The sequence below is a fragment of the Anastrepha ludens genome, chromosome X, assembly GCF_028408465.1.
Source record: "Anastrepha ludens isolate Willacy chromosome X, idAnaLude1.1, whole genome shotgun sequence".
Taxonomy (NCBI): Eukaryota; Metazoa; Arthropoda; class Insecta; order Diptera; family Tephritidae; genus Anastrepha; species Anastrepha ludens.
This window is the reverse complement of record NC_071503.1, coordinates 34,467,893-34,539,981: the sequence shown is the minus strand read 5'-3', so window position 1 is coordinate 34,539,981 and position 72,089 is coordinate 34,467,893. Positions and strand designations below refer to the sequence as shown.

At 38.1% G+C, this 72,089-nt stretch overlaps 1 protein-coding gene across 1 annotated transcript; it reads left to right on the top strand.

Annotated features, from left to right (window-relative positions):
- The first annotated feature begins 27,631 nt into the window (after positions 1-27,631).
- LOC128869921 (uncharacterized) lies at positions 27,632-28,189 on the top strand. The gene has a single exon (XM_054112520.1). The coding sequence runs from the start codon at positions 27,632-27,634 to the stop codon at positions 28,187-28,189; it is 558 nt and encodes a 185-aa protein (XP_053968495.1).
- Positions 28,190-72,089: the final 43,900 nt, after the last annotated feature.

Genomic DNA, 72,089 nt, shown 5'->3' with positions numbered 1-72,089 from the left:
TTTCGTTTTTAAATTTTTTTTTTAATGTAATCGTAAAAACATTTGTAATAAATTTTATGTATCATTTCAAAAGTAACAAAATGGTAAAAGAATAAGCAGTCGAAGAAATAAACGCACCGCCTATTTTTCCTCGCCACATGTTAGACTCGATTTCAATTCCCGGCGCAAACTCTTTTTTATAAATTTTTTTTTTTTAATTCGTTTTTTTTAATGTAATTGAAAAAAAAAATTATGTAATAAATTTTACGTATTCGCTTATTATTTCAAAAATACGAAAATAGTAAAAACTTAATTGGTTTAATGTCGAGGTGAGAAATGTGTTGTGTGTTGAGGTGAAAGATGTGTGGTGTTTCTAATTTTTGTGTGGGCAATTTTCGGTGTGCTAAATTCCCTTACTTCAAATCTCAATTGTACTAAAAAAAGCTCACAGTAACATTTGCACATCCTCATTGCATTAACATTCTCTGTTCATACTAATTGCATTAAAATTCTCTGGTATTAGCAGAGAATGTTAATGCAATGAGAAGGTGCAAATGTGAGCTTTTTTTAGTACAATTGAGATTTCAAAGATTTGTAGTAAGGGAATTTAACACACCGAGTTTATAGACACCTCACTGACTTTTCCCCACACAAAAATTAGAAACACCACTCATCTTTCAGCTCAACACACAACACATTTCTCACCTCCACATTAAACCAATTAAATTTTTACTATTTTCGTATTTTTGAAATAATAAGCGAATACGTCAAATTTATTACATAATTTTTTTTTCAATTACATTAAAAAAAAAAACGAATTTAAAAAAAAATATTAATAAAAACAAGTTTGCACCGGGAATTGATATCGAGTCTAACATGTGGCGAGGAAAAATAGGCGGTGCGTTTATTTCTTCGACTGCTTATTTTTTTACCATTTGATTACTTTTGAGATGATAAGCGGATACATAAAATTTATTACAAATTTTTTTACAATTACATTAAAAAAAAAAATTGTAAAACGAAAAAAAAAAAATTTGCGCCGAGAATTGATGGTGAGTCACGTGGGCAGGATAAATACGCAGAGCGTTTATTTCTGCGCCTGCGTTGTGAACAAAAGGTTTGCGATGTCTACGTAGATATGTATGCGCGCGACGCGAATAAGTTTTTCATTACATACATTCATAAATGAACGTATACATAAATGATGGTATATGACAATATACATACATAAAATGTATGTACAAGTCAATAGGAGGTATTTGAATTCAGAAAAAAAGAACGGTTTAAGATAAATCAACACTTATTTTATATTGTTTATGTATTCGACTGCATTTACATACATATGTATGTATGTACATTTGTATATGAGAAACAATAATGCACAAGCGCAAGAACATCATCTTCCTTTCATACATATGTACATATGCATGTATGCCCAATAACGTTGACTTATGTATGTACACATGTCACAGCACATCACATTCTTACAAGAAATCAAATACACTTACGCACTAGTGAACGAGTTTCTTTCTAACAAGTGCAAAAACAATTCTGCTCTATGTATGTATATACATATACCCACTTTATGTCCTAGCATATATACATACATATGCATATACCTACTTGCCTTCTAAATTTCCTACAAAATAATTGTATTCATATGTTACTATATACATACATCCATGCACGTTCATACATTCATGCATATATGCGCGAGCACAGCGCTCCCTTCTTGCTTCCGTGTACTTTTGTCTTTCACCAGTCGATATTCCTAATATTGTACTTACAAAAACACAATACTTTGATAGACGTAAAAGCAACAGCAAGGGAAACACGATGGCCGCTTTGCCACCACACATTCTAAAATGTTCTAGAACACAACAAAAACACATACCTCACATGCGCATGTCGCCCAAATCTAAAATCTAAGCCTAGCGACTACAAAAACAATTTACATTCGTAGACGCAGTCGCAGCGGTCATGATGCTATCAGCGACGGCGCTGAACAATTTAGAACAAAAACAAAAAGTTCATTCATAAGTTCGAGCTCATATTTCAACTTCATTCATAAAACGAGCCGCCCATATGCCAATTTTCGCGACCATTCGAAAATAGTCAATATTGGAATATTTCGCGTGGAATTATTTGCCAATATTTGATAAATCTTGAATTTTTGTCATGTCGAGTGGCCGCGGCTCCGTATGTATGTATGCACCCTTATATGTATGTAAATATGTCTTCTAACTGTTCGACAGTCGCGAGTTAATGCGTCTTAGATTCCTTGAACAATTCCAGCGAATCACACATTTCTCTCCGCAAAGCCGCATATATGTACCCTATGATCAAAAAGTACCGGGAATGTTTAAATAAAACATAACAGAGTTAAATTTCAGGCAAATTTATATTATCTCCTTCAAAATATGACCCGTCTGAAGCAACACACATGTGTCAACGTTTAACCCAGTCCTCCAAACAACCCCGGTAGGCCTACATGGCCTTCAGCTCCTTCGTCGTATTCTCTTTGATCTCTTTGATCGGTGCGATGGCGCGTTATCATCACGCAAAATCCAAGAATTGTTTGCTCACATTTCCGGCCGTTTGCAACATACAGCATCTCTCAAAGGCTTCAAAACGGATAAATAATATTATTTATTGACTGTCTAGCCCGATGGAAGGTACTCATGGTGGACTATGCCTTGGCAATCGAAGAAAACAGTCAACATCACCTTCCCGGTTCTTTTTGCTCATAGGGTATACATATCCCATCTTTTCACTGACGGACAAGAAGACGGTCGTAGTTGTTGTTTTTTATATGCATATATTTTGAGTTCGTTGAAGGTTTGTATATATTTATATACATATGCCTGTAAGCGCGTTTGGCTTTCTGGATGCATCCATGGATATTAGAATATTTTCTCATCAATATGTGTATGTAAGTAGTTCAGATTTGACTGAAGATATTAAATATAGGAATGCACATTCATATGATTGCCTTTATGGCTGTTTTACATATAAATCAATTCAAACGAAGTATGAATAATGTTTGATGAAAAAGTAATCGGTTTAAAGTTACAACACGAATAGATCGTTCCCTATAATGCAACTCTGCTTCAAGATTTTCTTCTCTTTCCTTTTCATCTTTTTGTATAACATATTTAGTCTTTGAATAAACGCCATTGTACTTAAACGTGTTTTTCTTGATTACGATTCTCGGCTCTGCCCAACATAGGTTATGGGCCCAGGGCACGGTTCGGGAGAAGGTTGCTAAAAGTTTTACGTGCAAAGACTCCGTGAAAACGTATTTCGGAAATTAATAAGAAAATTGAAAGCGTGTGTGTCGCGTTTGAAAGACAGATAACAATATGAATTCGCTATATCAAATTGACAAACTTGATGAAAAGAATTTCGATTCGTGGCGGGTGCAGATGAAAAGTGTCCTCATACATGCTGGACTATGGAGTATAGTGAGTGAAAAATGCTTAAAGCCTGAAGAAAATGTGACCGAATGGGAAGCGCTCGATGAAAAAGCCTTGGCCACAATTACACTAAGTGTAAAAGCGTCGCAGCTCAGCCACATTAAGCAATGCAGAACGTCCACAGAAGCATGGAAGGCTCTAGAAACTTTGCATCAGCCAAGTGGGCCAGTGCACAAGGTGTCGCTGTATAAGAAGCTTTTAAATATGAAGCTTAGTGACAGCGAAAGCATGGCAAAATATTTGAATGATTTCACATCCATTGCCGAAAAGTTATCCGAAGTCGGCATTGAAATCAAAGACGAATTAGTGACAATTATTTTACTTTCAAGTCTGCCAAAGCAGTACGAGCATTTTGTTATTGCTATGGAGACTAGAGACAGGCTGCCGACATTAACTAATTTGAAGGTAAAACTTCTAGAAGAGTCTGAACGAAAGAAACAGACAAAACGCGGTTCTGCTGAATCTGAAGGGGAATTGCAGGCTTTTGCTGTGTGGTCAAAGAATGCAGAAAGAGGGGAAAATTCAACGCACAGGAAGAGTAAAAATACGCAAAATGTCAAATGCTTTAAGTGCGGGCAGCGCGGTCATTACGCTGCAAACTGCAACACGAAGTCCAATAAGAACGATTATAAGGCAGCGAAAAGAAATGAGCATTCGTTTACGATGTTAGCAGCAGCGGACGCTGAGGTGTTCGACGACTCAACCTGGCTTCTTGACAGCGGAGCGACAGCGCATATGTGCAGTAACCGAAATATGTTTATATCACTCAAAGATCATAAAGAAAAAATTTGCTTAGCTGGAAACAATTATCTTTTCTCAGAAGGTGTGGGAGAAGTGCGTGTGAGGTCTCAAGAGAGTGACATTATTATTTACAATGTTTTGTTTGTGCCAAATATGTGCGGTAACTTTATGTCTGTCGCTAGAGCTGTAGAAAATGGACTTAAAGTGAAGTTCGATGAAAATTGCGCTAAAATAATGAAAGAAAAAGATATAATTTTAAAAGCCCTAAAGGTAAACAAACTTTTTGTGATCCGATGCGATAGCAGCAAGTGTTTTTATGCTGCGAATGAAAAGGCAGTATCATGGCATGAACGATATGGACACTTGAATTACGGTAGCCTGCAAAAATTAATGAATAAAGACATGGTTCGCGGAATGGACAAAATGACATTTACTGAAGACATTGCTTGTGAGATATGTGCAAATTGCAAAATGAGTGTGAGGCCTTTTCCGAAGAGCACAGAAAATCGAGCAAAAGACATTTTAGAATTAGTGCACACAGATGTGTGTGGTCCGTTTCGTACAAAGTCCCTGGGGGGCGCGCGTTATTTCTTAGTTTTCATAGACGATAAATCGAGACGAATGTTTGTGTATTTTCTAAAATCTAAAGAAGAAGTTTTAGAGAAATTTAAAATATTTTAAAGTTTAGTAGAACGACAAACTGAAAAAAGAATTAAGACAATCCGAAGCGATAACGGGCGTGAATTCGTCAACAAAGACTTTGATAAATTTTTGAATGAGTGTGGCATAAAACGGCAGTTGACGGTGCCGTACACGCCGCAACAAAACGGGGTTGCCGAGAGGGCGAACCGTACAATAGTGGAAATGGCACGTAGTATGTTGCTTCAGAGTGGACTTGGTGAATTTTTATGGGCAGAGGCAGTTGCTACTGCGGTGTTTTTGCGAAACAGATCGCCTACAAAGGCATTGAACAGTATGACACCTTACGAAGCTTGGTCTGGGCGAAAACCAGTTGTGAATTTTTTGAGAGTGTTCGGCTCAGAAGCTATTGCGTTAAATAAGATCAGCAAAAGTAAATTCAAGCTGAAAGGTAAAAAGTATGTTATGGTAGGTTATTCACTAACGTCGAAAGCGTACCGCTTATACGATCCTGAGCAGCGCATGGTAGTGGAGAAACGTGATGTTACGTTTTTGCCATTCAAAAAGAGTGAAATAGTAGATTTTTACGACCTGCTGTCTGCTAAAAACAATAAAGATACCACCAAGGAGAAACCTTCCGAGTCATTGAGTGAATCGGAAGCTGACTACAGCGATGATGAGTTTGAAGAGGCGAAGGCTTCGAGCGATTCTGGGAGTGATTACCAAGAAAGTTTTTGCGAATCTCCGATTCAGGAAGAGTCACCTGCGCATATTGGACGAGGAAGACCGAAGTTTGTACGTAGTGGAAAACCAGGACGCCCACGCAAAGTGTACAATACTGTCAATACGATGCAAAATGCTTGTGAAATTAAAATCCCGCAAACTGTCGCAGAGGCTGAAATCAGCCAATATTCGAATGAGTGGGCAAAGGCGATGACAGATGAGTACGACGCTCTTGTGCGAAACAAAACGTGGCAGTTAGTGGACTTACCAACTAACGAGAAGGCAATCGGGTCCAAATGGGTTTTTGCGGTCAAGCATGACCAGAATGGCGACGTGGAGCGTTTTAAGGCTCGTTTAGTCGCAAAGGGCTGCAGCCAGAAATTTGGTGTGAATTACACCGAGACATTTTCTCCAGTGGTTCGTTACGCCACTATTCGCATGGTGTTGGCGCTAGCGGCAGAGCTCAAAATGTACACTCATCAGATGGATGTTTGCAGCGCGTATCTCAACAGCGAGCTCACCGACGTGGTGTATATGAAGCAACCTGAAAAGTTTATCGCCAAGCGGTTTCCTGAGCGAGTTTTGAAGCTCAATAAGGCGATATATGGGCTGAAACAATCCGGGAGAAAGTGGAACCATAAATTGGACGAAGTTTTGAAGAAAATCGGTTTCGAGGCGTGTACTTATGAGCGGTGCCTGTACAAAATGAGTCATCAAGGTAATTTATGTCTCATAACTGTATACGTAGATGACTTGATCGTTAGTTGCCAAAACAAAAATGATCTTCTTGCGATCAAAGCACGAATTTCAAGCAGCTTCGAATGTATCGATAATGGTCCCATCTCGTATTTTTTGGGGATGGAGATCACCAGAGACGGCGAGACAGGAAGCATCTCAGTCGGGCAAGCGTTGTATATAAGAGAGATTTTAGAAAAGTATAACATGACCAGTTGTCGAGCAGCAAAGACACCTTTAGACGTGGGGTTTCAAATTGGGTGCACTAGTGAGACGTGTATTAAAGCCGATGTTACAAAGTACCAATCAGCAGTCGGTGCATTAATGTATCTCGCTAGTTGCACAAGGCCAGATATATTGCACTCAATCTCGAAACTGGCACAGCGAAATCAAAATCCACACAAAGAGCACGAATCAGGTACCAAACATATTTTACGATACCTGGCAATGACTAAAGACTACAAGTTGGTATACCGTCGTACGGGCAAGCCTATCGAAGGGTTTGTGGATGCCGATTGGGGCAGTAATAGTATCGATCGCAAGTCATACACAGAGTATGTATTCTTCTTGGGCGGTAGTTCAATATCGTGGGAGAGCAAACGCCAGAGCAGCGTAGCCCTCAGCAGCACAGAGGCAGAATACGTCGCGTTAGCAACGGCTGCGAAAGAAGCAGTATATCTACGACGTTTATTGGCAGATATTGGCGTAAGTAGCTCCGGTGACCCAGTTAGAGTTTACAGCGACAATTTGAGCGCGCAGCAATTGGCGAAAAACCCGGTTTACCACTCACGAAGTAAACATATAGATATTAAGTACCATTTTGTTAGAGATGCATTGAATAATAATTTAATTGGAATTGAATACATTTGTACAAGTGAGATGATTGCTGATGTACTTACAAAGAATTTGAACAAAATCAAACATGAAAAATTTGTTAAACTTTTAGGTTTTAATGCAAGTTCTATGTAAACGACCTACTCGTGTTGAGGAAGAGTGATGAAAAAGTAATCGGTTTAAAGTTACAACACGAATAGATCGTACCCTATAATGCAACTCTGCTTCAAGATTTTCTTCTCTTTCCTTTTCATCTTTTTGTATAACATATTTAGTCTTTGAATAAACGCCATTGTACTTAAACGTGTTTTTCTTGATTACGATTCTCGGCTCTGCCCAACAATGTTATATAGAAAATAAATTTCTAAATAACAGGTATTAGAAAAACCTGAATACACCATTTTAATGCAATTCTAATTTAACCAAATACAAAAAATTAAATAAAAATATCGAACAGAGAAAATTGTGTACAGGACTTGAACCTGAGTCAAATATGGGATGATGTACTGCATACACAATACGTCTTTCACGATTGCGCTAATCTATAATTATATAATAGGTCTATTTATAAGTTCGTGCGGTTTTACAACAGATGGCGTAACTTGATTATTATTCCATCGATCCACATTTCCAAACATTCATTGGAGAGCTACTGTCGTAAGGTACAAACGTCAGTATAAGTTTTTTATTTGAAGCGTAAACAACAATATTTTTACCACACTTGAAAATGTCGAATTTCGTGCCAAATAATGTGTTTTTGCGGGGAATTCTTCTTCATTATTTTAATATGAAGAAAAAAGCAGCCGAAAGTCATCGTATCTTGGTGGAAGTTTATGGTGAGCATGCTCTATCTGAGCGAACGTGCCAGAAGTGGTTTGCACGCTTTAAAAGTGGTGATTTTGGCTTGGAAGACGAAGAACTCGAGGGTGCGCCGCCAAAGTTCATGGATACCGAATTGGAGGAATTGCTCGATCAAGATCCGGCTCAAACGCAAGAAGAGGTTGCAAAAACTTTGGGAGTTGATCAATCAACCATTTCCAAACGTTTAAAAGCCATGGGAATGATCCGAAAGGTAGGCCATTGGGTGCCGTATGAATTGAAGCCAAGAGACGTTGAACGCCGTTTTATGGCATGCGAACAACTGCTTCAACGGCACAAAAGAAAGGGTTTTTTGCATCGAATTGTGACTGGCGATGAAAAGTGGGTCCATTACGACAATCCAAAACGTCGGGCAACGTATGGATACCCTGGCCATGCTTCAACATCGACGTCGGCGCAGAATATTCATGGCCTGAAGGTTATGCTGTGTATCTGGTGGGACCAGCTGGGTGTTGTGTATTATGAGCTACTGAAACCGAATGAAACGATTACGGGGGATGTCTACCGACGACAATTGATGCGTTTGAGCCGAGCACTGCGAGAAAAACGGCCGCAATACGCCGATAGACACGACAAAGTTATTTTGCAACATGACAATGCTCGGCCACATGTTGCACAAGTGGTCAAAACATACTTAGAAACGCTCAAATGGGATGTCCTACCCCACCCGCCGTATAGTCCAGACCTTGCGCCATCCGATTACTATCTCTTCCGATCGATGCAACATGGCCTGGCTGACCAGCACTTCCGTAATTACGATGAAGTCAAAAAATGGATCGATTCGTGGATTGCGGCAAAACCGACCGAATTTTTCACAAAGGGAATCCGTGAATTGCCAGAAAGATGGGAAAAAGTAGTAGTAAGCGATGGACAATATTTTGAATATTAAATTTGTAGCCATTTTACGTCAATAAAGTTTCAAATTTCGAAAAAAAAACCGCACGAACTTATTCATAGTCCTATTATATATACGCAGTTATGAAGCAAATAAAAGACGGGTTGTCAAGGATTTATCCTGAAGAAACTTCAGAATATTTTAATTTGAAAATTTTTGGCGGTTATAAAAGCATCCTTCAAGAACGTAACAAAATTTTTTATTTATGAAAATGTTGATTATAGAGCGCGCTGCAGGCGATTTCTGGAACCTCCTTTAAAAAAGGACGATTTACGGTCTACATCGTAACTCAGGATTGGATTATCTGAAATCAAAAAACCAAACAAATTTTGTTAATATATTAGATTATCTAGTAATTAATCGTTCGGCTAATCAAAATAGTGAATTTTCACAAAATGGCAGCTTTTAAAACAAATGATTTCGATTTTTACGTTAAAATTTGGCCGTAAATTGATTATAAAATGGAAAATAAGTATCAGATTTACAAAAGGAACGATTAATTACTAGAAAATGTATCTTTAAAGATTGAGTTAAAACGGTTGACCGATCAAACAAGCCGTTTTCGAGATATCGTGTACACCGACTTGAAAAATGCCGTTTTGAAAAAAACACGTTTAAAGTTTCAATACCTACCTTAAAACGTGCCGAGGCATCTCTATATATTTAGGTATAACTCCGAAAGTATTGCTTAGATCTACTTCCAATTTCGTGCGTATACTTTTGAATATATGTACATTACAAAAATGCAATAAAAAAATCGATTTTTTTGAAAGTCATAACTGCGTATAACCCCTTAATTAGAATTGATTTCAAATAGTGTATTCAGGTTTTTCTAATACCTGTTATTTATAAATTTATTTTCTATATAAAATTACTCTTACTTCTTTTTAATTGATTTAAATGTAAAACAGCCATAAAGGCAATGCATATGAATGTGCATTCATATATAATATGTATGTATGCAATTATTCTCTTCAGTCAAATCTGAACTACTTATGTACATACACATATTGATGAGAAAATGTTCTAATATGCATGGAAGCATCCAGAAAGCCAAACGCGCTTACAGGCATATGTATGTATATAAATATATAGAAATACATATATAAGTTAGTGGAACGTGTTAACTTCCCCAACTTATTAATTCATTCAGAGAATAGTAAGAGTGATAACAACAAGAGTTGAAGGAGAACGAAGCTACCTACAACTATAACCACGCTTATGATCTTAATTCATTTGCACACGGCACGCTAAGCGACAGATAAGTAGTAAGAGCGAATGAGAACGAAGCTGCAACTATAACTATATGAATGATCTTCATTGATTGCAAAGGACAAATTGCGGGAATGGAAAAGGTTTTGCACACGGCACGCTAAAGCGGTAGATAAATTCCTGGAAAATGTTATTTGATGGAATTAGCAAAAACATATTTTCGATTAACGGTTAGCAAAATTGGATAGGCTTATAGCTTATAGTAAAATATTGTAAAAGAAGTACAGTATAAGATCGGCTTTGAAAGTGATCGGTTTGTAAAAATAAAATTATCAAATAAATTGAATTGTTTAATTGGCGCCCAACGTGGGGCCTGTCGCAAAAAATTTTCAACCGTAAGAGGACTACATAAAAGTACAGTTCCAAATCGAGAAACAGCCGCCAGGATAAGGACCTCACTTGCTGAAGGATATAAAAATTAAACGGACCAGAACTTTGCAAGAGATCAACTCCAAGAATTATCAAAAAGAATTTTTGTAAGTAAATATTCAAGATTATTTCTTGTTGTGATTTTTTTGTGATGTGATTTGGATTTCAATTTGAAAATAAATTTTTGATATTAAATATAAATTTGAACTACAAAGTGATTTTACCAATAAATTTTGGAAGAAATAAATAACTAGATACGCTTTTTGAATACTAATACTTTTGTAATTTTCGAAAAACTTTTGTTTAAGTTGTAATTTGAATACTTAAAAAATACCTAAGTAACATTTTTGGATATATTATTTTCCATTTTCGTTTATGTGCTCAGAATCTTGTAAAATCGCGTAACTTTTCTAAAAATTTTTTTTCATTGACCCACATATATCGTTTAAGGCGATAAGGTTTTGGTGCTTTAAAAAGAATTAATAGTAAGTATAAAGGAAGTAAGCTAAAATGAGTGTTACACGTGAACAAGTGTTAGAATTAGTAAGGAATTGTTATGAGGAGGCTAGGAACGGATTTTCAGAGGAAATTAATCGCCTCTCCGAAGCTCTCAATCGTTTAGCTCCACCCAGCGTAGAAACTTATTTGCCGGTCGCCATTGATCCTAGTGTTAGTTCAGATAATACGAGCTTAGATTTAATAAAGTCTCTTCCGGAATTCAAGGGCGATACTTCTGCATACCCTGCTTGGCGATCTGCGGCTCATTTCGCTAAGAATTACTATAAGCCCAATTCTGAAAAATATTATGTAGCTATGGGAATATTCAGAAACAAAATAACAGAATCTGCTAACACATCTCTTTCATCTTTCAACACAGTGCTTAATTTTAAAGCTACAATCGCAAGATTAGATCAAACCTATGCCGACAAAAGACCGTTTTACGTGTTAGAAAATGAAATGAGTATTTTGAGACAGGGTAATTTACAAATAACGGAGTATTTCGATAAAGTTGACAAGCAATAGGGCAAGAGAAAATGCACTTCGTGTATTTATTTCGGGTCTTCGTAGGCCACTATGTGACATACTTTTTTCCACTAGGCCAAAGGATCTCCCCACTGCCCTTGCAGTTGCCCAAGAGCTTGAAACCAGCCATAAGAGGTACGACTTTGCCAGCACATTTGCTGCGGGAACGTCGGTAAAGCCGAATATCTCAGTTACTCCTCAATATCGGCAGCCATTTCATTCTAATCAGCAAAATTTTCGCGCTTATTCTAATAGTGTTTGTGGAAAAGGTAATTGAAAAAGATTTAGGATCTACTGTTTTGATAGATGGCACTAGAATTCACAAAAGCAATTTACGCTAAAAAATTATACAGAAATGTATTGTTGCCTCGATGAAAGGGGACTATCTGAGAAAGGCTAAGCAAGTGATTGATTTCGAAGCAAAACCAACAAGCATTTAAACTTGAATATTTACCATTATGGTTTAATACCTATGTATGAAAAAATGTATAAAAAATTTAAATGTTGTTTAAGCTAATTTAATATTTTTAAATCAAATTCTGTAAGTGTTAAAAGCTAATCTTAAATGCCTACGTGTGACCGCTCACGCAAACTTGTTGATAAAAGGAAGTATGCATTGTGACAACCAAAACTTACGTGTACCTGCATTACATACATGCCAATAACCGCTTTTACCTAAAGATTTCACTACGCACACAATCTCGCTATCGAACCGCGGACGTTCCGATATTGCAAGGGGGGATAGTTAGTGGAATGTGTTAACTTCCCCAACTTATTAATTCATTCAGAGAATAGTAAGAGTGATAACAACAAGAGTTGAAGGAGAACGAAGCTACCTACAACTATAACCACGCTTATGATCTTCATTCATTTGCACACGGCACGCTAAGCGACAGATAAGTAGTAAGAGCGAATGAGAACGAAGCTGCAACTACAACTATATGAATGATCTTCATTGATTGCAAAGGACAATTTGCGGGAATGGAAAAGGTTTTGCACACGGCACGCTAAAGCGGTAGATAAATTCCTGGAAAGTGTTATTTGATGGAATTAGCAAAAACATATTTTCGATTAACGGTTAGCAAAATTGGATAGGCTTAGCTTAAGTAAAATATTGTAAAAGAAGTACAGTATAAGATCGGCTTTGAAAGTGATCGGTTCGTAAAAATAAATTTATCAAATAAATTGAATTGTTTAATTTATACAAGCCTTCAACGAACGCAAAATGTATGCATATAAAAAACAACAACTGCGACCGCCTTCTTGTCCGTCAGTGAAAAGATGGGATATGTATACCCTATGAGCAAAAAGAACCGGGAAGGTGATGTTGGCTGTTTTCTTCGATTGCCAAGGCATAGTCCACCATGAGTACCTTCCATCGGGCCAGACAGTCAATAAAGAATATTATTTATCCGTTTTGAAAACTTTGAGAGATGCTGTATGTTGCAAACGGCCGAAAATGTGAGCAAAAAATTCTTGGATTTTGCGTGATGATAACGCGCCATCGCACCGATCAAAAAGAGATCAAAGAGAATACGACGAAGGAGCTGAAGGACATGTAGGCCTACCGGGGTTGTTTGGAGGACTGGGTTAAACGTTGGCACATGTGTGTTGCTTCAGACGGGTCATATTTTGAAGGAGATAATATGAATTTGCCTGAAATTGAACTCTGTTATGTTTTATTTAAACATTCCCGGTACTTTTTGATCATAGGGTACATATATGCGGCTTTGCGGACAGAAATGTGTGATTCGCTGGAATTGTTCAAGGAATCTAAGTCACATTAACTCGCGACTGTCGAACAGTTAGAAGACATATTTACATACATATAAGGGTGCATACATACATACGGAGCCGCGGCCACTCGACATGACAAAAATTCAAGATTTATCAAATATTGGCAAATAATTCCACGCGAAATATTCCAATATTGACTATTTTCGAATGGTCGCGAAAATTGGCATATGGGCGGCTCGTTTTATGAATGAAATTGAAATATGAGCTCGAACTTATGAATGAACTTTTTGTTTCTGTTCTAAATTTTTCAGCGCCGTCGCTGATAGAATCATGGCCGCTGCGACTGCGTCTACGAATGTATTTTGCTTTTGTCGTCGCTAGGCTTAGATTTTAGATTTGGGCGACATGCGCATGTGAGGTATGTGTTTTTGTTGTGTTCTAGAACATTTTAGAATGTGTGGTGGCAAAGCGGCCATCGCGTTGCGCTTGCTGTTGCTTTTGCGTCTATCAAAGTATTGTGTTTTTGTAAGTACAATATTAGGAATATCGACTGGTGAAAGACAAAAGTACACGGAAGCAAAAAGGGAGCGCTGTGCTCGCGCATATATGCATGAATGTATGAACGTGCATGGATGTATGTATATAGTAACATATGAATACAATTATTTTGTAGGAAATTTAGAAGGCAAGTAGGTATATGCATATGTATGTATATATGCTAGGACTTAAAGTGGGTATGTGTATATACAGGTATCCCTTGTATAACGCGGTCTTATACAACGCGGTTTCGATATAACGCGATTTGGAAAAATTAGGTTTCAGTACAACGCGAAATTTAGGCTTATATAACGCGAAGGGGAAAATACATATTTATAAAATCTGATAACACTAATTTGCGTACCACATATATATAATATGTAATATATTTTTAATGTAAACCGGGAATTACCCTTTTTTGCCTTCACAACATGTGAGTATACCAGAAAAGGAGCTTAGAAAAACCACCCACCAAAAACTGATAACAGATTTTGTAATTATAAAACCAGTAGAAGAACCACAAGGTCCCACAACTAGTTTCTTATCCAATAGCGAAAACTATGTTGAAGAAATATCTTCTGATGAAGCTATTGCTCCCCCAAAACGCCCACGTGCAAAGATCTTTGAAGACAGTGAAACAGATTAATTACCATAAGAAGTTTGAAGAATAACAATAAAGTTTTTAATAAACCTTTAATTTGTTTTAGTTTGTTTTTAAATTTTTTAATGTGCACATAATTATTTAAATTTTGTTTTTTGAATTTTGAAATTTGTATTATTATTCTTATCTTGTGTTTTTAATTGTATAAGAAAGTCTGAACTTTAGTATTGAGTTGAAATATATGTGCATCTGTTATTTTGTATGTATTGTATTTAAAAAAAAACCTATTGGAACATAACCCCCAAATTTATATGAAAACTATGTTTTAGATAACGCGGAATTACATAACGCGCATTTCTTCTGGAACGTAACTATCGCGTTATACGAGGGATACCTGTACATACATAGAGCAGAATTGTTTTTGCACTTGTTAGGAAGAAACTCGTTCACTAGTGCGTATGTGTATTTAATTTCTTGTAAGAATGTTATGTGCTGTGACATGTGTACATACATAAGTCAAGGTTATTGGGCATACATGCATATGTACATATGTATGAAAGGAAGATGATGTTCTTGCGCTTGTGCATTATTGTTTCTCATATACAAATGTACATACATACATATGTATGTAAATGCTGTCGAATACATAAACTATAAATTGATATACATTATAAAATAAGTGTTGATTTATCTTAAACCGTTCTTTTTTTCTGAATTCAAATACCTCCTATTGACTTGTACATACATATTATGTATGTATATTGTCATATACCATCATTTATATAATATACATATAGAGTATACGTTCATTTATGAATGTATGTAATGAAAAACTTCATGAATTACTTTCAGAATTTATTAAAACTTATTCGCGTCGCGCGCATACATATCTACGTAGACATCACAAACCTTTTGTTCACAACGCAGGCGCAGAAATAACGCTCTGCGTATTTATCCTCCCCACGTGACTCGCCATCAATTCTCGGCGCAAATTTTTTTTTTCGTTTTTAAATTTTTTCTTAATGTACTCGTAAAAAGTAACAAAATGGTAACAAAATAAGCAGTCGAAGAAATAAACGCACCGCCTATTTGTCCTCGCCACATGTTAGACTCGATTTCAATTCCCGGCGCAAACTTGTTTTTATAAATTTTTTTTTTTAAATTGGTTTTTTTTTTAATGTAATTAAAAAAAACAATTATGTAATAAATTTTACGTATTCGCTTATTATTTCAAAAATACGAAAATAGTAAAAACTTAATTGGTTTAATGCCGAGGTGAGAAATGTGTTGTGTGTTGAGGTGAAAGATGTGTGGTGTTTCTAATTTTTGTGTGGGGAAAAGTCAGTGAGGTGTCTATAAACTCGGTGTGCTAAATTTCCTTACTACAAATCTTTCAAATCTCAATTGTACTAAAAAAAGCTCACAGTAACATTTGCACCTTCTAATTGCATTAACATTCTCTAGCTATACCCCAATGATGATAGAATATAAGGTTGTGCCTTCCGAATTTGCTGTGTTCTCAGGTTCCATGAGTAAACAAACAAAAGGGAGGGGAATTACTTGTTTGTGAAGAGGAAGTATTTATATACATACACACACTTTCTTGCCGCGGCGTCTTCCATATAAAAACGCAAAAAACTGCATTTGGCGGCCTTATATTCATATGTACTTTCAAAATTGAACAAAATTCTATTCGTTTTCATTAGTTTGTAAAGTTTAAATCCCAAAATTCATAATATTGCTAAGACATTCACTGAATTTTTACAAACATGTAATTTCTCCTCTTTTTATTTGTTTTGTATTGGACCTGTCGTCAGACTTGTCAAAATAGCGAAAAATTTAGTAACTGTTTTGGGACACGCTACCTTCAGTATTCAATTTCATTAGAAGAGAACAACCAACAAGTTAAAAAATTTTGAGAAGGTTGTTAGGGAATGTAGATCCCACACTAGTTACCACATTAATATTATTATCGAGCATGGTACATAGCCTTGAAGTTGACGCATAGGAACAAATGCCTCCGTTTGAAGTTTGCATGAGCAAGAGGCAAACACAAGAAAGTTTCGATAAACATAATAATAGAGAACGCCGTACGCCAGATTTGATTGAGATCGTACATACAGACGCTTGCGGATCGATGAGAACTTGTTCTCACTCTGGGGCTAAATACTTTGTAACCATTACAGATGACTACTACAAATAGAGGGATGTTTATTTTATCAAGCATAAATCTGAAGTGGTTGAGATGTTCAAGAAATTTAAAAACTCAGCTGAGACACTCACTGGTAGAAGAGTGAAGACGTTGCAATCCTACGACGACAGGGAGTATATAAATTGTGATTTTCAGAATTATTTAGATGATTGGTGTTTCTGACCGCAAAAACCGCACACTATTAGAAATGACTAAGTGTATGTTAAAGCAAGCTAATTTACCGCTGGTGTTCTGGGCAGCAGCGGTTAATACAGCCAATTACTTAAGGAATAGGTGTCCAACAAAATCTCCCAGCGATGAAGTACCACTTAAGGTTGGGACTGGCAAAACACCTACCGTTATGCATATGAAACCTTTTAGTGTCAAGGCGTTTGTTTTGATAAAGGGAAAGCAAATAGGAAATTCGACTCTCGCTCAAAAGTATTTATTTTTTTTGGGTATTCTAACCAAACCAGGCCCAGATACGGCAAAAGCCTATACTAAGCCGATATGCAGACTTAGACAATCTTTATAGGTATGGTCTGCGCTTGTCTGGTTACCAATGGAATCAAAAGATTACGGCTAAATTGCTAAATTGTTTAACACAGTTGAACCGTGATCCAGGTTTATTTTTTACGAGAAAAAATTAAAAGATAATGCTAATTACGATTACGTCGATGATTTGTTGATGACGTCAAATGATGAGCGAGTGAAGCGGTCCCTAGCTGAGAGTTTCGAAAGGAAGGACATTGACCGGTTAAAGCATGTTTAGGAATATATTATATTATAATTCCACCAGGATATAAAAAATAGCGTATTTGTAAGGCAATGTAAATATGCCGAGGAGATTTTAACGCGATTGCGTATGGATCAGTGCAATACAACATACAACATTTGTATGAACATCAATTACATATTGGAGAAAACAGCCCAGTGAAATGAGTGTCTAACTTAATAGGCGCTCTGATGTTTATCTACATTTGCGGTGAGTTTTTGAGTCAATTCAATTTCAATTACAGCCAACAAAATCATTTTGGACTTTCTACGTACATCAGGGTCTCAAGCAAAGCAATGGGACGAGCAGTTAAGGAATTTGCAATGGAGCGTAAACTCCCAACGTAACTCTAGTACGGGATACAGCCCAAACGAGCTCATTTATGATTTTAAGCTGCGTGATGTCATCCGTAATAATTTCCTAGCAGCTGCAGCTGAAGAATGTGAGGTGAACAATATAACATAAAAGCGCGAAAAAGCTGTTGAATGTATTCAAAAACAACGAGAAAAGTGGAAACAACGTTTCGATGCTAAACATCGCCAGCCTGTCGTATATAAGGTTGACGATCTAGCAGTAATCGAGAACGACTTACAAGCAACAGGTGAATCACGTAAACTCGATATACGTTATAGAGGTCCTTACGTGGTAACCAAGGTACTGGGCAATGATCGGTACCTGATTGAAGATATCGATAGTATGCAACATAAGCAAAAACGTTTCTGTTCCGTATATGCAACAGACAAAATAAAACCGTGGTGCAGCCTACCACCTGAGGTAGATGAAACTAATTCCGACGACGATGAGCGAAGTGACATCGAGACTATGTAACTGTCAGAATTGGCCGAGCTGTCACATACATAAAAATGCAACCCTAACAATCTGGTGGCTAATTGACATAGAGAGATATGAAGAGCAGATGAGAGAGAGTTAACGAAAACATCAGGCAGTCGAGTTGAACTATTGAAGCGTGCCGTATAACACAAAAAATGCAATTACTGAATTAAATATATATTGTCCTGTAATTTTATGTGAACATTTATCTGATTAATATTAATTAAAACTTTAAATATAATTCTTAACTGTTTCGATTGATAATCCAAGGCATCTCACTCGGTAAGTTCCTGTCAATATAAAATTATTCATACTTCTTTTGAATTGATTTATATGTAAAACAGCCATAAAGGCAATGCATATGATTGTGCATTCATATATGTATGTATCTATGTATTTAATCTCTTCAGTCAAATCTGAACTACTTACATACACATATTGATGAGAAAATGTTCTAATATCCATGGATGCATCCAGAAAGCCAAACGCGCATACACGCATACATATGTATATAAATATATACAAGCCTTCAACGAACGCAAAATGTATGCATATAAAAAACAACAACTACGACCGCCTTCTTGACCGTCAGTGAAAAGATGGGATATGTATACCCTATGAGCAAAAAGAACCGGGAAGGTGATGTTGACTGTTTTCTTCAATTGCCAAGGCATAGTCCACCATGAGTACCTTCCATCGGGCCAGACAGTCAATAAAGAATATTATTTATCCGTTTTGAAAACTTTGAGAGATGCTGTATGTTGCAAACGGCCGAAAATGTGAGCAAACAATTCTTGGATTTTGCGTGATGATAACGCGCCATCGCACCGATCAAAAAGAGATCAAAGAGAATACGACGAAGGAGCTGAAGGCTATGTAGGCCTACCGGGGTTGTTTGGAGGACTGGGTTAAACGTTGGCACATGTGTGTTGCTTCAGACGGGTCATATTTTGAAGGAGATAATATAAATTTGCCTGAAATTTAACTCTGTTATGTTTTATTTAAACATTCCCGGTACTTTTTGATCATAGGGTACATATATGCGGCTTTCCGGACAGAAATGTGTGATTCACTGGAATTGTTCAAGGAATCTATGTCACATTAACTCGCGACTGTCGAACAGTTAGAAGACATATTTACATACATATAAGGGTGCATACATACATACGGAGCCGCGGCCACTCGACATGACAAAAATTCAAGATTTATCAAATATTGGCAAATAATTCCACGCGAAATATTCCAATATTGACTATTTTCGAATGGTCGCGAAAATTGGCATATGGGCGGCTCGTTTTATGAATGAAATTGAAATATGAGCTCGAACTTATGAATGAACTTTTTGTTTTTGTTCTAAATTGTTCAGCGCCGTCGCTGATAGAATCATGGCCGCTGCGACTGCGTCTACGAATGTATTTGTTTTTGTAGTCGCTAGGCTTAGATTTTAGATTTGGGCGACATGCGCATGTGAGGTATGTGTTTTTGTTGTGTTCTAGAACATTTTAGAATGTGTGGTGGCAAAGCGGCCATCGCGTTGCGCTTGCTGTTGCTTTTGCGTCTATCAAAGTAGTGTGTTTTTGTAAGTACAATATTAGGAATATCGACTGGTAAAAGACAAAAGTACACGGAAGCAAAAAGGGAGCGCTGTGCTCGCGCATATACAGTGGAAAGCAAAACTGTCCGGATGTTTTGCATTAAGAAAGAAAGGTAATGAAAACAATACAAATATAGGTATATTATTAAATATATGTATTTTTTTCATTTAATTGAATATTATTTTAAATTATAAAGCACAAAAATTCATATATTTGCTTCAAGAAAAATAGAAAAAATTAAAAAAACAACAATTCCATTACTCGGACACTTTTGCACTGATTGCGGGATTTGCTTAAAATCAATTAATGTTGCCAATTCAATATTTCGTCCAAAGGCCTTTATTTTTAATTACGCTTTCAATACGTTTTGGCATACTCTCTACCAACTTTTGGATGATATCATGGTCAAGAGCTCGCTATTCATGCTGTATTCTCCCCCAAAGCTCGTCAACATTTTTCGGAGGGTTTTCATATGCTCCCAGCTTTCTCTTAACAATAGCCCATAAGTTTTCTATGGGATTCAGGTCTGGACTTTGTGCAGGCCATTTCATTGTCCTAAAAGTTTGGTTTTGTAGCCAGGTGGAAACTATTTTAGCCGTGTGCTTCGGATCCCCGTCTTGTTGAAAAAAATTTCTTCGGCCAGATAAGCACTCTCATCAACAAAATCCGGTAAATTTGTGTGGAGAATATTCAAATAATCCTCCTGCTTCATTATACCTTGGATTCTCACCAAAGGTCCAATGTTCCACCAGGTAAAACATCCCCACACCATAATACTGCCACCACCATGTTTCATCGTTTCCTTCACATGGTGCTTTTGGATGCGGTCATGCGGCCTATGCCAATAATATTCTTTTCCATCAGACTGGTATCTGTTCATTTTCGTTTCGTTTCGTCTCTCCAAATAACCCGTTTCCAGCCATCTACCGTCCAATTTTTGTGGGCCTTGCAGAAATGAAGGCATCTTTTCACATTTCTATCGGAAAGTGCTGGCTTCTTCTTTTTCACACTGGCTACTAAACCAATTCTCTTTAATGCGCGTCTGGCCGTCCAGGAACTGACATCCTTGCCAATACTTTTTGCAGCATTTTTTGGTGTCTTGATGGCCTTATCTTGTAACAAACGCTCAATCTGCCGGGCATCACCATCAGAAAGCAGTCTTAGTCGATCACCTTGGTTATTATTGCAAGCTACATTACATCATTTTTTTATGTCATTTACCGTAGATTCACTTAAATTTAACTTTTCAGCAATTTTACGGCATGAATTATTATTTTTCAACAAATTTATCACATTTAAAAGATTTTTTAAAGATTCTTTGTTTTAAAGAATTTAAAATCAAGTTAATCACTTCACAGGTCAAACAACAATGCAAAAATACAGAAGTAAAAGATTGACAACGAGCTAGCAACAAGCAAAAAAAAATAACGGAACAAATACCGTTACATTTTAACTAAGTAATATCGTGATAATGTATATAACACAAATCAGTGCAAAAGTGTCCGAGTAATGGAATTGTTGTTTTTTTAATTTTTTCTATTTTTCTTGAAGCAAATATATGAATTTTTGTGCTTTATAATTTAAAATAATATTCAATTAAATGAAAAAAATACATATATTTAATAATATACCTATATTTGTATTGTTTTCATTACCTTTCTTTCTTAATGCAAAACATCCGGACAGTTTTGCTCTCCAATGTATGCATGAATGTATGAACGTGCATGGAGGTAGTAACATATGAATACAATTATTTTGTAGGAAATTTAGAAGGCAAGTAGGTATATGCACATGTATGTACATATATATGCTAGGACATAAAGTGGGTATATGTATATACATACATAGAGCAGAATTGTTTTTGCACTTGTTAGGAAGAAACTCGTTCACTAGTGCGTATGTGTATTTAATTTCTTGTAAGAATGTTATGTGCTGTGACATGTGTACATACATAAGTCAAGGTTATTGGGCATACATGCATATGTACATATGTATGAAAGGAAGATGATGTTCTTGCGCTTGTGCATTATTGTTTCTCATATACAAATGTACATACATACATATGTATGTAAATGCTGTCGAATACATAAACTATAAATTGATATACATTATAAAATAAGTGTTGATTTATCTTAAACCGTTCTTTTTTTCTGAATTCAAATACCTCCTATTGACTTGTACATACATATTATGTATGTATATTGTCATATACCATCATTTATATACATATAGAGTATACGTTTATTTATGAATGTATGTAATGAAAAACTTCATGAATTACTTTCAGAATTTATTAAAACTTATTCGCGTCGCGCGCATACATATCTACGTAGACATCACAAACCTTTTGTTCACAACGCAGGCGCAGAAATAACGCTCTGCGTATTTATCCTCCCCACGTGACTCGCCATCAATTCTCGGCGCAAATTTTTTTTTTTTTCGTTTTTAAATTTTTTTTTAATATAATCGTAAAAAGTAACAAAATGGTAACAAAATAAGCAGTCGAAGAAATAAACTCACCGCCTATTTTTCCTCGCCACATGTTAGTCTCGATTTCAATTCCCGGCGCAAACTCTTTTTTATTAATTTTTTTTTTAAATTCGTTTTTTTTTAATGTAATTGAAAAAAAAAAATTATGCAATAAATTTTACGTATTCGCTTATTATTTCAAAAATACGAAAATAGTAAAAACTTAATTGGTTTAATGTCGAGGTGAGAAATGTGTTGTGTGTTGAGGTGAAAGATGTGTGGTGTTTCTAATTTTTGTGTGGGGAAAAGTCAGTGAGGTGTCTATAAGCTCGGTGTGCTAAATTTCCTTACTACAAATCTTTCAAATCTCAATTGTACTAAAAAAAGCTCACAGTAACATTTGCACCTTCTAATTGCATTAACATTCTCTAGTTATACCCCAATGATGATAGAATATAAGGTTGTGCCTTCCGAATTTGCTGTGTTCTCAGGTTCCATGAGTAAACAAACAAAAGGGAGGGGAATTACTTGTTTGTGAAGAGGAAGTATTTATATACATACACACACTTTCTTGCCGCGGCGTCTTCCATATAAAAACGCAAAAAACTGCATTTGGCGGCTTTATATTCATATGTACTTTCAAAATTGAACAAAATTCTATTCGTTTTCATTAGTTTGTAAAGTTTAAATCCCAAAATTCATAATATTGCTAAGACATTCACTGAATTTTTACAAACATGTAATTTCTCCTCTTTTTATTTGTTTTGTATTGGACCTGTCGTCAGACTTGTCAAAATAGCGAAAAATTTAGTAACTGTTTTGGGACACGCTACCTTCAGTATTCAATTTCATTAGAAGAGAACAACCAACAAGTTAAAAAATTTTGAGAAGGTTGTTAGGGAATGTAGATCCCACACTAGTTACCACATTAATATTATTATCGAGCATGGTACATAGCCTTGAAGTTGACGCATAGGAACAAATGCCTCCGTTTGAAGTTTGCATGAGCAAGAGGCAAACACAAGAAAGTTTCGATAAACATAATAATAGAGAACGCCGTACGCCAGATTTGATTGAGATCGTACATACAGACGCTTGCGGATCGATGAGAACTTGTTCTCACTCTGGAGCTAAATACTTTGTAACCATTACAGATGACTACTACAAATAGAGGGATGTTTATTTTATCAAGCATAAATCTGAAGTGGTTGAGATGTTCAAGAAATTTAAAAACTCAGCTGAGACACTCACTGGTAGAAGAGTGAAGACGTTGCAATCCTACGACGACAGGGAGTATATAAATTGTGATTTTCAGAATTATTTAGATGATTGGCGTTTCTGACCGCAAAAACCGCACACTATTAGAAATGACTAAGTGTATGTTAAAGCAAGCTAATTTACCGCTGGTGTTCTGGGCAGCAGCGGTTAATACAGCCAATTACTTAAGGAATAGGTGTCCAACAAAATCTCCCAGCGATGAAGTACCACTTAAGGTTGGGACTGGCAAAACACCTACCGTTATGCATATGAAACCTTTTAGTGTCAAGGCGTTTGTTTTGATAAAGGGAAAGCAAATAGGAAATTCGACTCTCGCTCAAAAGTATTTATTTTTTTTGGGTATTCTAACCAAACCAGGCCCAGATACGGCAAAAGCCTATACTAAGCCGATATGCAGACTTAGACAATCTTTATAGGTATGGTCTGCGCTTGTCTGGTTACCAATGGAATCAAAAGATTACGGCTAAATTGCTAAATTGTTTAACACAGTTGAACCGTGATCCAGGTTTATTTTTTACGAGAAAAAATTAAAAGATAATGCTAATTACGATTACGTCGATGATTTGTTGATGACGTCAAATGATGAGCGAGTGAAGCGGTCCCTAGCTGAGAGTTTCGAAAGGAAGGACATTGACCGGTTAAAGCGTGTTTAGGAATATATTATATTATAATTCCACCAGGATATAAAAAATAGCGTATTTGTAAGGCAATGTAAATATGCCGAGGAGATTTTACCGCAATTGCGTATGGATCAGTGCATTACAACATACAACATTTGTATGAACATCAATTACATATTGGAGAAAACAGCCCAGTGAAATGAGGGTCTAACTTAATAGGCGTTCCGATGTTTATCTACATTTGCGGTGAGTTTTTGAGTCAATTCAATTTCAATTACAGCCTAGAACATTTGAAAGCCGCTAAGCGATTGCTAAGGTATGTGAAAGGCGCCATCAACTACGGCCTGCAAGGCGCTGCTGGTATTGAGCAACGTCATCTTGCATAGCTATATTAGTGTTGCAGGGATATAAAAAAAAGACATCGTGGTATATAGGTAACTACTTTTCGTACTGTCAAACTCTGCTTTGAAGTCGGTGAAAATATGATGTGCGTCGATTCTCCTCTCATGGGTTTTTTCCAAGACTTGGCGTATTGTGAGTATCTGGTCGATAGTGGACTTTCCAGGTCTAAAGCCACACTGATAAGGTCCAATCAGTTGGTTGACAGTGGACTTCAGCCTTTCGCCCAATGCGCTCGCTGGAACCTTAGAGGCGATATTTAAAAGACTAATCCTGCGGTAATTGACACAGATTGCAGGATCACCCTTCTTATGTATTGGGCAGAGCAAACTTAAACTCCAATCGGCAGTCATGCTTTCATCCAACCATATTTTGCATAGAAGCTGATGCATGTACCTTACCACCTCCTCGCCACTATGTTTGAATAGCTCAGCCGGCAGCCCGTCGGCGCCCGCGGCTTTGTTGTTCTTAAGCCGCGTTACCGCTATTCTCACCTCGTCATGGTCGGGTAGCGGAACGACAATTCCATCGTCAACGATTGGGGTATCGGGTTCTTCACAATCTCTGACATTCGCAGCTATCACTATTTAACAGGTTCGAGAAGTATGGTGTGGCGTGGCTCTATAGGCAGCATCTTTTCTTTCTGCGGCAGCATGGCATTCCGCGTCGTACTAAGTGTTTTTACGGGCTCGCTGGTTTGTTGGGCAGTACTCTCTGAGAGCAGAAATGAGAGTCGAGGGGCGAATCTTCTGGTTGTCTGCTTTGATTTCAGATTTTCGATGTCGAACATACTATGCGTAGGTAGATGTACGTTTTTTGCTACACAGAGGCGTGTGCGTAGCTTGGCTGCAACAAGGTAATGATCCGCGTCGATGTTCGGTCCTCGGATCGTAAGTACATCTAAAGCACTAGAAGCGCATCTTCCCCAGCCAAGTAGCTTATTGTTTCTTTTTATGATGCAATCTGGTGCTGTAGACTACCATGTTTCGGGTCCCGGCGAAGTCGATCAGCCTCTTTCTGTTACCGGATGATTCATTGTGCTGGATGAATTTTCCGACTGTGGGACCGAAAATTTACTCTTTGCCCACCCTGGCGTTGAAGTCGATTTGCACGATTTTTATGTCGTAATGGGGGCCACGCATAGGAAGCTTCCAGGCGCTCATAGAAGGAATCGTTGGTCGCATCGTCCTTCTTTACCATTGGGGCATGTCCGCAACTGAGCGAAATGTTAAAGACTCGGGCTTTGATACGGGTTATTGCGATATGCTCGCCCACGGCGGGTTCCAAACCCAGCGCACAACCAGCTGTTCTGGAATACTTCACCTTCACACATTAGCTCGCTCTTGAAAGGGTGTTCGGAAGCTACCCAGAGGATACTTGGGCTAAGTTGTGAGCTATTTGGCCAATATGTAGAAGAAACGTCCTGCCACTTCCAAGTGAATCTCGATCAGTGACTTTCGCCACTTGCGTGGACTTGTACATATAGAGATAATCCTTATGACCATTCTTAACAAAATTGTTAAGAACGAACCAATAAAATCTTCTAATTTAATTCCTCAGTCCAAAAAAGGTCAGTATTTTGCTCACATAAAAAATGTGTATAGAAAACAAGGTTGGGCATAACATAGTGTCTTAAGTAATAAATGCAATAAGCGGATTTAGTGATTTGAAGATTTAGTTATAATGAAAACCCTATTATATTTACCACAAAAAATTAGTGGTAATGCAAAATGCCGAATCCTGATGGAAAACATCCACGATGTGTGAAATGCGCTGAAAACATTCGACTACTGATTGCCAAAAGCGCTAATCGATGAACCAAAATTCTGCAATTTTGGCGAACGACACCCAGCTAGCCGCTAATTTGGTTGTACCATTGCAAAAAATTACAATAGATTACATCTAGAAAATTATCTCTAGCTGCTAAATCAAAGACGAGCGGAAAACTCACCTTGCTGAGGATAAAGCTATTAAATTTTTATCAACTTCTACTAAAGCCGTAACTTACACACAAATAATGAAATCAGCTGCTCGAAATGCTACCGCCAAAAAATTAGATGCGTTAGTGTTATAAACCTAAACAATCAGCAAGAGGTCTTCAAAGCTTTGGACATGCGCTTGGAGCACAACATGCATGTTTCAGATTATGACTCAATATCAGAAAGTTATTTTATGGAATGCAAGCACAAAATTGAGATAGAAGTGATTCTTCACAACGAAAACGTCGACATTGCTTTAAAAGCAGAAACTCATTTCATGAAACAAACGTAGTTAAATTTCAAAAACTACTCCATACCCTATTTGAATACATCTTCCTCTTCTTCTTATTTGGCGCGATAACCGCTTTTTCGATTTTGGCCGAGTTTAACAAAACGCATCAGTCGTTTCTTTGTCGTGCTAACCGGCGCCAGTTGGACACACCAAGTGAAGCCAAGTCCTTCTCCGCCTGATCTTTCCAACGCAGAGGAGGCGTTCGTCTTCCTCTGCTGCACCAGCTGGTATGGCAACGAATACTTTCAGAGCCGGAGCGTTTGTATCCATTCGGATAACATGACCCAGCCAGCGTAGCCGCTGGATCTTTATTCGCTGCGCCATGTCTATGTCGACGTAAAGCTCATACAGCTCATCGTTCCATCGCCTGCGATATTCGTCGCTGCCAACGTGTAAAGGTCCAAAAATCTTACGCAGAATCTTTCTCTCAAACACTCCAAGCGAGCGCTTCATCGGATGTTATCATCGTCCACGCTTCTGCGCCATACGTTAGGACAAGCATGGTGAGAGCCTTGTAGCGTCCTAGTTTTGTTCATCGAGAGCTTTACCGCTCAGTTGCCTACTTAGTCCAAAGTAGCACTTGTTGGCAAGAGAGATTCTACTTTGGATTTCCAGCTTTCGTAGCCGGGGGATAAAATTAGGCTGTTTCTTAACAGAGCCCTCCTGACATCAGGTCGCCTCAGGTTGTAACGGTGGCATTATCATATATAGGGCGCTGCCATGGCGGAAGTTGTGAACTTCCTCAGAGGACGAACGCTTGAGATGGTTGATGCCAAAGCTGTGGGCCACAGCAAGCCATCAACCTTAAATCAACCATCTACATCCGCTGATGCCAAGGGGCAAAAGCGTCAAAACGTTAAAAAAGGCACGTCCAGGCATAAGTTTTACCAGAGGTCCCTGGCTATTCTCGGTAAAATAAGCAAAACTGAGACCGAAGGGAAAACTCTTCCAAAGGACGCGGCCGATAAGGCAAGGTGCCGAAAGGTGGTCGATGAATACCTGGCGTTCCAGGCCACGCAGAAGGCAGTAACCGTGAAACGCAATCGTTCGCAGGACGAAAGCCACAAACCTACGAAGAAACACAAAGTGTCGGTTCCCACCGCTTCATTACCAAAGCCAGCCAAACGCACATTTAATGAGGTGGCAAGGGACCACCTGCAAATAGCGTTGGTTGATGATATAACTCACCGCGGTAAACCTGCATCAGAGAAGTGGTCTGAAATTGAGGCACGGCTGTCTCGCATTGTCGTTGATCCCGTCATGGCAAACCCGGAGGGTCAAGTGCCGGGATTTGATTCAATGGAGGAGGGTCGCGGATAGAGGGTGATCAAGTGCGATGCTCAACTCTCTGTTAACTTCCTGCAAACAGTTGTGGGCAAGATCCAGAACGACTGGGAAGGTTTGGGGCCCAAACTAAGCCCGGCCAGCGAAATCCCTCGACGGCCGAGGGCTCGCATCTGGATACCGAACATGGAGTTTGAAGCTAAGCAACTAATTCCATACTTGCAAGCACACAACCGCACTGTTCCGATTAATGCCTGAAGCATCATCAAAGCGGAGGCTCCGCAAAATAACAGTGTGTCCTTCCTTCTCCAAATATCGGGGGAGAGCGTCGAGCCACTCTCAAAAGTGGACAACAAACTTCGGTTCGGCGTCAGGAAAACGCAACTGAAGATATTCCACTCTGCAAATCCGGAGCATGAACAGGGCGAGGTTGACCGCGCCAACGAGTTGCTCACAGGCATGCAACTTGACGACGCCGCATCTACCAAAAACGATGACGCTAAAGAGCAGCACCCGGGAGTGCAGCTCGGTGACGCCGTCAAATTGTAAAACGACAAGCAGCATGGGTCTCAAGGTTGCCTGCCAGGTTTATTTGCCTGCAGCACTCGCGGCCGCCGTAGCCGGATGGGTTGGTGCGTAACTACTACTCAGAATTCCCAGAGAGAACGTTAGTTCGAATCTCGGTGAAACACCAAAATTAAGAAACAAATTTTCTAATAGCGGCGGCCCTCGGCAGGCAATGGCAAACCTCCGAGTGTATTTCTGCCATGAAAAATCTCCTCATAAAATATCTGCTGTTCGGGGTCGGCTGGAAACTGTAGGTTTCTCCATTTGTGGAACAATATAAAGACGTACACCACAAATAGGAGGAGAAGCTCGGCCAAATACCCAAAAAAGAGTGTACGCGCCAATTATATATATATATATATACAGGGAGGGCCATATACGGTTGCCTTTTGAACCACCTATTTTTTTGAGAATGGTAACACAAATGACATGTCAAATGTGTTCATAATTTACTTAAAGGTTTGACATTTACGAAATGGGACGCTATACGCTTGAACAAAATTGCAAATATTGAAAACCTATTTCCAAAGTGAGAAATTTGAAAAAAAATCATCTTTTCTGATAAAGCTCATTTTCACATGCGTGGCTACGTCAATAAGCAAAATTGTCGGATTTGGGGCTCAGAAAATCCAGACGTTACTGTAGAGAAGAAGCAAATGCATCCACAACAAGTCACTGTTTGGTGCGGTTTTTGGTCTAGCGGCATCATCGGGCCATTTTGTTTCGAAAATGAGCGAGGAGCCGCGGTTACAGGAAATGGCGAGCGTTACCGTGACATGCTCATTGAGTTGTTTCCAAAAATTGAAGACGATGACATGGATGACATTTGGTTTCAACAGGACGGTGCTACTTGTCACACTGCCAAAGTTACACTCGAACTTTTGGCTACCGTTTTTGAAAACCGAATAATCAGCCGAAATTCCGATATCAATTGGCCGCCTCGGAGCTGTGATTTAAGCCCGTTCTACTATTTTTTGTAGGGAGCCGTTAAAAACAAATACTATGCGGCCGCCGTAGCCGAATGGGTTGGTTCGTGATTACCATTCGGAATTCACAAAGAGGTCGTTGGTTCGAATCTCGGTGAAAGCAAAATTAATAAAAACATTTTTCTAATAGCGGTCGCCTCTCGGCAGGCAATGGCAAACCTCCGAGTGTATTTCTGCCATGAAAAAGCTCCTCATAAAAATATCTGCCGTTCGGAGTCGGCTTGAAACTGTAGGTCCCTCCATTTGTGGAACAACATCAAGACGCACACCACAAATAGGAGGAGGAGCTCGGCCAAACACCTAACAGAAGTGTACGCGCCAATTATTTATTTATTTATTATGCGAACCATTCAGAGACGATTGATGCTTTAAAACACGAAATCGAAGTTGCCATTCATGAAACTGGAGCCCAAATAATCGAAAATGTGCTTAAAAATTGGGTTGATCGAATGGCCTACTGTAAAGCCAGTCGTGGCAATCATTTGAACGATAGTATTTTTCATTCATAAATGACAATGTTCAATCTTCAAAATAAAAAAAGGTTTGAAAAAATATTGATTAGTTTTTTTTTTATAGCCGTTTCAAAAAGCAAATTTTACATGGCCCACCCTATATATACTCGCGGACTGCAACTGACAACCTTACCGTTCTCCTGGTGGAGGAGAGCGTCGACAGCGTGCTAATCCAGGAACCCTGGGTGCGGAGCACCGAGGTGAAGGGGTTTACTTGAAACAACCTTAACCTTTTCTACAAACGGACTGAAGGTAACCCCAGATCTTGTATTGTAGCTAAGAAACATTTGGACATATTTTTAATCCCATTATATTGTTCACAGGATGTGACGGCTGTGGAGGTAGAAGCTTCTGACGGTGTCGGCATCATACTGGCTTCCATTTGCATGGCACGTGATTGGCTCGCCCACAAAGAACTAATTGGAAAAAGGTCAAAAATGTAGTGAACAACAGGTCGAAAGGAATTCCGATCAGCCAAATCATTCTCACGGAAAACCTTGAGAGTAGGGTCCCAACATTGGAGAAGACATTCAGTAGGGCCTACAAGACGTCGTGTCCAATAAAATATAGCAAAATCACATATCTTCCTTGGTGGAGCAATGAGCTCTTGAAATTAAGGGTAGAAGCCAGAAATAATTTTAATCTCAGCTACTCAACAGGTAATTGGCAACTATACAGAGATAGTCGGAGACAGTACGAAAAGGTTACTAGGGCCGCTAAGAAGGAAAGCTGGAGCAATTTTTGTTCTTCTAATCTACCAGAGATTCTGCCAAGAAACATTCAATGGCTTATTGGGTCAAAAAGCGAGATGGCACTTGGACTTCTACAGCAGAAGAGTCTCTAGAACTTCTCTCAAATACTCATTTTCTGGGATATAGCGGTCACGATAGCGGTGTTGGGGGAATTCGGCGGAGCCGCTGTGACCCACAGCATGTTGTCGATGTAATAGTCACAAAAACGAAGGTAGCGTGGGCAATCCAATCGTTTTCACCTTTCAAATCTCTAGGCCCTGACGGAATTTTTCCCAAGATGTTACAGGAAACTCTTGATAATGTTCTTCCATGGCTAATGGAAGTTTTCAAATCGCGTTTAAACCAAGGTTATATTCCAAATAGCTGGAAACCTGTTAGAGTCATCTTTATACCAAAGTTAGGCCAATGAGTCTGTCGTCCTTCCTTTTAAAAACATTTGAACGGCTTTTAGACATACACATTAGAAGCTCACTGGAGAGCTCTAGTATAACAATTGCGCAACATGCTTACCTCAAGGGCAAATCGACGGAGACAGCGCTTCACGAGGTAATCCGAACAATACAGGGGTATCCAGCAAACAAACAGTACACCATGGAAGCTTTTGTTGACATAGAAGGCGCATTTAATAACGTTAGTACTGATGCTATGCAACGGGCGCTAATAGACTTAGGGGTCGAAAATTGTATCAGCAATTGGATCATCTCTATGCTAGAAAAGGATAGTTAGAGCTAATATGAGGAATATCAACATAACAAAAAGAGTCTACAGGGGCACACCACAGGAGTATTATTTCCACTTCTCTGGTTATGTGATATAAGTAAAATCTTAACAAAACTTAATAGAGGTGGGGTAAAAGTGGTTGCGTATGCTGATGATGTGGTGTTAATGGCATCAGGATTGTGTCCCAATACGATCAGTGGGATCATTCAAAGGGCGCTAGGCGAGCTTAACTCTTCGGCTACAGGCTGTGGCCTAACTTTAAACGCGCGTAAAACAGAACTCATGCTATTTACGACCAGATATAAGGTACTTAGGGGTAATTCTGGACTCCAAACTTAGCAGGAAATTCAACATTGAAGAGCGGGTAAGGAAAGCAGAAATCGCTTTATATGCCTGTGAACGTATGCTAGAAAGAAGATGAGGTCTTCAACCCAAGTATACATTATGGTTGTATAAGGCGGTTATACGACCAATTTTAACGTATGGCTCGGTAGTTTGGTGGAAAGCTCTAGAGAGAGAATACAACATCAAATTGTTTAGCTGAATACAAAGATCAGCCTGTGCAATAACAGTCGGTGCAATCAGACCATGTCTTAGGGAGGCCCTGAACGCACTGACACACGTTATTCCGGTAGACCTACATATCAAGAAGACGGACACTAAGTGCATTTAGGTTAAATGAAGCGGGTCGCTGGAAGGAAAAAGCTCATGGCCACGCCATTACTATTACTGCGACAAGCCCAGTATACCTCGAAGAGGACTGACTGCATCGTCCCGACGGAACATTCAATAGAAACTTTGTCCATCTCTTTCCATCTCTGAAAGAATGGAATAAGGGATTCTCAATAAACAAGTTCGACACTACAGTCTATACAGATGGCAGTAAAATGGATTGTGGTGTTTGAGCTGGTATATATTCTCACAGACTTAAAATTGAAAGATCTGTGCGCCTCCCTAATGTTTGCAGTGTCTTTCAGGCGGAAGTACTGGCAATTGGGAAGCAAGAGCAATATCGCTATTCTTTCGGATAGCCAAGTTGCAATCCAGGCACTGGCTTCAGCTACAACAATCTCTAAGGTGGTGGAGCAAAGCAGGACTAGCCTTACGACCTTGAGCGAAAACCATAAAATTGCCTTAATCTGGGTCCCGGGACATCGGGGCATCGAAGGTAACGAAAAAGCGGATCAACTGGCAAGAAGGGGATCTGCCATGAAAAACGCTCTTGCAGAATCGGTATTCACACCACAAGGTGCAGTCAATTGCAATTTCCCTAAAATACCTCCGAACCGCAGATTATAGATGAGTAGACCAGACGAAATGTATAATTAGCAGAACGTTATGGCACACCGACAACCTTAAGCAATCGTCAACATTGATAAACATGAAACGACAGGACGCCTGTAGACTAACGGCAGTCGTAACTGGATATTAGTCTGTGGGAGAACAAGCAGCCAAAATGGGCATCCCTCACAACACATATTGTCACAGTTGTAAACAAAGGAAACAATCTTCCATTTCTTCTGCAAATGCCCTGCCCTATGGAAGGATAAAATGTTAACCCTGGGTAAACCGCGGTTCGAGAGTCTGGAACAGCTTTCTGGCTTAGATGGTAAGAACCTGATAAGAATCCTGAACCGCTCAGACTGGATATAGTCATGCTGTAAATAAGTGTTGCTTTTTATTATTAATTTACTCGTCGCCAAAGGTATTTCAATGGTACTTTTATCACGGAACAATTGAAGAGCAGTACCTTTTCTGGCTAGCTCATCAGCTCTACAGTTTCCCTCAATATCTCTGTGTCCCGGAACCGAAATAAGGCTGACCTTAAATACGACGCCAATATCATTTAGGGCTGCTCGGCATTCCTGTGCAACCTTTGATCTTAGTATAGCCGCATTCATTGATTTGAAAGCCGCTTGGCTATCCGAGAATATATTCATAGTCGTTTTTGTAACGGCATGCATATTTAGGTGTGTAGGCACTTCTTTTATGGTTAGAACCTCTGCCTGACAGACGCTGCAGTAATCTGGTAGTCGAACGGGTAGTTCCAGTCCTAATTCTTTCTAAAATACTCCATAGAGCGGTTCTTTGGACCTTACTCATGATTTTATCGTAACTCGCCTTTAGAGCAGATGCCTACCATACAAGTATTCCATATTTTAAGATTGGCCTAACTACGGAAGTATAGAACCAATGTGTAACACGCCCTTTTAATACTGACCGCTTTTATGCAGGCATATAATGCAGCGTTGGCCTTTTTTTACTCTTTCCTCAATATTAGGTTTCCATGTGAGTTTCCTATCTAATATGAGTCCTAAGTATTTGACATTCTCTCTCAAAGGAATCTCCACACCATTAAAAACCAGCGGAGAGATTGTAGTTAGGCTATGTCTCCTTGTGAAGAGGATTATTTCCTTCTGACGAGTATTGCTTCTATCAGGGCAACAACGTGTGGTTCAACTCCAAAGTCTTCTAAATCATCTATGATACTATAGCGCTCGCCTTTATATTGTTAAAGGTGCCTTCTATATCTACGAAGGTAACCATGATAAACTCTTTGTCTGATAAACATTTTTCCACTAACCCGACAAGCGAGTGTAAGGCGGTTTCTGCAGATTTCCCCTTAGTGTAGGCATGCTGCGCCGAGGAGAACTTATTTATTGGTATAACGCCCCGCATGTACTCGTCCACTACCCTCTTTGAAATTTTGAGAAGGAAAGACGTAAGGCTAATTGGTCTCAAGCCTTTGGGGTTAGTGTGTGAGGACCTGCCTGCTTTGGGTATGAAAGAGACTTTTGTCTCTCTCCGTACTAGCGGAATGTAGCCCATGTTAAGACAATTTTGAATGATAATTTTAATAACCCGTGAGGCAATATCCCGTGATTTCTGCAATTCCACAGGATAGATACCGTCTAGTCCATGTAATTTATAGGAACAAAAAGTGTTGATAGTCAATTTAATCTTTGCGTTTGTCAGTAATAGACTCATCGTGGCCTTGGCGAGATTAAATAACATTCAATGGTATTTTTGTAGCGAGGTTAGTTGCTTGGTCCACCAAGGTGGTTTAGACTTTCCTCTGGGCCTGAGAACCGGCAACTAGCTGCTAAAGAGATATTCATTGCTTTAGTTACCTGATTAACCAATTTATCCAGCTCCTCACATGTAGTGTGGCCCTTGGAGGCTATCTTTGTAAACCCCCCAGTCGGTTTTTCGTATATTTCTAAGCTTACCGACTTGAGGGGATCTAATTTCGATTTCAAATTCGATGTATCAACGGCTGAGAACGAATTTTCGTTTGAAACGCGCCATCTCTTAACGTCGTTGGAAAACATGTCGGTAGCCAAGGTGATATCCAGAACTTACATTTTTCCTATTCATTCTGACAAAGGTCGGCTCTGAGCCTAAATTCAACACACAAATTTTGCTTTCTAAAATAAAGTCAAGTCAGGACTCACCTATAGTGTTAGTGTCGCTACTCCCACACAGGGTGTTATGTGCACTTGCGTCGCAAGAACAACCAGGTGTTTCTCATCAGGGCTGCCTCTTTCGCGAGCACCCGAACCTCTTCCGCCAAGGCGTCTTTTCATGGGACATATATGCGTAGGCTAGCCAAAAGCGGTTTTCCCAAGCTCGATGCTTGCCGCCACCAAGTCGCCCCTACTAAGCTGTGGAAGCAAAAATATATTTATATTATTTCTAGCTAGAATGCAGCTGCGGATCTTACCTGTGTTTGTACTGCAAGATCCTCTTCGTTGAAGAGCGGCCCCACACCGGTCAGCCTCTCAGAATCGGTTGAGCTCTGCCTTCAGACCAACCCTTGTTCCGTATCGTTACGCAACCCGGCTTTGTCACCCTCCCCATTTGAGTCCAAAGCTGGTTCGTCGCTGCGATAGATGGAAATGGTTGCGTCAACAAACCCGAATCTTACAACATTATTTTTTTGTGCCAGTGGGGCAAGCGATTCTCCATTCAGAATGAGCATCACCTGTCTTCTTCCCTCTATTGGCTCTTCTACTTTCCCTACCTTCCAGTTGTGAGTTGGCAGGTCGCTATTCCATGTTTTGAACATTTGCTCGATTTTGTTCGGCTCTGCCGGCCAAACCTCTCCTAGCCAGGCTCCGGCCAACCTGTAGAGTGTGACTGACATAACGTCTTCGCAGGCGATGAGCTTTGCTCTACCGTGCTACCAGCCTGCGTCATGGCAAAGGCTCTAGGATCTGGAGGTAAACTTCGGAGATAGCCTCCTCAGTCCACCTCCACTTTTCTTAAGGAATGTTCCATTCCTCCTCCCCCTTGTCAATGACGGCCAGTATCCCACCGCCGTCTTTTACGACCTCACTGAATGTTGGGTATTTATGGCCACCTATTTTTTGCTTTTTGGAGACCTTTTCTTCTCCTTTCTCTGCAGAACGTTGCCTTTTAGGAGTAGCACCCGCCGGTTTCCCCACTCGGATATAAATCCCTTTACCCATTCCAGTGACTTAGCCTTTTCTTCTGTTAGCTGTTCTGCTGCTACCTCTCGTAGTTTACATAAGACCCTACTGGCCGCCTTTTCTTGTAGTAGCTTTGCTAAGCGAAGTTGATCCCGTAACTCCTGTTGTTGGTCACTTGGATACCGGTTTTCCCAAGCCTCCTCGCCCCCCGCTGCCTCCTGCAGTACTCGAGCTGGGACCAGCCCTATCGCTCAAGCCCCCTCTGCCTCCTATTAGAAGCGGTCTGAACACTACCGTGTTGAAGGAGGACCGTTCGTCTTGTTGAAATATATTGATTAAAATTCTTCTCCATTTTGGTCCCACCGGTGTCGGACATGGAAGGCCCGCCTGCACAGAGGTCCGTGTGCACAGGTAAGGCTAGATAGAACCGTAGGTCACCAGGTATCCGGAGCACTCCGTTCAGGACTGGGCTATTTTTGATCTGGGTCCCCAGCCAGGCTGAACCTCGGTAAGGGTCGTATTACACCTTATTCCAACCCAGAGAAATTTTGACATTACGTGGATACCAAATTCAGACGGCATATAGGTAACTCCTTTCCGTACTGCAGCACTGAAGTCGACGAAAAGATGGTGTGTGTCGATTCTCCTTTCATGGGTCTTTTCCAAGATTTGACGTATTGTGAATATTTGGTCGATGGTAGACTTTCCACGTCTAAAGCCACACTGATAAGGTCCAATCAGTTGGTTGACCGTGGGCTTCAGCCTTTCACACAATACGTTCGCTGGAATCTTATAGGTGATATTTAGAAGACTAATCCCGCGGAAATTGGCACGGATTGCAGGATCACCCTTCGTTTGGGCAAAGCACACTTAAATTCCAATCGGCAGTCATGCTTTCATCCGACCATATTTTGCATAGAAACTAATGCATACATCTTACCAGCTCCTCGCCGCCATGTTTGAATAGCTCAGTCCGTCGGCGCCCGCGGCTTTGTTGTACTTTAGCCGCGTTACCGGTTTTAGGACCTTCTGTAAGCCGCCGAACCTTCTGGTAGAATTTTCGGGCGTTTTACCTATTGGTCAGCATGTCAGGCCCCTCGCAATCACGTATTTCGGCCTCTCGTTTTTTCTTTCTGAGTTCCCAGTAGCGATCCCACATGGCTCGCGTTGGGCCCGATCGCATGATATTCCTCGTCGTACCAACTGTTTTTTCGGGCTCGCCGGAATCCGATTTCTTTTTCGGCGGCGGTACGTAGAGAACGAGAAATTCTGTTCCATGCCGGTTTGTTGGGCAGTACTCTCTGAAAGCAGGAGTGACAGTCGAGTTATTATATACAGACAGTCGAGTCTGTTGTGATTGCAACTTTTCGATGTTGAACATTCTTTGCGTAGGTAGATGTAAGTTTTTTGCTGCACAGAGACGTGGGCGCAGTTTGGCTGCAACAAGGTAATGATACGAGTCGATGTTGGGTCCTCGGATCGTACCTACATCTTATACACTAGAAGCGTGTCTTTCATCTATCACAACATGATCGATCTGGTTTCGCATTTTTCGATCAGGAGACAGCCACGTTGCGCGGAGTATTTTCTTAGGCTGGAATCTGATGCTGCAGACTACCATGTTTCGGGCCCTGGCGAAGTCGATCACTCTCTGTCCGTTCCCGGATGTTTCGTTGTGCAGGATGAGTTTTCCGATTGTGGGAACAAAAATTCCCTCCTTGCCCACGCTGGCGTTGAAGTCGCCTTGCACAATTTTTGTGTCGTGGCCATAGGCACGTTCAATAGCGCCCATAGGAACGTGCCAGGCATTCATAGAAGGAATCTTTGGTTGCATCGTGCTTCTCTTCCGTCGGGGCGTGCGCACAAGTGAGCGAAATGTTAAAAATTCATGCGGATTATTGTGAGGTACTTGGTGACGAAGTCTCCCTCCCACAACAAATCCGGCAGCTAAGTTTTTCTTGCCTTGTCCAGTCCATCTCATCTCTTGAGCGGCAGTGATATCAGCCTTTACTCTCACGAGGACATCAACCAGCCGAGGCACCTTCCCCATTAAGGGACCGGACATTCCAGGTGCATGCCCTCAAATCGTAGTCCTTAGTTCGTTTGCAGGAGTCGTCATCAGTTTAAGAAGTTCTCACCCGTACGGATGTTCGGAAGCTACCCAGAGGATACTTGGGCGAATTTCGGAAATTGTGAGCTGCTTGAACCATATGCAGAAGAATCGTCCTGGCCACTCTGAAACGAACTTTCCCCACTTGCATGGACTTCTACATATGGAACCATCCTCCTGAATACATACATCCCGAAAATTGTGCAAGTGGTGGAAACGCTGTTTTAATAAAAAATGCAATAAAACTGAATTAATATATATAAATTATATATATATATTACAATAATTGGCGCGCACACCCTCCTATTTGTGGTGTGCGTCTTGATGTTGTTCCACGAATGGAGGGACCTACAGTTTCAAGCCGACTCCGAACGGCAAATGGTTTTTATGAGGAGCTTTTTCATGGCAGAAATACACTCGGAGGTTTGCCATTGCCTGCCATTGTGTGTTTGAGCGAGCTCCTCCTATTTGTGGCGTGCGGCTTGATGTTGTTCCACAAACCTATAGTTTTAAGCCGACTCCGAACAGCAGATATTTTTATGAAGAACTTTTTTAAGGCAGAAACATAATTTAGATTAAGAAATTTGGAAAAGGAATTCCAAGCTGCATCTGTTACCATTGAAACTTTAAAACAACCACCGACGTTAATTGTTATTTATAGTCCATCCCGACACCACCTGAAATCTGCACCACTTTAGATAATTTTTAAGGTTGTTTATAATTGGTGGCTTCTTCAACGCGAATCAAACAGCATGGGGCTCATTTCAACAAAAGGATGAGAATTATTTATTTATTCATTAATGTAAAGCGTTTTTCAATAGGTGCGCTTCAACTTTTTTCCGATAGGGAGGGCGAACGACGCAATATTTTTTATTTTTCGCTTGTCATTTGTAAATTTCATTAGTATACATTTCATCATGGAGCGCTACACACTTGAATAACGATTGCAAATCGTGCAAATTTTTTATGAAAATAATCGTTCTATTGCTCTTCTTCAGTGTGTTCATCTTCAGTGATGAAGCTCACTTTTGGCTCAATGGCTTTGTCAACAAGCAAAATATGCGTTACTGGGCAGAAAGCAATCCACACGTGATTCATGAGGCACCGTTGCATCCCAAAAAAATCACTGTTTGGTGCGGTTTACATGCCGGCGGCGTAATTGGCCCATATTTTTTCGTTGACGAGAACGATCGCCACGTTACTGTGAATAGAAATCGATACCGCGACATGATAAACGATTATTTTTGGCCGCAATTGAATGGTATGGACTTAGACGACATGTGGTTTCAACAGGACGGGGCCACAAGCCACACAGCACACGCTACAATTGATTTGTTGAAGAGTAAGTTCGATGAGCGCATTATTTCCAGAAATGGACCGGTCGAATGACCGCCGCGCTCGTGTGATTTGACGCCTCTAGACTATTTTCTTTGGGGTTATGTGAAGTCATTGGTGTAGAGTAACAAGCCGGCGACGATTTGTGAGCTCAGAGCCAATATTGAACGCGAAATTGCTGGAATTTCGGCCGATTTATGCAAAAGAGTGGTCGAAAATTGGGTTCAACGATTGGACTTCGTAAAACGTGCACACGGTGGTCATGCAAAAGAAATCGAATTTCATACTTAAATGTATATGTTCAAACTCGATAATAAAAAAAAAAATTGGTTAAAAAAGTCAAACCGTTTGTGTTTTATTAAAAAAAAAGTTGAAGCGCTCTTACTGAAAAACGCTTTATAACAAATTCAGAACAGATATTTAAGATATTAATAAGCTACTATATAAATTATACAATATTAAATTATCAACTCAAAAAACCATTATCAACTCATATAAACCATGGTAAAAGTATATACAAATTACAATTGAATTTGAACGAAATTCATAAATATGAAACTAAAATAACGAATATTTACAAAGTAATATTGTGATCCCTTACATAGAAAGTAAGTAAGTAAGAAAGTCTATGTTTCATCATATATCGACATACATATTAACTGTTCTCATGAGAAACTATTTGCGGATTATATATATATTTGAAAACACTTTTTTATATTGTAGTTTATAGTATAGTTTAGTGAGTGTAGCCTTAAAACCTTTTTGTGGTAAATAAACTAATTTCAGTAATAAAAATAATTTCATTTGATTACACAATATAAAAATTACAAATGGGTGATCCACACGATATTTTTGTAATACGAAGCTCTGATGGATTCAATTATATAAGGATGAAAAATTGATTATAATTTCTCCAGACACCAAATACCCCATAATGACGGGAATTAATAATGAAAAAAATTTAAATAGCATTTCTCCATGCCTAATAAAAAAACCATTGATTCTGTTTGTGGTGAAATAGAAAAATGCAAGCTTCAAAACGGTACCCGTCTACTTATAACATAAAACATTTAAGCCAGGCGCAGAAACTTTTTACTCTCACCGATCTCAAGTTGAAGTAAGTGAGCACAAAACATTAAATGTAACCAAAGGAATAGTTTACACAAATGAACTGATATGAATTCAAGAAGAAGAAATTCTAAATGAATTATGTGAACAAAGCATAATATATTATATATATATATTTCGCGCGTATACCCTCTTTGGGTGTTTGGCCGAGCTCCTCCTTCTATTTGTGGTGTGCGTCTTGATGTTGTTCCACGAATGGAGAAACCTACAGATTCAAGCCAAATCCGAACGGCAGATATTCTTTTATGAGGAGCTTTTTCAACGCAGAATTATACTCGGAGGCTTGCCATTGCTTGCCGATGGGCGACCGCTATTAGAAAGAACTTTTCTTCATTTTGGTATTTCACCGAGATTCGTATTGGTATTTCACCGAGAACCTACATTTTCTCTGCCTTCCGAATGGTTGTAATAGCATAATAGAGTTTCGAAAAAATCTTAAAAAGGAAATTGAAAATCTAGATTAATTGTTCTACCGTTCCAGTCGATTACTCTCCCAAAAAGAATAGCTTCTGAAAAAACGATCGTACGACCTTACATTTCGCTTCTAATGGCATGTGTAAAACGCTGGAAATATAATCACACTGCAAAATGGTGCAGAGGTATGAAGACATGTCAAAACTTTATCTGACGATGTAAAATGTCTCAAAACATAGTCATGCATAATATGTACCAACAGCAAATTTGGATAATGTATGTACAATGCCCTTGACGAAAACTTTTTATTATTTTTACAACAAAACAAGCTATTGAAAAAGTAGACCACTAGACAGCTACTTAAAGTTATAGAGAGCATCACAACAACAAAGATGTAACCTCCGCTTAAATTTTACAATCTACAATAAATAACAATTGTTAAAAATAATAAAGCAGATACAACTAATCTCTCCAATAAGTTGCCAGACCAGCAACCAAAGAGCACAATTTAATCAGATAATATCGCCAATAGCCACGATAACGGTAACTCTGATGCAGCCGAACCACTTCCACCGACCTTTACAATGACACCTACTATTATATTAAACTTCCCCACAAAAATACTCCAAGGCATCTTGTAAGAAAACTAGAAAACAATAGAAAATTAAAAAAAAAAAACTAGAAAACAACAATAGCAACAAAAAAATCACTGCACTCTCCCCAACCATCATGCAGAGAACGTTAATGTATAGAGAGGTCTCAATTTATATTTTCAAACAAACTTAAATGATTGATGAAAGTTTGAATGCGCCCACATTTAAATTAAAGTAAATTTAATGTTCGTTGCTTTAATTTAAAAACAAGAATTTAAACAAAACACATTATAAAATTTCCTATGGTAAGCGATGATGAGTTTTTATCTCTAGATTGTAGGATTGGTGGCTGATCCTGATTTCTACGGTTTTGGTATGTTTTGTATCCAATGTACGCAAGTATCATTATCAACGATAAGATAAGTATAGCGTTAATAAAAAAATTTATTTTATTTCCCATATTCAAAGTGTCAATGTAATTACTGTCGTTCACACGTAGCTGTTTTAACATTTCCAAAGAAAGCACTTCTTCAATTACTTCCGAGCTTGCCATAGGTTGGAGAATCGCTGGCATTGGATGCTGATTCGCTATTTCATCTGTTGCAATTAGTTTGTTGTTTATTTGGATAGTGACATTGTGATTCCGTATTATAAAGGTGCCCTTTAGTGGTATCAGGTCGCCGTTCAGACGAATGCTTCCCTCATACTGATTAAAGAACAATATTCCGGGTGATATTTCTTCGACTGTAGGAATGTGTTGATTATTCACTACACTGCAGTTAGCGGCGCGGCTGTTCAACAAGTTTGGTATGCATGATGTGTTGCTTATTTTTTATAATTTTAGCGTTAGAACATATTGTTAGATTATTATAGGATTTAAAATTATTTGAAATTCCAAATAATTTATTTTCGCTACATTTCAAAATGGATTTAAACAATATTTTGTTAATTTTTTCTCTTATTTTTACCGCTCGTATAATTAAATTTCTACAATTATCCTTTTGAGTGGTTGGCAAATCTATATATTTACAATATAAACGATGTTACTTCCGTTAGAAGCAATACGAACTTCTGCAAATTCTAAAGCCTCATCAATATTTATGTAAGGGAAAACTTCTTTTTGCAATACAGTTTCTGTGACATTGATTTCCGAGTTTGACAGGATGTAAGAGTTCACAATATGGGCCTTTGCCCAATGAATGGCATACTCTATATTTACTACTTCTTCCTTTAGAACTTGCATTTTAAATTTTAATTCTAGTATTAATTCAGTGACAATGTTTGATTCATTTTTAATACTCTGAAGGATCTCATTAGTAACATTGGACAATTCGTTGATTTTTTTAACAGCTAATTTATTTATAATCAATTGATTGTTATTGTTCTCGAGTACATTATTGAGTTTGTTTGTCACTATTTCGAAATCATGATGGTCTGGATTACCAGCTAACCATTTCCATGCGGTGCCAATCGCATCTATTGATCGTTTATTTCTTTTATTCGTTCTTAATCTATTTAAATGACTTTTTATATTTTCTGTTTCGAAGGATAAGAAGGAATACAAAGGATGGGTAGGACTCAAAGCTGATTGTATGGTTTTCTCGATTTTTCCTATGAGTTTTTTATATTCATTTAAATCTATCCAGTGAATAATTTTGAATGATCCTTTTTGTAGTTTTGCGATTCCCGCATCTATTGTAACTAGCTGTGAATTGGAGTAGTCCAGAAGTTGTGTTTCTGCACGGCACAGTAGGATGATTAACCTATTGGGGTAGATAGAATTAACTCTTTATTAGGCTTTTGTGAACTACTCTTCCTGTTTCTGTCTCGATTGTGCTATTTTTGTTTTCTTTCACTATTTCTTTTCGGTATCTAGGTTATAGCTTATTGCCTAATCTTTTGTTTATTTTAACATAGATTATTTCTCCTATTGAGTATGATTTGAATGGGGATTTCCCTTTATTATGATAAGAAATGTCTGCTTCCTGTTTCTGTTTTAATTTTTTTATAATGTCCTTCCTCTCAATTTCCTGTTTTGCAGAGTCATTTTCTGAATTTTTCTCGAAAAACGCTTGTACTGGTTTCTTCCCTATTGTGGAATGTATAGAATGGTTATATTTATAGAGCGAAATGTCCAATAATTCTGAGAAAGATTTGTAAGTATTTTCTGCTTTCAAGCATCTCATGACTTCTGTTAGTTTAGAATGAAATCGTTCGATTTGACCATTTGCAGAGCTGGTATAAGGTGGTGTTTTATGGATTTTAATATTAAATTGATTTTCCAACATAAACGTAATAGAGCTCGAGTTCAGGGATTTCTCATTATCTACTACTACTATCTCGGGAACACCAAAAGCTAAAAGTATCTGCCTCAATGGTTCTTTAATATCCTCTGAAGCCCTTGAATTAAGAATCCGGGCCTGGGCATATTTGGAGAACTTATCGATCGCGGTGAGCACAACCTTTTTGTCGGTGATAAAAATATCCAAGTGAATAATTTGTCCAGCGAATTTTGGTATAGGAGTTTCTTGAATAACGATCTTATTTGGATGGCGGTCATATTTACTTTCTTTGCAGATTTTACACTGTGAGGTGATTCTTTTAATTTTGGCTGCCATCTGTGGGAAATAGAATTTTTCCAACAATTGCAGTTTATTTTCTTTATCATTTCTGTGAGCTCTGAAATGTTCTTTTATTATCTCATTTTCTTGGTCACTTTCGTTAGTAAGATCTGTTATATTACTATTCTCCTGGTATAACGGACTCTGTATCGACTGAACTGAATGGAAAATATTTCTTGAAGTTTGCCTAAAATTTCGTCATCGGTTTTAATGCAATTAGTAACAGAAGGATTTAGGTAACGTTTGAAAATATCCAAGATTTTATCTTCATTGAACTCCTTTTCTCTAATTATGTGTCTATGGTAGGTCGGGTGAATTATTTGAAATTTATAATAAGACTTTTCTTCATATGAGAGGAATATCTGGGTTTTAAAAGCATTTACGGGAGCTTCGGTACATTGGATTGTATTTTATGATGAACTCTCATCGCTCTGTTGAGTAGCAGACATTGAATTAATTTGGAAGTTATCCGGTGGCCTTGACAAAGCATCGGCAACTTTATTTGTTGTACCTGGTTTGAATTTCAGTTCATAATTATACTCTTCCATCATTGCCTTCCACCTCTTCAATTTGCAATTTGTGTTTTTGTTGCTTAAGGCATATTTTGACTTTTGCGGAACCATATAAAAAATTTCTTAATGATTTAAGAGCACATACGATAGCGAGCATCTCTTTTTCATTTGTTGCGTAGTGCTCTTCGCTCTTACTAAAGGTACGAGAAATGAACATAATCGGTTTTCCGTCTTGTGCAAGGACAGCACCTATCGCATAATCTGACGCATCTGCTGTCAGTTGAAATTCTTTAGAGAAATCTGGATAGGATAACATGACATCTTGTGATGTCAAAGAACATTTCAGTTTGTTAAAAGCATCGATGTCTTTAGCGTCAAGTTGTACTATTTTTTTCTTGGACATATTTTTGGACAGTCGTCCCTCTTCCCCTCTGAGAGTCGCTGTTAAGGGTTTCGTAATCTTCGCATAGTCCTTTATGAAGCGTCTATAAAACCCAGACATGCCAAGGAAAGATCGCAAATCTTTTAGAGTGTTTGGAGCAGGAAATTTATTTATTGCATCCACTTTGTTCTTATTCCATGGGAAGATATTAAAAAACCCAACAATTCAACTTCTTGCCTCAAAAATTTTATCGAGCTCAACTTTCATGTTTGCTGCTTCTAATGTCTGAAAAATGCTCTCTGAAATATCGAGGGAGCATTTTTTAAACCGAATGGGAGTCGTGTAAACTCATATTTTCCGTTATTCACGGAGAAAACGGATTCCTTTAGAAGTATTTGATGGAATCCACTTTTCAAATCTATTACAGTAAAATATGTGTTTCTCCCCAATTGCGGTAATACGTCATTTATTTGCGGAATGGGGTACCGATCGGGAATGGGAACAGAATTTAATTTTCGGTAGTCGACTACCATTCTATACTTTTTTTCTTTGAAGCGTCCAATTTTTTTGGAACGATCCAAACGGGCGAATTAAATGCAGACCGTGAAGGTCGTATTATGCCATGATCCAATAACTCTTTGATTTGTTTTTCAATTTCATCTTTTAGTGTTACTGGAAATGCATAGAATCTGGAATAAACTGGGTCATTTGTGGTCGTTCTTATCTCTCCTTTGACAGCAGTGGTGAAAGTTAACTTTTCGTCAGGTTCGACGAAAAGTTGGGGATATTTTTTTACTAAACTATTAATTTTCTGTTTTTGATCGCTTGTCATATGCGACGTTCTAATGTTTATGTTATTTACTGCTTGAGAGGCTTGCTGTTTAATATGGACTTTAACGCTATTGTTGATTATCATGTAGTTGTCTTTGATGTGAATTATGGCAGATAATTCTTTCAAGGAATCAAAATTCCAAAATTCCATGAAATGATGTCAATGTTGGTAATAAAAATACTTTAACTTTGACTGATTTAATATTGAACAGATTTATGTAAGAATGATGAGTAATTTTCGTTTTCCCACCTACAGAAATAGCGTGAAAGATATTGTCGTTAGGTATTGGGTTTTTGATAAGAGCCGGTTGAATATAAATTTTATTTGACCCGGTGACAATTAAAAATTTAAGAATTTTATTGTCGCTCGTCTTACATTCAAAATACGGCAAGGACGAGCATGTTATTCTAAAAAATGAATTTCTATAGGATCAGTATCGTTCATATCGGCATTATCGTCAGTGGGGTCATTCACGTTATTTCCGTATTCGGGGTATTCGTTTAAATATTCTTCCCAGGATTGGTCATATTCATTATTTTCTGTTGTCGCGATTTGCGCGTTGTCATAGTCTTCGTTGCTGTCATTACTTTGAAGAGTGTCAATGTGATAATTTCTTTGCCATTTATGTGGTTGCTGTGTTTGTAAAGATGTCGGCAGAGGTCGTTTACCTATATTTCTGTTATTATTTCTAGGGTTATTTAGATAATTAACGCCTTTAGTTTTGAAGGTTTGATCGATTTCCATGGGGACTGGAGCCGGAAGTGGTTTAGGCGCAACTGGTCTCGGTGGTGGTCTACTGTCATAATTGTTATATTGTGGAAGATAAGGTCGGACCTTCTTCTGGTTGTTAAACTGATGAAAGTTTGTTGGATTTTTTTGTGGCCAGGTTGGGATGTTCGTTTGTCGTAACTGTGGTAAGTAAGCTGCTTGAGGTAAGTCTCCTTTAAGCCCTCTGATGAATGTGTCTAGAGCCTTATTTCTGTATTTCCTAGTTATTATTTGCATGGCTTCCGCGAATTCCATGCAGGAAATTTTATTAATTATTAATGAAAGGTGCATGTAAGCCTCTTGATAGAAATCTTGTATTGTTTTACTGCCTTGTACCATTGCTGTTAACTGATACTCTAAAGTGTTAATATCTCTTTTGTCTGCATAGTGCAGGTTTAGGCATTTCACAATACATTCCCATTTCAAAGGTGTATGATTCTAAAATGTTGTCTGCTCCTCCAATTATTTTGTTTCTTACAACACTTAAAATTCCATAGTACCTAGGGGTGCCTTTGATTGGGTCATAAAGAGCAAGGATACGCTCAACACTTTTCCGCCAGGAGCTATATTCAATAGGGTTTCCAGAAAAGTCCCTGAGGCAACGTACTACATCTGGCACCTTGTCTAATTCGCCAAGGTTAATTGAATTACTTTCGTCTATAGTTTGGTCAATTCCTGACAAATCGTTGTTTGGATTAATAATTGATTCCACTTTACTTTTACATTCACTGGCGACAATTCTCCTGACAATGGTTGAAATTAATGCCTCTAATTCCGGCGTTGCATTAATTCTAGGTGTGCTAGGATTATCGGATTGGGGTATAGCATTATTAGAGCCGGGCTGATTATGATTAAGGACCGGAGGTCTTATAATATTAGGATTCATTTTCACTCAACTTAAAAGTATTAAAATTTACACGATACCACCAATTATTTACTTATAAGTTTTCTTATTAAACTTTCTTATTTCTATTTCAATTTTATTAATCTTCCATTAAAACTTATTTTTAATTTTAACTTTCACTTCTGAGATTAACTTTTATTTTGTTTAATGAACTCTTTATTTTTAATTTTAACTGTAAATTTTAGTTCATCAATTTTCTTGCTTTTTATAAAACTTTAAAAAATTCTTTCACAATTTTCATTTGCTTATCCTTATGTTAAACTTAACTTACAATGAAATCACCAGTCTCCACTGAGCCATTTGGTTGTATCCTGTTTGTCCGTTCATATTCGGTCTACTAAGGTCCTCCTGGACTTCTTCTTCGTGAAGGTTCCTGCGAACTGATACTTCAGGTTGTTGGTGTGCGCGTGGATTCGTACTGCTTAAGGACGAGTTCGCGTTGGTACGTACTATTAACGACGGTTTTAATATTCGCGTTGGCACGTACTAGTAAAACACGTAAATTGAAATATACGATTTTAATATTCGCGTTGGGCGCCAGTTAGCCGAATTCAAACACACTGAGCAGAGAACGTTAATGTATAGAGAAGTCTCAATGACAGGAACGTATGGAATTTCGAGGGGTACTCGTCTCGCGAAGACAATTTCACCACAGACACATTTTTCAACAAAAATTAACAGTAAGGGGCTGAATTATGTAAATTTAGCAGCAATCGATAAGAATTTGTTGGTGATTAGAAGCAAAGAATGTTAGGTAGCTTTTTAATATGACCTATATATTTGAATTTTTCCAAATCATCCAAAATTATATACATATGTTATGTCTGTCTGTCTGGTGTCTGTAAAACTTTGTTGAATCCCTTCAACTGAATCAAAATCCTCTATAGAAAACGCTTCATTACCAGGCGCACAGGAAGATGGCATATGCAAATGTAAATTTGTGAAATTATATACATTTGCGCATATGTATATGCTGTGTGTATGTATGCTCACCAGCCGCAGCTCAAAATAAAACGGTAAAACTTCTCAAGAAATCCAGCGCGCATTCATAGGCGCAGCGCACATTCATAGGCACAGCATTGTATGTACAGTAACCTTGACATGTTTACAGGCACCTACAAATGCTCTGATTTCAGAGTAAGTTTCTAACTTTGCAGATATATGCATAGGTTTTGTGCACTTTTTATCAATTCAATTACTTACGTAAAGTAATCTACTAATTAACTATTTGCCTACTATCAGTTAACATAAATTAATTGTTTCCAAATTTTCTCTTAGTATTAAAATGTTCGAATCAGACCTTTTTTTTAAGCTGCTTGTTTTCTTCTGCAACTTACTGTAAGTTAACACCACTTAAGTTATACCCATACCCGTAATGCAATTGCGACATCCCAGATGCTGAATAAACAAACGCAACAATGTAAAAAATGCTGAAACTAGCTTTAGCAATAAAAATCTCAATATCCAAATATACTGACACTTCGATCAGCAAAATTAGCTTTATCAATAAATATTAGTTTAAGCAATAAACATCCGCCATGCGCCGATGTAAAGCAATTGTCAAAAATGCTGAAACTAGCTTTAGCAATAAAAATCACAATATCCAAATATACTGACACTTCGATCAGCAAAATCAATAAATATTAGTTTAAGCAATAAACATCCGGCATGCGCCGATGTAAAGCAATTGTCAAAAATGCTGACACAAGTAGAAATAAGCTATATTAAGGACAGATTTAGTATTAAGCTTTGAGTTGTAAGTTGGAATTTGAAGAGTAAAGGTCTTTCGACCAAGAAAACTTGTGTTTTTTTTCCATCGTCCAATTTCCCGGACGATAACTGGCGCCCGAGTCAAATAAGCGTGGCAGCGTCTAGCAAAAGTTGTTGCAGAAATAAAGTGCCACTAAGCTACAAGAAGACAGTGCCACAAAATTTTTTCTAAAAACTACAAAATAAAGTGCCACTAAGCTACAAGAAGAAAGTGCCACAAAATTTATTCTAAAAACTACAAAATAAAGTGCCACTAAGCTACAAGAAGAAAGTGGCACAAAATTTTTTCTAAAAACTATAGAAATAAAGTGCCACAAAATTTTTTCTGAGCTACAAAATAAAGTGCCACTAAGTTACAAGAATAAAGTGCCACAAATTTTTTTTCTAAAAAGCTACAAAATAAAGTGCCACAAAAAACTTTGAAGAAGAAATCAACATAAAAGAGGCGTGAAAGGGAACGTGGAACTTCCCCGACGCCCCAACGACAAGCCAGACAAAGCCAGCCCGGACAACAACAACTTCATCAGCAAGGAGCAAGCCTAGTGCCCCTCAGTACCCACGGAAAACAGGACCACGCACACTTGCCGGCACCCAAATGCAGCTGAGATTACTGTAAGAATACAATAGATTATATAATATAACATAATACATTAGATTTAAGAATTTAACTCACATAGCTGAGATTACTGTAAGAATATAAATTGGAAAATGTAAATTAAATCGTGCCTAAACTGATAATATTTTAGCTGAAAGAAATTGCAAAATATTATGAAATTTTTTAAAATAGTTAAAAGAAACGGAAAACGTAGAATAAAATTCAAGCGAGGAATATTCCCACAGCAAATCAAAATTTCTAAATCCTACAATAGTAAAAAAGAAGAAATAATTAAATTTAAAATATTAAATCGCGTAACGTTAATAGAGGAAATAAAATCTCTCAAACAATCAAATATACTCCATTTTGGTAAAAACAAAATAAATAATAGAATTATAAAGCAACTACAAGTGTTTACTGAAAACCTGTTGCTAATGTAAAAATTTTATCTTTTTTTTGAACGAGTATTAAAGAACAAACTATGGCAAACCCAAACAATCTGATTAGGCCACCAGTGCTAGTCGCACCACCTTCACCCCCAAACCCCCAAATTTCCCCAGACTTAGCACCTCTCATTAGGAATATAATTAGGGAAACCATAGAATCCAATGGACATCATCTTATACAAAATGTCCTTAACAATAACAGCCCCCCCATAATAGCAGACCAAACAATAGAGGAACAATTTAGAAACAACATGAATGAAATGGACAAAATTCCTGACGTAGTACGTTCACTACGAGAATTTTCAGGAAACGCCTCTGAATTTAGTTCATGGAAAAAAAGCGTTGAACGTATTTTGAGGATATACGAACCCTCAAAAGGCACTCCTAGATACTTCGGTATCCTTAATGTGATCCGAAACAAAATTATAGGAAAAGCGGATATAGCCCTTGAATCGTACAACACACCTTTAGATTGGACAGCAATCTCCCGCTGTTTAACTACCCACTACGCAGACAAACGCGATATAGGCACCCTGGAATACCAGATGACGTGTCTCATTCAAGGAAGAATGACGATTAACGAATTCTACCAGAAAGTTTATAGCCATTTATCCCTGATCCTTAATAAAATAGGATGCATGGAAATAGGAGAAGAGGCAGTCCATCTATTAACAGATAACTACCGCGCTAAAGCCCTCGATACCTTCATCAGAGGACTTTCTGGAGATCTTCCCAGACTCCTAGGCATAAAAGAGCCGAAGAGCCTTCCAGAGGCCCTACACCTTTGCCTCAAACTAGAAAACCAGAGCTTTAGAGCGCAGCATGCAAACAATCAGATGCCGCAACCAACCCTCAGAAGTCAAACCTTTAATTCTTCTATCCCTAGACAACAGCTTCCCACCTCAAGATATGTGCAACCTACAAACTCACAATTAAGATTCTACCCCGAACTAGCTCATATACCTCACCCTCATCCAAACTATAGACAACAAAACCAAAACCAATCAAACCTATACAATAGATACCAACCACAAAATCGCTATTACCAACCACAAAATCCCTATTACCAATCACAAAATCCCTATAACCAACAACAAAACCACCCCCCTCCGAGACCACCTAAACCACCTCAACCTATGGATGTGGACGAAAGCATCAGGACGAAAGCAGTAAACTATACAAACCGCCCAAACCACACGAACCAGGTAAACGCCCACCAAACGCATCAATGATAAACCACCCCCCACGAAAGTTCAAAGGAACTTTCATATAAGTTCCGACGAAACCACAAACGACCAAAACTATGAGGACCAATACTATGACGAATATGATAACGGCCAGTCGACAGACTACAATATGAAAGAGACCCACGACCTGACGGACGTACATTTTTTAGACTAAACAGCTCTTCGTTACCGTACTTCAGATGTAAGACGAAGAGCGGCGACATACTAAACATTCTAGTAGATACAGGATCAAACAGAAATTATATACAATGCAATTTAGTAAAAAAATATACGAAAAACGAAAAGCCTTTCTTCGCTAACTCAGTCGGAGGAAGAATAAAAATTACCCACCACACCTTTTTAAACCTTTTTAATTTAGAAGATTGCAGACTTAAATTTTTCCTGCTACCCACACTAAAAACATTCCATGCAATATTAGGGAACGACAGCCTAAAAGAACTCTCAGCAGTCATACATACCAAAGAAAATTTCATGCTTATAGCAAATACAAGAAGAATCCATCTCAGACAGTATAAGATACAGAATGTAAATGCAATACAAATTCAAGACGAACAAATGACAACGATAGGTAAAGACAAAATAAGACAGATAACGCAAAAACATCGCAACTTATTCTCATAACCAAACGAAAAATTGACATACACAACAAAAGTAGTAGCAGAAATACGTACTACTTCCGACACACCCATATACTCAAAATCCTACCCATACCCCACCAGCCTTAAACAAGAGGTCGAGGACCAAGTAAAAAAGTTATTGGAAGACGGAATCATACGGAAATCAAGGTCACCCTACAACTCACCTATCTGGATCGTACCCAAAAAAAAACGACGCTTCTGGCGAAAAGAAATTCCGAATGGTTATTGATTACAGAAAATTAAATGCAGTCACAATTGCAGATAGGTACCCGATACCTGAAATAAATGAGGTTCTCTCTCAGCTAGGAGAAAATCGAATATTCTCTGTGATTGACCTTAAAAGCGGTTTCCACCAAATTCCTCTTAAGGAATCTGACGTGGAGAAGACAGCTTTTTCCGTGAACAACGGAAAATACGAGTTCACCAGACTGCCATTTGGTTTGAAAAATGCCCAATCCATTTTCCAAAGGACATTGGACGACATACTAAGAGAACATATTGGACGTATATGCTATGTATATATAGATGATATTATTATATTTAGCAAAAATGAAAAAGAACATTCCGAACACATAGATACAGTTTTCGATACTCTTACAAAAGCAAACATGAAAGTACAAGTCGACAAATGCGAATTCTTTAAAAAACAAGTCGAGTTCTTAGGATTTGTAGTATCCTCCGAGGGAATCTCAACAAACCCATCCAAAGTACAAGCAATAGCCAACTTCCCCTACCCTCAGACGATCAAGGACTTAAGATCCTTCTTAGGCCTATCTGGATATTATAGACGATTTATCAAAGATTATGCTAAGTTAGCAAAGCCGTTAACATCCCTACTTCGAGGCGAAGAAGGAAGGATGTCCAAAAGCAGTTCAAAGAAAATCCAAATAAAATTAGATGAAAAAGCGAAGGCAGCATTTAATAAAATAAAGACCACCCTGATATCCAAAGATGTAGTACTTCAATATCCTGATTATAGCAAAGAGTTTGACCTGACCACTGATGCCTCAAAATATGCCATAGGCGCGGTCTTAGAACAGAACGGAAAACCGATAACCTTTATATCAAGAACATTGAACAAAGCAGAAGAAAACTACGCAGTAAATGAAAAGGAGATGCTCGGATTAATTTGGGCACTAAATTCCTTTAGAAATTATCTATATGGTACAGCAAAAGTAATTATTCATACAGATCATCAGCCACTCACTTACGCCCTAAGCAATAAAAATAATAATTCTAAATTAAAACGTTGGAAAGCAATTTTGGAAGAGTACAACTATGAAATTAAATACAAACCCGGAAAATCTAACGTAGTTGCTGATACGTTATCAAGACCATTCGAAATAAATTCCCTATCAGTCGCTACACACTCCGACGAAAGCTCATCTCACAATCTAATCCCAGCAGTAGAAGGACCCATAAATGCCTTTAAAAATCAACTTTGGATCTCACTAGGAGACGAAGACAGCTATCAGTTTAAAATTCCATTCCCAACCTACCATAAGCACATAATAATTAAACCAAACTATTCAATAGAAAATCTAACTGCACTACTGAAACGCTACCTAAATCCTTCAGTAATAAATGTCATATTTACCTCCGAAGAAATAATGGGAAAAATTCAGGAAATTTACCCACTTCATTTTTCCAATTATAAAATTCGTTATACCCAAACAAAAGTAGAAGACTTGGTAAACGAAGATACACAAAATGAGGAAATATTAAAGGAACATAAACGAGCACACAGAAATAGAGACGAAAATAAAAACAACTTATACAGAGATGCTACTTTCCAAAAATGAGAGCTAAAATAGAAAACATAATTAAACATTGCAAAATTTGCAAAGAAAATAAGTAACATAACAGCATTTTCAAATAAAATCTTGAAAGTTGTCCAAACCAATAAGGACATACAAACAAATTTTGCAATAGAATTAAAATATAAACTTAGGATCATAAGAGAAGAATTTATAAATATAGATTATGCAATTCATTGGGCTAAGGCCGGAATTGTTAATTCATACATTTTATCAAACGAGGAATTAGAAATAATCAAATCGGTATTTATAAGTAATAACCTCACATTAAATAATGCTGAGGAATCTTTAGAACTAGGAGATATAAAGATAGTTACAAATAGTTCTATGATATTTTATATTGTCAGCATACCACTAACTAATGAAGAAATTTGTAATTCAGTCACAATCAAACCAATCAAAAAGAATAAATATATCAATAAAATCCCATACGAGGATATTATTACTTGTAACAAAAAAATGTTTGCTGTTAAACTAAAATGTAAAGAAAATATATTAATAATTTAAGAATTTGTAATATTAAAAAAATAATAGATATTAGTTTGAACGAACGGGGACGTCCGTTTTTAGCGGCGGAGGAGTTAGCACCACTTAAGTCATACCCATACCCGTAATGCAATTGCGACATCCCAGATGCTGAATAAACAAACGCAACAATGTAAGCAATAAACATCCGCCATGCGCCCATGTAAAGCAATTGTAAAAAATGCTGAAACTAGCTTTAGCAATTAAAATCTCAATATCCAAATATACTGACACTTCGATCAGCAAAATTAGCTTTATCAATAAATATTAGTTTAAGCAATAAACATCCGCCATGCGCCGATGTAAAGCAATTGTCAAAAATGCTGAAACTAGCTTTAGCAATAAAAATCACAATATCCAAATATACTGACACTTCGATCAGCAAAATCAATAAATATTAGTTTAAGCAATAAACATCCGGCATGCGCCGATGTAAAGCAATTGTCAAAAATGCTGACACAAGTAGAAATAAGCTATATTAAGGACAGATTTAGTATTAAGCTTTGAGTTGTAAGTTGGAATTTGAAGAATAAAGGTCTTTCGACCAAGAAAACTTGTGTTTTTTTTCCATCGTCCAATTTCCCGTACGATAACTTGCATGCTCATGCGCGCACTTGACGCACAGCAGCTGCGGCTGTCGAGCATTTAGAAATACATTTTTACATACATATATTGATGCATACATATGTACAATGCCGCGGGCACTCGGCTTGACAAAAATTCAAGATTTATCCAAGAATGATAGAAAGAAGATTGCGCCCATCAGAGCGTACGTGACGTAACGTTTGCAGAGTTGTGCAGTATTGCCAACCATTTGCTCTTCGCAATAAATTTAGTGCTTTTTTATAGCGAAAATGCGACAATTTTTAAGTTTGGTGTTTGTTTCTTTTTGTTTTTAATTTAAGGCTACCGAGACTTTAGGTTGAAAAAAACTGTATTATTATACAAAAGAAGTTAAAAAAAGGCCACTCTGAGAAGATTTTAGTGCTAATGAAAATTTTTTTACTCTTATACAATAAAATTTGATAATTTGAAAGTGCAGATTTAATTTTTGGCTCCATTTAAGGCTATGCAAAAATATTAAATGCCCCTCTCTTAACTCTTTTTTAAGATTGAAAACCTTTTTACACATTTTAAAAAGCCTTTGAATTTATTGAATGCGAATTGAAACCATAGAGGTGTAATCGTTTCTTCCGGTCATCAATCCTTAGTGAGACATAGAGCATCAAGAGGTGTATTCATAGTAAAAATAAGCAACAAAATACCAGAAAATACTAAAGAAACCATTCTGACATTTTTACAAAAAGAGTACCTTATCTAGTTACATAACTTCAAATATAGCAAAAAAGTCGTTCCCTTAACAAAAGAATTTCGCTTAACAAAAAAAACTCATAAATTAAATTGTACATAAGCATAACACATTTATTTAAAAAAAAACGCACATTCTACAGACAATTTGTCACGCATACAAAGTTCTTACTTAACACAATAAAAATTTTGTGTTTTATTTTCTTTAAATGGGCATTTAGTGCGTTTTTATATCCAAAGCTAGGCAACTCTGCAGTAGCGAGAGAGAGATTTGACTGCCGAAAGCAGAAGAACACCAACAATACCGGCAATCGCGGGCAATGCCACCAGATGTTAAAAAAAAGTAAAGCTAAATAAAACTGAGTGAATTATTTAAATAATTATTAAAAAATGTACATTTTACAAAATTATAAACATGACATTTTAATTAGAGCAGCTAGAAAAATGTCATGAAGAAAGAACTAAAACTCCGAGACAAAAATAATAAAAATAACAAAAAAAAAATGCTAAATCAAGTTACGAAAATGGTAATCTGGCCATACTGGAGCTAAAATCACGTAACTAGTTGTCAAATTCGCTGAGCGCAAAGTAACGGGACCACGATGGGCGCCATCTCATTATTCTTTGCATTATGAGATTTATCAAATATTGGCAAATAATTCTAAGCGAAATATTCCAATATTGACTATTTTCGAATTGTCGAGAAAATTGGCATATGGGCGGCTCGTTTTATGAATGAAAGTACTTGCTCTTAGAACTATGAGCTCGAATTTATCAATGAATTTTTTGATGATGAGTTTTTGTTGCACAGTGCAATAGTTGAAACTGTTCGGCGCCGCCGCGACTGTTCAGCGCTATGTCAACTAGAATGATGGCCGCTACGCCTGCGCCTAAGACTGCATTTTGTTCTTGTAGTCGCTAGGCATAGAATTTTAGCTTTGAACGACATACGCATTTTGAGGAATAAAGTGAGTGCCCTGTGTGTGTGGTTGTATGTCCATGCATATGTGTATATTAATAAGCATTGATTTGCTTGAATTCAATTCACATATTTATATTTGCATATGCCATCTTCCTGTGTGCCTGGTAATGAAGCGTTTTGTATACAGAATTTTTTGATTTGTTTGAAGGGATATGGGCACCAAGTGTACATACGCACATACAAATATGTATATTACATGAATATTCAAAACAAATTTGTTTTAGCGTTTGTGAGGCAGGAATTTGATCATTAGGTTATTTACATGAAATATAAGGCGATGCTCGTGAGGTAGGTCATGTTGCTTCAGTGCACACATATGCGTGCAACACTACATTTAAAAAAGATGCAATTGAACTTACATAGTTGTCCCATATATGCAAATACGTTTCTTTGAAGTTTTCATTTATTTATTTTAAAGTTTTATACTATCTAGAAAATGCATACCTACAAATGTATGTATATTATTATTCCCTGTAATAAAATGTAAATTGAAAAAAATTTGGTTTGCCAAAGGAACAAATAAATGCATATTCAAATGTAAATACATATGTCGATATACCAAAACACTTGTATGCTATGAATTAATTTCGACTCAAAAAATTAGTAAAAATTTTCATCAAATTTGTTTAGTTTTAAATTTACTAAAACGCACATACCAAAATGTGAGAGGTAAATTAAATCAAAATATTAAAGTTACTTTGATTTGAAATGTTGGCGCATATAATAAATATTCAATCATTTTTTCTTCATCACCTTTGCCTGAAAATACAAATTGAATAAATTTTCGTTTATCAAGGGAACATAAAAATGCACAAGCAAATACTTTGCAAAATGTCGTCGGCTATTCGTCAATTTGATTTCCTACAGAAGCCAAAAACTATGCAGGGCCAATATGCTAAAGGAGAAATCGCTGTAAAACATCTCTGTTAAAAGTTTCACCACACCCCGGCGGCGGTTAGACTTCATTTTTGACAATTCACACTATTCGTAGCTCGTGAGAATTCTCTATATTTAACGTTCTCCGCGGTGTTTGGTTACTGTTATTGCGCGTGTGGACAACAAAGCGGGCACTAAATTTGTGTGAAGTTAACTTATACATTTATTATGCTAGTTATGTTTTTGCAAAAGTTCAATTGCATCTTCAATTCTTATAGTGTTACATATGTGCATACGCACCGCAGCAACCATGACCTATCTCACGACGCATTGCTTTATCATATTTACATGCAATAATTAGGGAGTAAATACCCGAATCATGGAATTCCTGCCTAACATATGTATTAAAGCTAAAACAATTCTATTTTGCATATGCATGTATATATTTGTATGTGCGTATGCACACTTCATGCACTAGCCTATGTGCGTATATATTGGTATTTTAAACATCAAGCAAAACAATTCTTATAAATATACACATATGCATGTACATACAACCGCACGCACGAGCCACTCACTTTATTCCTGTAAATGCATATGTCGTTCAAAACTAAAACTCTATGCCTAGTGACTTCAAGAACAAAATGCACTAATACGCGCAGCCGTAGCGGGCATCATTCTTGTTGCCATGGTGCTGAACAGTCTAAAATAGTTTCAACTAGTGTACAGTATAACAAAAGCTCATCAAAATATTCATTGACAAATTCGAGCTCATAGTTCTAAGAGCAAAGTTCCAGAGAACGTTAAATATAGAGAATTCTCACGAGCTACGAATAGTGTGAGTTGTCAAAAATGAAGTGAAACCGCGAACACTATTTCACCTCGCTTAACTCGACAGCGGGGAAGTTCTTAACAGAGCTGATTACAGTGAATTATGTACAAGTACATTGGCTCTGCTCAGTTTTTGGTTTCTGTATGAAATCAAATTGACGAATGCCGACGGCATTTTTCAAGGCATTTGCTGGTGCATTTCTATGTTCCCTTGATAAACGAAAATTTATTCAATTTATATTTTCAAACAAATATAACCAAATAAAAAGACAACATTTAAAATCAAAGTAACTTTAATGTTTGTTGTTTTAATTTTACAAGAAAAATTTAAACAAAATTCATTATAAAACGACCTCACATTTTGTTGTGCGCGTTTTAGTAAATTTGATAAAAATTTTTACTAATTTTTCGAGTCGAAATTAATTTTAGACAAGAATTCAAAGAGCATATTGGTATATTGATGAATATATGTATAATGTATGCACATATGTATATCAATATATGTATATATAGTACATATATTATGATAGTTATATTTGTGCAAAAGTTCAATTGCATCTTCAATTCTTATAGTATTACAAATGTATGTGCACACGCACTGCAGCAACAATGACCTATCTCACGACGCATTGCCTTATCATATTTATGTACATTTATGCATTTTTTGTTCCTTTGCCAAACGAAATTTTTTTCAATTTACATATGTATTTTACAGGGAATAATTCATATATGTAAGCATTTTATAGATAGTATAAAACTTTGAATTTTAAAATAAATAAAATAAAATTTCAAAGAAACATATTTGCATACCTATGTATATGGGACAACTAAGTTCTATGGCATCTTTAATAAATATAGTGTTGCACGCATATGTATGCACTGAAGCAACATGACCTACCTCACGAGCATCGCCTTATCATATTTCATGCAATAATTAGGGTGTAAATATTCGAATGATCGAATTCCTGCAAATACTAAAACAACTTCTTCTGCATATGCATCGACGTATGTGCATGTGCGTATATGCACACTTGATGCCTTAACTATATAATATGTACGTTCAATTGATCAAATCAAAAAATTCTGTATACAAAACGCTTCATTACCAGGCACACAGGAAGATGGCATATGCAAATATAAATATGTGAATTGAATTTAAGCAAATCAATGCTTATTAATATACACATATGCATGTACATACAACCACACACACAGGGCACTCATATTGGGCGGCTCACTGGTCAGCGTCTGTCCCCCATGTTAGGGGCGGCTGCTAATTTAATACGATCTACATTAAGCACGTAGATACATATGTATGGCACGTAGATACATATGTATGGAGGTCGCGCTCCCCAGGGATCGGGCGACTAAGCTGGGCTCTAAGCTACCGTGGGGGTCGGCAGGTTGCGGATAGCCGGACGGCCTGTAGTAGCAGGTTAGTTGCGAATAAGTTCTAACAAATAAGCAGCCCCCGACAATGAGCGGCAGAAACGGAGGAAGCGGTCTAAAAGCTAGCTAATCCGAAGAGGTTTCTGTGACAAAGGCGAACGACACCGCCTTAATAAAATAAGTGTCCCCCTACAAAAATCCAGAAGCGACTGACTCATATTGGGCGGCTCACTGGTCAGCGTCTGTCCCCCATGTTAGGGGCGGCTGCTAATTTAATACGATCCACATTAAGACCGAGCCCAGTAAGGTCTTAATTACGATATACTGGAAAATGTTTGGAACATACTGCCACGAGCTGACGGCTGCACTATTCTGTTTCTTTAGTAAGCAGAGTGAAATCTAGCTGAAATGGCATTCAGGTTAATGGTGCAGCCACCCCCACCCCGTTAAAACTATGGCAAATCTCTAAGAACGCTCCATATCCCGTCGCCATTAAGTGTCGGCGTAGGTCTAGATGTAACATTCCTAGTTAGCACTGATTCGGCTCTGAACTTAGGCTCTCATAAGGAGCCTTCGTCAACCCTCGCATGGCCTCCCTGCTTGCAAAGATAACCATGGAATCATGAATAAGTGACTACGCACCGGGATAGGGATAACGGCTTACGAGTTGGGGTCCAAAAAATATGAATACAAGCAAACACAATACAAACACCCTAGAAGAAGTGGAAATAGCAGCAATTAATCCATCATTGGATCTGCCAAAAGAGACTGCAGACGGCAGTAACAGCAGCGGGGAGCTGGTTAAAAACCCCTTTCAAAGGAGCTCGAGACTGGCCCATTCGCGTCCGTTGATTGGAAGAACCCGATCTGCGTCACCATGCATGCAGTACAGCAGTGTCGCAAAGGAGCCAACAACAGAAGAGCTCAACCGCAGTATCAGTGCTAAAATTAAAGAGCTAACGGAGATGATGGAACTCCCGAAGCGTAATATTAACCAGCCAATGCGTGATCTGGTTTCGAGCATTTCTGAGCTCCATAAGAAGTTAGAAAGGTCGATTCTGACTTCCAGAATAAGGATGTTAAAAGGGACCAAAAGTGTTGTACTCGAAGCAAAAAATGAATGCACGCAAACATCGCCTCTCATAAAGCGCGTCACGGATGGTACGCCAAAGAGGTGTATAGAAACAGTCGCTGCACGGAAAAGCCCGGCAAAAAAGAGCAAAAGCGACCGCGTTGGAACACTGAAGGCAACGCCGGTATCAACAAAAGAGCAAACCAGCTCCGAAGGATGGAACACGGTAATAAACAAGAAAAACCGTAAAGAAAACAACAATAAAAGTCCAAAAATAGACGGGAAACAAAGAGACGAAGGCAACACGAGGGAAAATCGCAGGCGACAGAGACCGCCCCGTAAAGACGCGATCGTTGTGAAAAGCGTTGGCAATGTCTCATACGCTGACATTCTGAAACGTGTGAAAACAGAGCCATGTTTACAGGAGCTTAACTCTAAAGTATATGGTGTTAAGAAAACTGCAAAAGGGGACTTGCTACTGGTGCTTGAGCGATCATCTGATCCAAACACTCTGAAGATCAACGAAGCAGTTAAAGCTGCCTTAGGAGATGTAGTCGAAGTAAGGACACTAACTGAACTACACCAAATCGAAGTTCGTGATCTCGACGAAATCACGACGAAAGACGAAGTCCATGAAGCTATAACTAGCCAATTCAAGGAACTAAATGTGCCTTTGTCTGCAGTTGCCAACTTGCGAAAAGCTTATGGTGGGACGCAAACGGCGACCCTTAAAGTTGCACCAGAGATCGCCACTAAGCTTACAGCAGCAGGAAAAATACGGATTGGCCTAGTTATCTGCCGTATTAGAGAAAAACTTGACCCGAAAAGGTGCTTCAAGTGCATGGAGTACGGGCATGTCGCAGCGAGATGCAAAAGTGCGGACGACTTCACGAAGTCCTGCTTTAAATGCGGCAGTAAAGATCACCAGGCGAAGAGTTGCACCCAAACAGCAAGTTGCTTAATTTGCAAAAAGAAACAAATAAGCGACACCGCACACGCGATGACTAGCAACAAGTGCCCTTTATATCAAAGAGCACTCAAAGAAATGCGCCATAAATGAAGTTTCTCCAACTGAATTTAAACCACTGCGAGAAGGCTCAAAGCCTGCTCGAACAGTCTGTACGAGAGCACAAAATAGATATTGCAATACTCAGCGAACCCTATAAACACGGAAATGGGAATGATTGGGTATCCGACACAACAGGCAAATCAGCTATATGGAATTGTGGAATGATTAGGTCACGAATGACAAATATAAACGCAACTCGTGGCTATGTACGAGCCCGTGTTGGTAAGCTGTTTGTTTAGAGCTGCTATCTTCCACCTAGCTTAACCCTAGCGGAATCCATACACGCACTGGAAGAACTTGCACATGACATTAAAGATCATAGTCCGGTCATTGTAGCAGGCGACTTTAACGCTTGGGCAGTGAACTGGGGATGCCCTCGAACCACCCCTAGAGGTAAAGCCCTTTTAGAAGCGTTCGCTATGCTTGACATAGCGCTTATGAATACCGGGAACCAGCAAACATTCCAAAGAGCAGGGAAAGGGTCAATAATCGACCTGACATTTATTAGCTCTAGCCTCGTGAGTAGTACGAGATGGTCCCTTAGCCAGTATTACACTGGTAGCGATCACTTTGCAATACTTTGCGTTATAGGCAAACATGATAGGCCGAAGCCATCTAACTCGCACGAGGTCAGGTACCGGGTTGGAACTTTGGACCCGGAAGTGTTCGAGATAATGATGGCAAATTTTACACCTACTGGAAATGCGGCTGAAAAAACTAACCAAGTCATGAGGCAACTCACTAAAGCATGTGATGCAGCTATGAGTAAAACAAGGCCTAATAAAAACCACAGAGAGCCTGTTTACTGGTGGACGGAAGAAATCTCGGCAGCTCGCGAAGAATGCAATAGAGCAAGAAGAACATATCAGCGGTCGAGAGGTACGACCAGCTTTGAAAGGAACAGACTTCTATTTAAACAAAAAAGCAAAACACTAAAAAACGCAATTAAGAGCAGCAAACGCCAGTGCTTTCAAAAACTATGTGAGGATGCTGACAGCAATCCATGGGGATTTGCATACCAGCTGGTGATGAAAAAAACAAAAGCTTTCAAACCGCTGCCCACGACGTGCCCGGTTATTCTGCGCAACGTGGTCAAAACATTGTTCCCCCAACAGCAAGGCATCGCAGCCAATGCTGCCAGCTGTATGGAAGACGATGGAAATCGGTGCCTGGCCAACGCGGACGAAATTTTGCACATCTGCAAACAGATCAAAGGCAATAAGGCACCCGGGCCCGATGCGATCCCGAATGAAGCTCTTAAGTTGGCAATCCAAAAGCATTCAGAAATCTTTGTGGATGTTTACAACTCCTGCCTAGAAGAATGCACATTCCCGAAAGAGTGGAAACTGCAAAAGCTAGTGCTAATACCAAAAGGGTCTAAGCCGGCGGAAGATCCCTCAGGCTACCGCCCACTATGCTTACTGGACACGGCAGGGAAAATATTAGAGAGGCCAATTGTAAATCGCCTGGAATCTTCCATCGATAGTGCCGGAGGGTTATCGCCGCACCAATATGGCTTCCGTAAAACACGCTCTACCACAGATGCTGTTATAGCGGTTAAGCGCATTGCTCACAAAGCGATTGAAGGTTCTCGCTGGCTCTACGGAGATAAAGAGTATTGCCTAGTCACAACGTTAGATGTAAAAAATGCATTTAATACAGCAAACTGGGGCAAAATCCTAAATGCGCTGGAGAATTTCCGAGTCCCAGCCTACATTCGGAAAATTGTCCCAAGCTACTTCACTAACAGAGTGCTGCAATACAAAACCGACGAAGGAATGAAAAGGTACAGAGTAACCGGAGGAGTACCACAGGGGTCAGTGTTGGGCCCACTCCTCTGGAATATAATGTACGATGGAGTTTTGCGTCTCCAACTACCTCTAGGATCCCAAATCATAGGGTTTGCTGATGACATTGCAATCGTAGTCGTTGCTAAATTCCTAAACCAGGCCGAAGCGATTTGCAACCAAGCTGTCGAAATCTCAAAAGATTGGCTGCGCAATAGTGGTTTAAGCCTTGCAAACCATAAAACAGAGGCAGTTCTCATCAGTAGCAGGAAAATAGTCGAAACAGCAAATCTCAGAGTAGGTGACCACGCCCTAGAGTCTAAGTTGTACATCAAATACCTTGGGGTAATGATTGACCACAGGTTGAGCTTTAAACAGCACCTAACATACGCCAGCGATAAAGCAGCGAAGGCTGTAACCGCACTGACACGTATTATGATGAATACGAGAGGACCTAAGCAGGCTTCTAGGAAGTTGCTTAGCAGTGTGGTATCGTCTATCTTGCTATATGCGGTACCAGCCTGGATCGAAGCAACTAACTGCAGCACATACATGAAAGGCATTAAATCGGTATACCGGTTATGTGCCCTCAGGGTGTGCTGTGCATTCCGCACAGTATCGGAAGATGCTGTATTAGTCCTCGCGGGTATGCTACCAGTTAAGCTGACTGCACTAGAATTCGCCGAAATGAAAAAACATCGAGCGGATCCACAGCTGACTAACCGAAGGACTGAACGGGAGCGAAGCATCCGTACTTGGCAGGAGGAATGGAAGAACTCCATGAACGGACGATGGACATATCGATTGATCCCGAATATCACAAGATGGATAAATCGAAAGCATGGTCAGATAGATTTCTACCTGACCCAAGTACTTAGTGGGCATGGATGCTTTAAAGCTTATCTGCATAGATTTAAGCACGAAGATGACCCGTACTGCACCTTTTGCGATTGTCTAGTTGAAGATGCAGAACATGTTTTCTTTGTCTGCCCCCGTTTCGAGCTGGAAAGAGTAGAATTGAGTGATAGGGTGGGGAAGCCAATAATGGATAGCAACCTAGTAGATATCATGCTTGACTCAGAAGAACATTGGTCCGCTGTCAGTAACATGGCAAGGATAGTAATTACCAAGCTGCGTCACAATGAACAACAGCGCAGATTCTTACGTAGAGGCAATAGGCCACACCCCCGCCCGTGAAGTAGTACCTAATAATATTAGTATTAGGAATCACCAACTGCGTCACGCTGAACAGCAGCGCAGATTTTCAAGTAGAGGCAATAGGCCGCTTCCCTCCCAGAATTAATACTTAAGGATAAGTAAATACCAAACTGCGAAGTGCTTAACATCAGCGCAGATTTTCATGAAGAGGCAATAGGCCGCTCCCCCTCCCGTGAAGTATTACCTAACGGTCGTCCCGCGGGAGGGAAACGGAGCTGGGGTGGGGTTTTTAGTGGGTGAGTCGAAAGACAAGTCTCACACTTTTCGGCTTTCAATGCCTTTTGCCACCTCCATAAAAAAAAAAAAAAAAAAAAAAAAAAAACAGGGCACTCACTTTATTCCTCAAAATGCGTATGTCGTTCAAAGCTAAAATTCTATGCCTAGCGACTACAAGAACAAAATGCAGTCTTAGGCGCAGGCGTAGCGGCCATCATTCTAGTTGACATAGCGCTGAACACTCGCGGCGGCGCCGAACAGTTTCAACTATTGTACTGTGCAACAAAAACTCATCATCAAAAAATTCATTGATAAATTCGAGCTCATAGTTCTAAGAGCAAGTACTTTCATTCATAAAACGAGCCGCCCATATGCCAATTTCTCGACAATTCGAAAATAGTCAATATTGGAATATTTCGCGTAGAATTATTTGCCAATATTTGATAAATCTTCAATTTTTGTCAAGTCGAGTGCCCGCGGCTTCGTACATATGTATGCATCAATATATGTACGTAAATATGTGTATATGTACAATGCTGTGCCTATGAATATGCGCTGCGCCTTTGAATGCGCGCTGGATTTCTTGAGAAGCTTTACCGTTTTATCTTGAGCTGTGGCTGGTGAGCATACATACACACAGCTTATACATATGCGCAAATGTATATAAATTCACAAATTTACATTTGCATATGTCATCTTCCTGTGCGCCTGTTAATGAATGAGTTCTCTAGGATTTTGATTTGGTTGAAGGGAAACAGACAGACATAATAATATACATATGTATGTGAGTTGTTCAGCGCTGTTTATAACAACAGCGCATTGCTGTGTATATGAGTGCACGCTAGATACCTTGGGCATTTTTTGCGAAGCGTAATATTTTTTCTGTGGCTAGTGCACGCAGCCGCATATGTACATATAAATTGACAAATTTATATTTGTATATGCCATCTTCCTGTGTGCCTGGTAATGAAGAGTTTTCTATTTGATTTGGTTGAAGGGGGAATTTAACAAAGTTTCACAGAGCACCCTTAGACAGATAATAATTATGTATATAATTTTAGATGATTTGGAAAAAATTCAAATATATACATAGGCCATATTAAAAAGCTACCTAATATTCTTTGCTTCTAATCACCAACAAATTCTTATCGACTGCTGCTAAATTTACATAATTCAGTCCCCTACTGTTAAATTTTGGTGAAAAATGTGTCTGTGATGATTAGTCTTCGCGAAACGAGTACCCCTCGAAATTCCATACATTCCTGTCATTGATACTTCTCTATACATTAACGTTCTCTGCATTATCATGGAAAACAAATGCATATGCTAAGTTCAATAGAGACTAATAATACGTTCACATATACATAAGTAGATGATCTACTTTTTCGCGCTTAACTCAAAATCCGTAATTAAAAAGCGCGATTTCCCATACAAAATTTCTCTCCCAAAATCTGAGATTACAAACTAATCCCAGATAATAATCATACCTACTTTTTTACATACAACCCTGTGTTTTCTGTGTATCGATAAATATTATTACGAATGTAAGGAGAAACATCAAAATAAAAACTAAATGAAATTAATGCCGGCAAAGTAAACAGGTCTGTAAACATAATTGGAATACAATTTTTGTTAAATATTCATTTTATTCATATATTCATATATTTAATTGGGGATTCCTTTTACAGAAAAAAGCGGGTGCCCATAAACGTTTGGTCTTCTTATAACATACTATAAAATGTTATATCGAATTTCGAATGCGTATTGCTGCCATAATTTTTTGAAACCTCAGTAATCGTCGTTTACAGATTTCTTCCAACTGTTTATTATAAGCAGCCAATTGCGCAATTAAATTAGCTATACCTTCTCCTTGTATTTTCTTCATATCATTAATAATAATTAAAGAACCAAGAACACCGAAATATTCCACCAAAATAATTTCTATGAAGAAAAACCTCTGAATGCAGTATTGACAGCTGATTGTAGATTTTACAGGTAACCTGCTATATGCGAAGGGGTTGATTAATTTGGTGGATTTATGGGTGATTAATGCATATGTGAACGTATTATTAGAAAGAGCAAATCATCCAAAAATATATACATACACTAGCAAACCCGGCCCACTTCGCAGGGGACACTAAAATAGAATAGATATGGTTTAGAACAGAAAAGATATGGTTTTCATATTATTTATTTCTTTATTCTTTATTCAAGCGCTTTGGCATAAACAATATTTTTTGTTTTTCTATTTGTTTTTGAGTAAATATATAATGTTGTTGGCTTCCCAACACGTGAACAGCCAACGTATATGTAGTTGACCATGGGTGAATACTGGTTCTGCTAAATTCATCGCGCATATTTCTAAAGTTTGCCCTTGTGATTTATTGATAGTTATTGCAAATGCTAAACGAATGAGCAGTTGCAAACGCTTGAATTCAAATGGCAATTCAGGTGCAATCATTGGAATTCTTGGTATTCATTCTTGAATTTGCCAATTAAAATAGTTTCTTGCATAACATTATTCATCAATCGTTTGACTACTTCATTTTGTTCTTGACGTTCTTCTGATGTCGCCTTATTCCGGGCATTTCTCATGCGCCTATTATTATATGTCGAACGACCAATATGATTACGTGATTGTCTTGGCATTTGTACTGTAATAAACATGATTGTAATTATGGTATTCTGAGATTTTAAAACATGTTTTTTTTTTCAATTTTGTGGATTATATTTTCGATGCATATGTGTTTAAAAGCCCAAGTCCACATGGTCAGGATTATTTTATTTTTGTTGTGATTTTCTTAAATCATCTCTTTTCTTCTGAAAATTGTTGACAATTTGCATGATAAGACTATTAATTTTTTCATCAAAGTTACGCTTTTTTCGTGCTCTTCTCTTGCATCCTTTAAAAATTTCTTTTGTTGTGTATCGTAGCTTATCGCATATGAATCGAAAAAATAAGTCCACAAAACATTATTTCATTTGAACATTCGGATTTCACATTAAATTCTCAAATTTCGTAAGAAATTATTCACTGTTCCAAAATCCACTCCAAAAAAATTCACAAAAAATGTTTACACTTTACACTTACGTCTTCTCCTTATAGTGTCCAAATCAGAAAGAAATATTGACACATTGTAACTCACACTGTCAATTTGACAGTTCAGTTCCGCCCCAAGCGCTAACAAAGTAAACGACATTATGGCTGGCTCAAAAGAACGTTGTACGCGTTGCCGGTGTTACGAATTACAACCAAACTTTACGAAACCCATTTTCAATACTTACTTAACAATGTGTGTAAGTTTGGTTTAATTCGGTGCAAAGCACTTATCAACAGCTTTCACTTGATACCCATACTGTACATACACAACCAAAGGTTACCCGGGTCCACGTTTTGACCTATATCTCGAGACCCCAGTCACGGAGCGGCATGAAAAATACTCTGTACTAAAGCATTCACCAACAGCTTCCATTTGCTACCCATATTGTACAAACACATCCTAGGGTTACCCGGGTTCACGTTTTGGCCTATTTCTCGAGACCCTGGTATTCGATTCTTAAAATTTCAAAACAAAAACCTTCTACACATGTGTCTCTTCAATATGGCAAAGTTGCGTTAAAATCGGTTGAGCCATTCTCCGTAAAGTTCATCACAACGCGAAAAACGGCTGAATTTTTATATATATAGATTATGTCTGTCTTCTGTAAAACTTTGTTGAATTGCCTTCAACCAAATCAAATCCTTCATAGATAATTAATTCATTACCAGGCACACAAAAAGATGGTATATGCAAATTTAAACATGCAAATTTATATAAGTTAACCCAAACCAAGTTAACAAACTGTTTGCTTCTTATATTTTTCATTTATTCTTTTGAATTAAATTGCTCATTCAAATTTCATACTTATTTCTGGAATAAGCTTATAATGCAAGTATTATAAAATTGCTTACTCAAATTTCATATTGATTTCTGCAATAAGCTTATAATGCAAGTATTATAAATTATTTAAGTTCCTAGAATTAAGTCACCCCACTATTTGTATTAATATAAATTAAGTAGTTTACTTGTTTAAGCGGCTTTTTGGTTTAAGAACTGTGAGTGAATAAAGTGCGGTCAGTTGGACCGATAACAAACATTTTTTTAAGAACTTGTATTTTTCAAGTTCTTAACTGGCGCCCGAGCAGTTGAGTAAAAAGTCGGTAACTAGGCTCCGGTGTAGCGCAAAAGCAAAACGGGGGCATATATGTGCCAGCCTGTGCCGCAACAACAAAAAAATCCGTAAAGGACAAATACAACAACAAAATCCGTAAAGGATAAGTGAAACAAACAAAATCCGTAAAGGACAAGTGACATCCTTGATGCCAACAAAAATCCGTAAGGTTTAAATATAACCAATTTATAAAACGCAAGTACTGAAGGGAAGGAGGTCTCCTGAGAAGCAGAAAAAATTAACACGTGGTCCAAAAAAAACATAAAAGAGAAGTGATCCAGTGAAGTGAAGCGTACCATCATCAAAATCCAACAAACAAATCATCAGAGAGGTGCTTCAAGAGTCCAGAAAGATTATTTGCATCGTAAGTTAAGTTTATTTTAATGATATAATAACAATCAAAAACTTTAATTATCATATAAAAATAAGAAAGTAAATAAAAATTTGAGTTGAGTTAATATTTCTGTTACAAAAAGAAAAAGATATATATATATATAATGGCGAAACCGAATAATTTGGTAAGGCCCCCCATACTTCCCTCAAATTCCGCTCCTAGTACTTCGCAAAATGCTCAGTTAAGTTTAGACGATTTAAGAATTCTTATTTCGGATATAGCGGCGGACGTTTTTAGAAACCAAGGACTTCAGGCTATCCGAGAAACTCTCAATCCAAACGCTGGATTAGCCAATATTAGGGACCAACCAATAGACAAACAGGGGGAAAATCTAAATGATATGGACAAAATACCGGACGTCGTGAAATCTTTAAAAGAATTCTCTGGGCAACCAGGAGAATTTAATTCGTGGAAGAAAAGTGTGGACAAAATTTTGACAATATACGAACCTATAATATTACGGAATTTTGAGTGTGATCAGATATAAAATCACAGGTAACGCTGACATAGCGTTAGACTCATATAACACACCGTTAAATTGGAGTGCAATCTCACAATGCATAATCACACATTATGGGGACAAACGTGACCTATCTACTCTGGAATATCAGATGACAACTCTGGTATAAGGTTGTAATAGCATCCAAGAATTTTACCAAAAAGTGTACTCACATCTTTCACTAATATTGAATAGATTAGGATGTCTTGAAATGGGTAATGAATCTCTTACTCTGCTGACAAAGGCATATAGGGACAAAGCTCTCGACACCTTCATTAGGGGCTTAAATGGCGACTTGCCTCGCCTCTTAGGGATCAGAGAACCGGTGGACTTGCCACAGGCTCTTCACCTTTGCCTCAAGCTGGAGAATCAAAGCTTTCGCTCCAACCATGCTTACAACGGAAGATGGAAACCACCTTCACAGCAATACTCAAAGCGAAACTCTGGACAACAGCAGAAACCAATATTTCACCCACAATTAGCCTATATTCCGCAAACAAGGCAATTATTTTTTAACCAACGAGAACAAAATAACGCGATCCCTCCTCGTCCACCTAGGCCACAGCCAAAGCCAGAGCCAATGGATGTGGACTCAAGCATGCACTCTCATAGAATAAATAATATTATATGAATAGGCCACAACAAACCAACATTTTGGAAAGAGGCCATAACAATTCGGTAATCATCAACAAGCAAAAAATCAGAGAACGTATCATATTAATACGACTGGAATAACAAACGAACAACAGTTAGATGAGGATAAGCAGTTTGGCGAACCAAGTGACATCCATTTTTTAGCATGATAAGCTCTTCGTTGCCATATTTTGAAGTAAGGACGGAGAGCGGAAAGACGCTAAAATTTTTATTAGATACAGGATCAAGCAAAAATTACGTTAAGCCGGAATTAGTAAGTAAGCGTATAGCGAATAAAAATCCCTTTTTTGCCAGGTCAATAGTAGGCGACATAAAATTAGCGAGCATACATTTGTAAAACTCTTTAAGTTAGATAATAAAATAAAATTTTACCTAATGCCCTCTCTAAAAACATTCGAAGGTATTTTGGGGAACGATACAATCAGGGAAATAGGGGCAGTTATCTATACCAATGAAAATATTATGGTATTAAGTAATGGTTTCAAAGTACACCTTAACCCTTTCGGTACGGAAAGCCGCTAACGGAAATACAAATTATTTTATATGTTTAATAGTTGCAATGGGTGAAATAAAAGTCTTTTGTCCCATCAAAATTGTATTCGGTTAAAATGGGACGGTGGGAGGGGCTGGGACATATATGTCCGCTCAGTATTTTTATGGACGCATTTGTCCCGTTTAGTATTTTATGATCCAATATCGTTTTATATAAAAGTTTGTTTTATTATGAATTCAACATATATTTAGTTTCAGTAAAGTGAAAAGAAGAAAACAATGAGCAAGTAATACAGTATAAAAAAATTGGTTTTTACTTATGGTAAGGAG

Excerpts from the sequence above, each read along its gene's own strand:
- LOC128869921 (XM_054112520.1), top strand. The coding sequence starts at position 27,632 with ATGGTTGATGCCAAAGCTGTGGGCCACAGCAAGCCATCAACCTTAAAT.